This window comes from Diospyros lotus, chromosome 1 (assembly GCF_014633365.1).
Source record: "Diospyros lotus cultivar Yz01 chromosome 1, ASM1463336v1, whole genome shotgun sequence".
Taxonomy (NCBI): Eukaryota; Viridiplantae; Streptophyta; class Magnoliopsida; order Ericales; family Ebenaceae; genus Diospyros; species Diospyros lotus.
In genome coordinates, this window is record NC_068338.1 from 7,454,805 (window position 1) to 7,526,893 (window position 72,089).

The 72,089-nt window shown below is 40.5% G+C and overlaps 1 protein-coding gene across 1 annotated transcript; it reads left to right on the forward strand.

The window, feature by feature from the left end:
* The first annotated feature begins 27,702 nt into the window (after nucleotides 1–27,702).
* LOC127791371 (non-specific lipid transfer protein GPI-anchored 14-like) lies at nucleotides 27,703–28,752 on the forward strand. The gene is made up of 3 exons (XM_052321204.1): nucleotides 27,703–28,115; nucleotides 28,203–28,307; nucleotides 28,446–28,752. The coding sequence occupies exons 1-3, from the start codon at nucleotides 27,782–27,784 to the stop codon at nucleotides 28,625–28,627; spliced, it is 621 nt and encodes a 206-aa protein (XP_052177164.1). The 5' UTR covers nucleotides 27,703–27,781; the 3' UTR covers nucleotides 28,628–28,752.
* Nucleotides 28,753–72,089: the final 43,337 nt, after the last annotated feature.

Consider the following 72,089-nt stretch of genomic DNA (forward strand, 5'->3'; position numbering starts at 1 on the left):
CGCCCTTGGAATGGAAACCATCACAATTCTGGAACATGGAAGAAATAAGGGGTGTAATACCCAAAAATTTTTATGGGCTCAAGTGCAATTATTTGGGGCGTAAGTGAAATTTCCTAAAATTATGGGGTATAAGTGTAATTTTCCAAAGTTGAGGGAATAAGAAAAAATTCTAGAAACTTGAGGACTTCAGGGAAAGGGGGTGAAAGTGCAAGAGGGCAGAAGAAGAAGGGGAAAATAACAAAAATTACAGTGTGAACACAACAAAAATAGTTAGCTGCACTATGGCCACCGGCCATCGGCATCCAATCATCGATCAGAGAGAGGGGCAGACCATCATAGCCTTAGGGATAAGTTAAAGGCCATGAGGTGACTTGATTGGCCGGAGATTCAACCAAAAATTGTTATGAATAGCTGAGGTTGAGTCTGAGGGTTTCATCAAGTTTCAGTTAGAAAATTCAGGTATTTTGGGAAAAATTGAGAGGCTTTGATTTGTTCTTGAGGTGTTAGGGATCATTTTTTGGGAATTTGGGGAGTTTTGTGTTGATTTGAGGTGGTTAGGAAGATTGGCTGGTGTTGTTTCCAAAATACAACAATTGAAACTTGTTTGGAGTGAGAGAAACGGTTGTCTGAAGTCATACGAGGTGTTTGTGATCAAAAGTGTAGCCACCGAAAGAGCTCTCTTGGAGAGGGGGCTTTCCAAGACAAAGGAACCAAAGAAGGGCTGAGAGAGCTACGGATAGGTGTCTCTCAGAAGAGGATATCTCTTGGAGAAAAGAGGCCTCTCAGAGGGAGCTCGTCTCTCAGAAAGAACTGGGTTTTGTTGGAGAGAATCGATTGACTTTGTGCTCGGTTCTGTGAATAGCTCTCGGGGGGTCTATTACACTTCTCGAAGAGGAATAGATTGGCTTTTAGAAAGGAAATATGACTCTTTCGGGAAGGTGTTTCGAGGGCCTCAGAGCGACTGATGACCTATGGCTCAACTTTCGGAAGGACTATAACACGAGAAAACGGTTAGAACGCTTGTGGGAAGAATCTTTTGCTAATACCCTCCGACAATCAAGTTAGTATGTAGGGAGAAGAAAAGCCACAAAAAGAAATGTAAGGACTTCGGATAGGAAGGTTTGAGAAAAATCAGAATAGGTTACTAGATGTTTGGATCTCGCTAATCGTGTTGTGTCTTGCCTTTTATAAAAGTCCAAGTCTCGATGATTGATTGAGACATGTGGGAAACTGTCTCGCTGGCCTCTCGAAAAAATGTCCCTTTGAGAGGAAGAATCCTCTCGAAGAGATCCTGGGAGGAGTCTCTCTGAGAGGCCTATCGACAGTTTCCTTCTCTGGGGCGTTTCATTCCCGAGAGACTCTCTCTGAGAAAACCCTCTCGGATAGACAGGACACCACAATTGAAAATTCGCATCTCATTGGAACTAAGGTTTAAACGGCCAAATCAAGGGTGTTTGGCCAATTGTTTCAAGCTAAAGGTTGTTTCATCGTGTTCGAAATATGGAGTAGGCTAAGAAGGAGGAAGAAAATCGAAGAAGCGAACCACAAACTAGTCACCGACGACGAATGAGAGCTAGGAGAAGATGACCGGCTATCAAATGCATGGAGGCACACGTGAGGCTTGTGGGTATGAGAGCGTGGGCAGCACGAGAATGTAAGGAAAAAATGGGGAAAAAATAGGAAAAAAAGATGAAAATTGGAAAAAAATTCTAAAAAATTTTGAAAAATTAAGAAATTATGTTTTTTTTTAAATTTTGGTCATGAAATTTGCCAAGGCTCAAGTTTTGAGGTCAGGGTATGCATATTGAGAAAGCCTATGGAGCTAAATCAAGGTGAGTGATTCGCTTGAAAATTTTATACGTGGTATTATTTGTTAGTTCCAAATGATGGTAATTATATCCCAAGAAAGGGGTGAATTGGGATTAGGGTAAATTCTTCGATAATTTAAAGATCTATTGCTTGTAGAATACTATGTTTTGAAATATAGAGAAGTGTGTTTCAAATTCAATCTTTTTGTTAAGTATGTTTCGAAATCAACCTTTTTGTTAAGTATGTTTCGAAACCTACTATATATGTTTCGAAACCTTACTCTCTGGTTTTCTTATTTCGAAACTTTTGGCTTTTGGAAAATGATTCTTTTGAAAGCTTAAATAAAAAGAATAGTAAAGCAAGCACACACGAGATTTATAGTGGTTTGGCAACCCGCCTAGTCCACTACCTTCAAGCTTACCCACTTGAAGAATTTTCAAACACAATCACTTTCACTAGTGATCAACCCCAACAATGGTTTTACCACGGTTCACCCTAAAACCTTGTACACGATGAGTTTTTATGGCTCAACTCAAACCTTACACCACAATGAGTTTTAAGGCTAAACTCAAACCTTATAACGAATAACAAGATAACAAAAACTTATCTTTTACAGCCCAACAAATTTAATGCAATAGAATGTCTTACCAAATGGCTGTACATACCTCTTGGTTTTGAGGTGAGGAGAGCTAGAAATATGAGACCTTGGATTTCAGCTTGCTTTTCCTTTTCACACCATAATGCATATCAGGGATTGTATGTATGGATCTTCTTTGAAAGCTTGTTAAAAAGATTTCGTTCACAAGTGCTTGAGTATGTATCTTGTGTCTCTTATATGTGTGTTCTCGTGTATGTGCTTGTAAGAACTTGTCCTTGTCTTCAAAGAACTGTTATATATAATAAGAGATAGGGATTTGTCTAATTATAACCTTTAGAGACAATATATTAAAGTAGGTTTCGAAACACACCTTATTGGTTTCGAAACAACACACTTTTACACTAAGGTTTTGAAACATACATCACATATTTCGAAACATCTAACCTTTACAACTAGTTATGCACTTAGAGACAAAATGAGTAGGAGATAATTCTTTATGCCTACTTATGATTTTGTTTTGTTCTCCACTTACAAGTTTAGAAATTGAAATTATGGAGATAAAATAAAAAGTAAGCTTTTTGAAAAACTTTTGAATATAAAGAGAATGAAAAGCAAAATCATCTCAAGTTTTTAAATATTTTGCTGACAGAGTCAGATGTTTTGAAACATGCTATGAAGGTTTCGAAACATACTTCAAAAACTTATTTCAAAACATATGCAACTCAGATTTTAAATGCTTTGTTGAGAAAATTGTCAGAGGTTTCGAAACATACCATATAGGTTTCGAAACATATGCTTAAATTTCAAATAGGTTTAGAAATATAGCATGTAGACTTATCAAACATAGAAACCTTTTCAAAAATAATTTCGAAACAAGTATAGAAACGTGGCAGAATGATATTTCGAAACATAGAGACTAAGTTTCGAAACATGATGCATGAACTTTGGATTTTTCAAACATTTGAACATTCTCACCAAACACTATTAATGCATGTTTCAAAATATGAAAAACTTATTTCAAAATATGAGATTCACATAAAAGATTTTCAGTCTAAGATAGGTTTTTCATCAAACACGTTTTCTCATATATCAAAAAATATGATACAATATTATTTTCTTAAGTGAGCATGAAATTGCGAGGGTTTCGCCAAATTTATGTTGACATATGTGCATCTTGTCATAGATATGCATATTCATTTTATATTGCCTAGTAGTTTGATCTACATTTCCCCAAGGGTGATTGTCGAAATGACCATAGGGGTATCCCGTGTCGTGTGTGTTTGTGGGGATGACTACCTTAGTTTTCGTGTCAGGGCTAAAATGCTATCAAAGCTACTCTAGGGTTTTGGTTGATTTTTATGCCCATGCATCATACATTCATGAAAACTGTTATAAACCCTCATTTAGAAGTTTCACCTTCTAATTTGGATTTTGTCCTTGGGATGTTCAACGTACAGGCGAGAAGACTAGGAGAAAAGGAAAAGAGATTGCTAAGATATAATTACGTTGGTAGTCGTGTAATAAGTCCAACACCCATGCTACGAAAAATTGTGAGAAAAATGATAGGTGGCATGTTTTAGCTATTTTATGTTAAATTTTTTTGTTGGATATTGTAATATTGTGGTTATTGAACGATTTTGTATGGATTTACTTCCTTTGCAATTACAATATTTCGTTAAGTTTCGATTCTGCTTTCATAAGTGTTTAGTTTACTATTCCTTAGCTTATCATTTGGAATGTTAAATATATATATGTTAGGGATTTTTAAATATGGTACTCATGGGATTGAGAAACAGTATTGTGAGAAGAGAAATATATTATAAAATAAATCCCATAATAGTGACACGCCTTGGAAGGGCAAGTCGTTACAGTTGGTATCAAAGCCAAAAACATACTTGGAGACTTAGGGATTATTGATTTTGAGATTTAGAATATTCTTGGTTGAGGATGAGGTCGCAAGGAGAGACCTAGGTGATAGAAATTATGACCACTGTATATAGTGTGCTGAGTCGGCTTGGGGATTTGGAAGTTTGTGCGAAGGGGGTGATGAAATTATGGTTATGTACGTGGGTTAGGGTAAGTCATAACTACAAGTGGTATGTTCCCCAATATAGGCATATGTTGTGTGCTTGCCTAGGAAATGTGTTCTCGACAAGGGCAAGTAATGGGATATGTGTTTCCTAGATTTGGCCTTTAGGAGAGAAATTGATTCTAGTTACTAACTTGACCTTCAGTTTAGTATGCAAATTGTGATACACCCCAGCAATTATGAGCAAATGGCTCTAATATGATTGTCTAGAATCTTTCCCTTGTTAATATTGATGTTGGTACAGTAGTGGGTATACTCTAGTACACTTGGGAGTATGAGTTAGCTTTTAAAATGAGAATAAGGTAATGTAAGGATGGAAATGTTGTGTAAACTAAGTGTTTGATTAAGCATAGTTAATGTTGTGTGCAGTCTTCACGAAAGATAGGTTTGAATGAGTCGTTATGATGAAAGACATGAGTCTTCGATTCCATTATGGAAATTTTTAATAGGATTGTGGAAAATAAGCTAAGCTGTGAGAGCGGTGCTGGATGTTGTTGATGATCCAATGAGGATTGGAGTTTTTCTTGTAAGGCTTCCATTTAGGATGGTTGTGTGGGGACTAGATCACCCAATAGGGAACGAGTCAGATCTATCTTAGTGTTGAGAACAATGGAGACCTCATTTGTTTAAACGATGAGATCATTTTCCAATGAGGGGAAAAGAGAAAAGTATCATTTAGCTAAAAAAGCATTTGTACTAGCCTAAAAAGGTTAAATGGTACTAGATTAAGGTATCATAGGTGATGTAAGTACCTACATGCTCTAGTTAGTGGTATGGTTATGGATTGTTGTCTTTATGGTTATGTGAATATTAAGATATGTATAATGAATTGAAATGGAATGGGGATTTTGTGTGAAACAATCTGAACACGATTGAAAGATATATGTAATACCCCGAGAGCCCAAAGAAGTTAGTATATATCGAGGATAGTGTAAGGAATGAAACAACACCAACTGGATACCTTTTGGGCTGAATGTTGGCAAAGAACTCCCAAGTTAAGCGTGCTTAACCTGGGGTAATCCAAGGATGAGTGACCCCCCTGGGAAGTTCGCGTAGGCCCATTAGGGTAAGTTGTTTCGGTCCTTCCTATTTCTCAATCGGGTCGTTACAGATAGTATCAGAGCCGACCCCCGAGCCTCTGAGCGTGGTGGTGGGGCAAACCTCAGCGAGGATGCTGAGTCCCTGAAGGGGGGTGCGTGTAGGCACCTTAGGCAAATCCCACATCGGCCATGCATCGGGAGGAGATCTGGGACTGGTTGTAAGGTCGCATGACGAGTACATCATGTGCTCAATGGGGGGAGAATGTAATACCCCGAGAGCCTAGAGAAGTTAGTATATATCAAGGATAGTGTAAGGAAGGAAACAACACCAACTGGATACCTTTTGGGCTGAATGTTGGCAAAGAACTCCCAAGTTAAGCGTGCTTAACCTAGGGTAATCCAAGGATGGGTGACCCCCCTAGGAAGTTCGCGTAGGCCCATCAGGGTAAGTTGTTTCGGTCCTTCCTATCGCTCGAACGGGATGTTATAATATATGAATCTTTTATATGCTTGAGAGGAATAAGTGATGGTAGATGTGTTAAGAAGTCAGGTCACAGTACGAGAAACTGAATTCTTAATAAACCTGAATCCATTGGAGGTCTAGGATTTTAACTTTGAGAATAGAATTCATAAATATGGTTAAATTTTGGGAAAAAGACGGCTAGTCTAGTTAGCCCTGGTGGCCGAGTTGTGAGGTTTAAAGGTATATAGTTGGGCAATCATTAAAGATCATGTTAGCGAGTTGTGAATATAAGAGCCTATGAATATGTGGTGTATGGCTTGTAACAACGAACTTGAGCCTAGGCACCAAGGCATAAGACTAGTGATGGGCTTGTGACGATTAATGTTCAAAGCAGCATGGTTAGCACAGTTAGAGGATTGTGGGCTGGCTCGCAGTAGGGTTGTGAGACTCGTGGGTCAAAGCAACACAATGGATTGCGGAGACAGTCAGATGCCAAAGTTTGGGCATGGTTGTTATGTGTAAACTAGAGTCCAAGTTCCAAAGGACCAGAGTATTATGATAGGATCCTGACCGTCTAAAAATGGTTGAACGCATTGGAAATGACCTAATCTAGATATTTCCTATGTTGACTATGACTGTCAAAAGAGAAACGGGAACATGTAATCTCGATCGAAGAAATAATGGTGGATTCAGCAAAGAGGCAGCTAACTAGTGTGACCAAGGTGAGAAGCTTTCTGAAATTAGCAAGCTATTATCAGAGACTTGTGAATGGATTCTCTAGGATAGATGCATCCATGATAGGACTCATCAGGAGAGTCAAGTGAGAATGGTCTACCAGATATGAGGAGAGCTTTCGAGAGCTCTAAGGCAGGTTGACCTTAGCACCTGTCTTAGCTATGCCAAGTGGGCCCAGATGACATGTTATATATATTGATGTCTAGAAAATAGGACTGGGGTGCGTGTTATTGGAAGAGTGATTGCATATGAGTTACGCCAATTGAAGAGGCACAAAGTGAACTACCCGATGCATGACATGGAGCTGGCAGCTGTTGTAACACTCCATTTTTCCCATGCGTGGCATTAACCCGAGATTTCAAGAATATTTTTTTCCAACATACACTTAACATAAATTGTTCCCCAACAATCCCATTTTACCTTCTCAGCATATCAAACTTAATAATCAATAAGCTAAGATAGGTAATATCATCACATATGCGGAAGCAAGGTCGAAACCTGAAATGGTACATAACCGCAAATGCTTCATTCATAACATAAAAACTGTACCATTATTTAACATCACATCCTCAAAACAAAACACATGAAGACTCATCTCTCAGTAGTAACAACTGAATATCTCAAACATAGTCAAAAGATATGCCAAAGATCGCCTATGTAAACAATGTCTACATCTTGATATTCTTTTTTCCCTTGGCGCCGCTGCTTTCACCTGGAACGTTTGAATATTCCAGGAACATAGTCCAAATTAGATACTGAATCATCTAAGTGAAGGTTCAAAAACATTTTCATGAATATATGCAAGACCATGAACCAACATGTCTCAGCCCCAGAAAACCCCATGCAACACTTAACCCGAGCTGGGAAAATGCAATCTCTCTAAGAGCAACATAACCACATGAACTCATTGGCATAACACAATCCTACCTTAAGAGGGGCAACATCAACGCAGGAACTCGGGTATCACACCACAATCACGTCAGGAATTACTTTCCCACTCAAAAGCAATCTGGAAACACTACCCATTTTCAATACACATGCCAATGCTATAACCACAACATGCAATGATGCATCACATAAAATGACATTTCAATGCACATGTAAATAAACATTTTGGATGAACTATTCAGATAAAATCAACCTATGACAGGGCAAACCATTTGTATAAAACTAGATAAGTTTTGGATCGAACCACTCACCTTAAACGTATTCAGAATACCTCGATTCTCATGCCCAAACCTCAATTCTAGTGCTAGGCTTCAACAATTGTACTCAATTCTAAACCTCAACGTACCCTGTTATCATATTTATTCAAGGAAATCAATATTTTATTTTTCCTAATTTTCTTATAATTTTTCTCTTATTTTCTTCCTATTTTTTCCTAAACCATTCCAAAATAAATACCTCATCAAGGATTTTCCCAAATTTTTCACCACCATTAATCATAAAATAATTTCAAGAAAATTATAAATTAATTTCAGACAAAAATGGTACCTCACGCGCCCTGTGCATAATGGCCAGCGCATCCACCTCACGCACCAGTCGTTTTATCCAATTCTGACGACCTAAACCTTACTCCAATGGTCGATTTGATCCCACCCCCTTGAAGTACTCTTAAAGTCGATCCTAAGGGTGCCCTTGGTTGCCCGAAAACACGGCCAGTAATGCCCCAAACGGCCATTTTACAGGCTAGGCTCAACTTCGACGACTCCCAATTTTTTGAGAATTTCTCTAAAACCCACTCAAATCTATACCAAACCTCTCCAAATTCTCTAAAAATACTCCCCAAGACATGAAGAACAAAAGTTCCTTATTGATAACACTTGAATCACTCTAAAACACCTCGAATTTGAGCTCAAACTTGAATAATAACCCTCGGCCTTAAATGCGTTATTTATAGCCAAATTTCGATTGAAATCTGTCAAATCTCAAGCTTACTTAATCCCTAAGGTTTAAATCTAGCCACTAAGTTCCTCGAATAGCCTTGAATCATGCTAAAAATTTCTCGATTCTCTGGCTAAATTTTTTGCTCACATCCACCATAAATTCTCGTTAAACACAACTGATCTCAGCCAATGGCCACCACCAATTGACTCATCATGGCCTGGAGGCTATTCTTGAACCCTTGGGTGACCTTCCCGATAGTGGCAGGCGGCTGGTTGATGGTGACAGTGTGGCGAACGACGTTTTGCAAGTTTCCCACCTGACTTCTAAAAATTACACTTTAGCCCTTATTCTAATTTCAAAATTTCATTTGGTCCTTCCCATGCAACCCTTTGAATTTCCTCTTTCACATTTTATCCCCCAAGTCTCGTTTTACCACTTTTGGTCAAGATTCATAAATTACACTTAGGCCTATCCTCTAAAAATTCCCATCCAAATCAACTTCCGAGTTGTTCTACTTATAAAATTAGAGCCTTCTTTGGGTTCTTTTGATTTCTTGGGAGTCTTTCTCGACTTTTTGAATTTTTGAATTGTATTTTAGCTGTATCAAAAACTGTCTCTATTCTGATTTTTTTTAATGCCATAAATCTCATCTCGAGATGCTCATCAATCTCATATCATTTTCCTTAGATATCTAAGCCTGCAGTTGATTTAGTCACTTATTAATTCAAATTCAGAGTATTACCTTCTGATATGAACTTCCATGAAATTTCATATTTCCACCAAAACACTTTATTCACCAAAATATCACAAGATTTTTGGGTATTACAGTTGTGGTATGTGCTCTTAAACTATAGAGGCACTACCTGTATAGTGAGACATTCGATGTGTTTACGAACCACAAAGAGCTTGAGGTATATGTTCTTGTAGAGGGAGCTAAACATGAGGAAGCAACGATGGATGGAGTTCCTCAAGGACTACGACTGCACTATTTTGAACCACCCGAGGGTGTGGCAATAAGGTGCTTGACGCTTTAAATAGGAGTGTGCCTACTATTGTGACTGGGTGGATGGCCTGTGAGTGGTAGTTATTAGAGGCTTTTAGCCTATTGACTATAGTGCCAAGGGGATCATCCACTTTTACCGCTGGCTTGATAATTTAACTGGATCTGATGAACGAAATATGGAAGGCATATGTGGGTGACAAGTGTATACATCTTTGAGTAGATGAGCATAGCTAACCCAAGAATTCTATTTTTTGAGATGCGAGATGGCATTCTCAAGTTTCAGATGATGTATACTATGATTAATCTATAAAGATGTGAGATGATGTATCACAGTTTCTAGACATCATTAAGTGTCCCAAGTCATAGCAATGTCAATGATGGACATTGACAATTGTAGTATAACTTGTATGTACTATGTTTTTGCTATCGGATAGCATTGGGGGTCTCACACCCATAGGCATGGGGATGCCTAAACAAGTACATAGATGATCAATGTTGGAGAACATGTCACTGGACATGACTCACCATGAGAATCTATTTTGGTTATTGTTGATGGAATTCTCATACGAGATGAGTGTAACTAATCCTTGGACCTGAGGTTGTCACGATCATCTCATAATAAAAATCGATATGCTTTGACATCATTTCAATAGGCCTAAACAAATGCTACACGTGGGCGATCGTTAGGCATATCGTGAGGCTTATGGAGATGGGTGCATAACCAAGATGGGACTCGTCTATCCCTTGATAGAGGATCATGTATCTAAGGTGCCTTCGGTGGATATTCCCTTTAAATCCATTGCCATGGTGAAAGAGATCAATAAGGAGTTATTGATTCACTTTCCAATTAGTGAGGATATCCAGAGAACAAAAATAATTGGGTAGGCATGACACCTTGCTAGAGGCCAATCTTGTCTTATGTGTTAGTTCCGACACATTGCTAACATATTTGGAAGCCTAATAATAACACCCAAGATTTTTAGACTCAAATATGATGTAATACCCGAGATTTTTAGATTCAAATATTTGAGGAAGTGGGACATTTCAAAGGGCTATGTAGGTTTTGAGGGAGAACTGTTGTTAAAACCTTGGGATATTAGCGTAATAAATCTTTTCTCTAGGGGCATAAGTGCAATTAATAAATGGTCAGTGACCAAGTTGCAAAGGGTTTAAAGTGCAATTACCCAAAAAGTTTGGGCCAATGTGTAATTCTTGAAACCTTATAACTAGACCATTAGAGCAGCGAACTGAACCAACTAACCATTAAAAGTCATGATGAGGCTAAGGATAAGGATAAGGCTAAGTAAGGATAAGGCTAAAGATAAGGATAAGTCATGATGAGGTTGTGGATGTGAGTTTACATTCCATTTTAACTTTGGATCACTTTGGATTCCAAATCTTATCTTTAGGGACACGTGGCAAGCAATTATTGGCCATTTGAAGATAAGGATAAGGATAAGGCTTCATAATGACCCCTAAGGTGGCGGATAAGGCTTCATGATGACCTCCTGAGGTGGTGGATAAGGCTTTATAATGACCCTCTGAGGTAGCGACACGTGATTTGATAGAAATGCTTATAAATAGGCCATCGGTGGATTTAAACTCAAGTATTTCATTATAGCTTTGGATCAAATTGAGATACACTTGAGAAGATTTGAAATGATTGTGAAAAAATCTTAGAAGATTTGGAATGATTGGAGAAGATTTTAGAAGATTTGGAATGATTGAAGAAGATTTTAGAAGATTTAAAATGATTGGAGAAGATTTTAGAAGATTTGAAATGATTGGAATATCTTAGAAAATTTGAAATGATTGAGAAATATTATAATATAATATAACATACTTGGTGGCCAAGTTTTAAGGTCTATAAATAGGAGGCACCATTTGGAGAAGTAGGAGAAAGAATGGAGAAAGGAGAAAGATTGAATTCCTTGAGTATGTATGATGTTCAGGGTACGTTGAGACTCGGATTTGAGAACTGTTAGAAGCCTAGCATGAGAATCAAGGTTGGGCACGAGATTTGAGGTGTTCTGAGTTTCATTCAAGGTGAGTGTTCCTACCTAAAACTTAGTTTATTGTGGCTGGTTCGACCCTATACATGATTTGTTTTATCCAAATGGTTTAACCTGTGAATGGTTGGTTTTACATGGGAGGTTCATCCCAAAATGTTTTATTCATGTGCTTTGAATTTTGTGCGTTAAAATACATGCATTGAAATGTTGATTTTATATGATGTATTGTGGCATTGGCATGTTTTTGTGTTGTCCATGTGGGATGTGGGATGTCAACCTAGGGTATAGCCTTGAGTTATAACACTTGGGATGCATGCCAAGCATTAATGCTATGTGACCCACTTGTGACGAGACTGAGAGTGGACACCACCCTATGGTACTCAAGTGGCAAGGCTGAGAATGGAAACCACCCTAGATATGCCTTTAAGAAATATCATTATTACCGAGGTAAACGTTGACTCCGGGGATAGTACTGATGTGATCCTCTTGTGACCAGGGTTGTGTTGGGATCCGAAACGTTTTTTAGTGGGAACGTAATACCTGACATGATAGTGGGGTGATAGTTAGGTTCATGCATTGATGTTGCCCTTCTTAAGCAGGATTGTGTTATACCATTGTGTTAATATGGTTGAGTTGCCTTTAGAGATATTTTTCTTTTCCCGGGGTATGGGTTAAGTGCTATATGGGATTCTCTTTGGCTAGGACATGTCGGGATATGTCAGTTTGTTCATAGTCTTGCATATATTCATGAAAATGTTTTGAACTCTCACTTCGATGATTCAACATCTAATTTGGACAATATCCCTGGAATATTCAAACGTCTAGGTGAAAGCATCAGCGTCAAGGAAAAAAAGGTCATCGAGATGTAGCCATTGTTTGTATATTAGATCTTTAGTAGGCCTTTTGACTATGTTTGAGTTATTCAAATGCTATGTATTATCTTGATAATGTCATGTTGAACATTGATACAGTTACTTGGTTATAAAAGAAATTTATGGTTATGTATCATTTTGAGGTTTCGATCTTGCTTCTGTATATGTGATGATATTACATGTCTTATTTTATTGATTATTAGGTTTGATATGCTGAGAAGGTAGAATGGGATTGTTGGGGAATGATTTGTGTTAAGTGTATGTTGAAAAAAAAAATGTATTCCCGAAATCCCGGGTTAACGTCACACTTGGGAAAAGCGGGGTCTTACACTAATGAGTCATATGCAAAAGGTATAGTCCCTGGCTTAAACCAAGAGAGTAGACATATAGTTAAGTGAGACACTTCAGCAAGAAGTTGTGTCATCGTAGGTTCACATGGAAAAAGAACAAATGGACGTAATAAAGTCAATATGATGAGGGGTCGTCATAAAGGAAAGAGTTTCTTAAAATACCAATTGATTAAATTAGGAAGAAGTTTCTAATTTAATAATTTTCTATATTTATTGGAATGGCAAATAATAAATAATATAAAATATATATTATTTGGACTTAAGTTAATATTTGGGCTAAATAAAGTTTTAGGCAAAAAATTAAATTAAATAATATATTTGGGCTAAATTGGATTTAGACCAAATATTTTATTTAAACTTATTGTTGGATTTGGGTCACCTAATTAAGTTCTTAGTTGGACTATAATAAACCCATTTAATCATGTTCTTAGTTGGACTAGAATAAATGGGCTGGCCCATATCCATTAGGGTTTTGGAAACCCTAGGGGGCCTTCCTCCTCTATAAATACCCTTTAGGGGTTGCCCAAATTAACAAATAGTTTTTGTGGTTTTTTCAATAGTTGAAAAATTGCCATTCACTCTCTCCTATTTTTGTCTGCATTAATTTGAAATGGGAGGTTCTTTCCATCCATACACAAGCCATGAAAAGGAGAGGGAGCTAGCACTCATATTCCGCTCTCTTCGCCAAATGACGCGTGTTACGTATCACGAGTTAGAGGCTAAACACTTGGACGGCTCGAATCTGCAAACAACTTGAAAATCTAAAGGTTATATTTATCTTATTATGCATGTGATTGTTTTGATTTTGACGATGATCCAATCATCGGGATTGGGGAAAGATTCAAAATTTTTAAACTACACTACTTGCCCCATAGCAATCTTACTTTACTTTCACTATTAAGCTCACACCATTACAGTTCTAATAGTTCAACCATTAAGACAAATCTTACAAAGACCAAACTATTCAGGACGATTAACAAAGTGGGCAATAGAACTCATCGAGTATGATATTAACTTTGAGCCCAGGAGGACTATAAAGGGGCAACCCATCGCCGACTTCATCATTGAGTGCACGCATGCACTAGATTCCCAGGACGCTTCTCCTATGGAGTAGATTCGTTTTGTGGATGGAGTCACAAATGCAAAAGGAACCGAGGCTAGAGTTGTACTAATTTCCCCTGAAGAGGAAGTCTTGGAATATTCTTTACAGTTTACTTTCCCAGGCTCTAACAATACCACTGAGTATGAAACTCTCGTAGATGGAATGAACTTGGCTAAGAAACTAGAGGTATAGAAACTTATGGCTCACAATGATTCTCAATTGGTGGTGCAATAATTTCAGGAGCCTTCAAGACAAGAGAGCCTATTATGATGAAATACTTGCAGCAAATGCTAGAGCTCACCAATGCCTTTGTTAATTTTGAGCTAGTCCAGATAAACCAATCCTTTAATAACATGAAAACACATTATCTAAGTTGGTTGCAGCAAGAGACACCCCTGGGCGATTGATTTATATGGAAATCTTGCAAATGCCGAGTGTGGAGGGGGATGTTGGGCCAAACACTTTCCATTGCATCATCTCGTCAGAAGATTGGAGAGCTCCTATAATGAACTACCTGCTCATGAGAGAGCTCCTAGACTCCCTTTCTGAGGCTAGACAACTGAAGAACAATGTTATCTACTTCTCTTTTGTTGATCAAACTTTGTACTAACGAGGCTATTCTATTCCTCTACTAAAATGTTTGGGACCTAAAGAAGCTTGACTGGTGCTAGAAGAAGTTCATGAATGAGGCTGTGGGGAGCACTTGGGCGAAAGAGCTCTTGGAACAAAGATTCTACGGACAGGGTTTTCTGGCCTACCCTTTGCAAAGACATTATACAAAAGATGCGATCATGTGACAAGTGTCGGTGACATGGCCTATTAATCGTGAGACTTTCATCAGCCTTCCAACCAATTTTTCAACCACTCTCGTTCGCCCAATGGGACCTAGACATATTGGGACCCCTCCCAATAACCTCATCTTAGAGAAAGTTTCTATTAGTAACAACTGACTACTTCATGAAATGGGTAGAATTCGAACCCTTGGAAACTATTATTGAAAGAAAGGTGGATAATATGGTCATGAAAGACATAATATGCCACTTTAGCATCCCTACATTCTCAATACTAATCACGACATGCAGTTTGATTCGGAGGCATTTTGTACATTTTTCCAATTGTGGGGGATCAGATTAAGGATGGCATCTGTGGCATACCTGCAAGTAAATGGGCAAGCCAAGGCTAGCAACAAGACCATTTTGTACAGTTTGAAAACCTAATTGGAAAAGGCTAAAGGCGCTTGGGTTGATGAGTTACTGAGCATTTTATGGGCCTACAGAGCAACCAACTGGGTGTCTATAAGGGAAACCTCATTCAATTTGGCATATGAACCCAAAGCCCTTATTCCTGTGGAGGTGGATCTTTAATTGCCAAGGGTAATTACCTTTCATGGAGAAGATAACTCTAACTAGCTGCATGAGAATCTAGACATGATTAAAGAACTGAGAGATAGAGCATTTATGTAGTTAGCAATGTATCAAAGAATGGTCTCCAGCTACAACACAAGGGTTCTCCATAGGCCACTACAAGAGGGGGACCTCATGCTTAGGAAGTTTGCAATAACCAATGCATTTGAAACACAATGCATTTGAAGAAATATTTTCGTGTTCTCCCTTGAATTGTAATTTTTACTTTTGATGTACTATCCCCTGTGAAATAAAATATATCCACCCCCTTGTATTCCCGCGGACATAGGCAAAAGATAAGTCGAACCACTTAAAATGAATTGAGCAAACTGACTAATGGTGTGTATGAGTTAGCACGCATGTCTTTTGTGTAGGTAATATGCCTCACGCAGACTAAAGAAGGAGGTCCTCCAACCAACCTTGTTAAAAAGGAATAATAATAAATAAATAAATGCAACTTATCATGTACAATGCCATTTATAAGTTCAGGAATTTGTAAAATCGGTGACCCATAAAGACCGATAACCAATAAAACCAACAAACCTGGAAACCATTGACTTAGCCTTGTGGGGAAGTCACCCTATAGCAATCTGGCACCGAGCCTTTGGACAAACCTAGATTCCTTATTGTGATCCAATGCCATGTCACGAGACTAACATGGATCCCTCATCATAGTTTGACACCAAGCTCTTAGGCTAACCTAGACTCCTTGCTAATATTTGGTGCTAAGTTTCCTTACAAACTTGGAGACTAGGTCGTAATCTAGTGTAAAGCCCTTAAGAAAACCTAAATTCTCTAAAGTGACCAAGCTCGAGGATAAGAGGCAAAAGCCTGTTTATGTGCCACCCTGTAGCAAGCTAGCACCAAGCCTTTGGATTAACCTAGATTCCCTTTTATGATCCAATGCCATGTCACAATACTAACTTAGATCCCTTGTCGTAGTCCGGCCCCAAGCCCTTAAGCTAACCTGGACTCCTTGTGAAGATCCAGTGCTCAGTTTCCTGACAAACCTAAACAGCCAGTTGTAATCTAGCTCAAAGCCCTTAGGCAAACCTAGATTCTCTAAGGTAACCAAATTTGAAAGCCAAAACTTGTTTCTATGCCACCTAGTAGTAATCCAGTACCAAGCCTTTAGGCCAACCCAGACCCCTGTGATGATTCAATGCCATGACTCAAGGCAAATCTAGATGATCCCATGTAGTAATCCAACGCTAAGCCCTTGAACTAACCTAGATTCCTTGTGATGATCAACTGCTAAGCCTCTTAGCAAACCTAGATCCCTAGCCACAGTCCAAGAGTAGACCTTTAGACAACCCTGGATTCTCTATGTTGGGTAGACTTAAGGTGAAACTAAAATCTATCATGGAAAATCAGGCTGAAGTTCTGAATGCACCCATTAACAAGTAACCCAGGCTTATCTAGAGGACACTACATAGCGGGCTCAAACTATGACAAGGTATTAATACTTGATCGTCTACTTTATTATAACCCTCTCATGACAGGACTAAATGAAATGAGAACAAAGGCAATATGCCCATTGCTTATCTTTAATCGATGTGTGGATCATCCATAGAAGGTGACAGGTATCATTTAACTCATTCATTATGTCACACACATATGCAACATTAACATCAACTACAAGCATCAAAAAGAATGTTGTTGCCAAAATACAACAATCTATTTTTAATTGTAGATAAACGCAAGAGTCTTAGGAGTCGTGTCTTCGCTGATGAGAATCTTGATAAGCAATTGGATCTGGTAAGGTCCAGATCTGATAATCTGATAGAGCTGATGGGCTGAATAGGCTGATAATCTGGTAGGCTGATGATCTAGTGGGCTGATGATCTAGTGGCTTAAAATGATCTGGTGGCCCAAAATGATCTAGTGGCCTAAAATGACCAAGTGGCCTAAAATGACCGAGTGACCTTGGTGACCGAGTGGCCTAAAGATGATGAGTGGCCTGAAGATGACAAGTGGCCTATAAAACGAGAGCACCGTTAGGACACGAGTGGGGGTCCCCGCGCAAACCCTCTTATGCTTAAGTTACATCTCGAGAGAAAATGAGAAAATTGTACTTCAATCACTCAAAATTGCGTACCTCGTGATGAAGAGGGGTCCTTGTATTTATAACGGAGGGTGAGGGGCATCTCGCGATTTTCTCGGCGGAAATCTCGCAGCCCATTCTGGAGATTTCATAGCCCGTTTCGAAGGTTTCGGAGGCCATTCGGCTGGCGAGAGGGGGGGCACTCGGTTGGATCGCCAATCCCAAAGGGTCACTCGGCATGGCCAACTGACCCCCCACTCGGTTGCTCCCCGAGTGGGATCTCTCGGCCTAGCCGAGTGGACCCCACTCGGCTAGGCCAAGTTAGGGAGGAAGGGCCACTCGGCATGACCGAGTGGCCCGAGTGACCCCCACTTGGTTGTGCCGAGTGGGGGTTTAGCCACTCTACTATGCCGAGTGGACCCCCACTCGGCATAACCGAGTGGTCCTCCACTCAGCTATGCCATGTGGGGCTATCCACTCGGTCTAACCGAGTGGGCTCCCACTCGGCCCAGCCAAGTGGTTCTTCCTCGATCCCCCGCCTTTGCTTTATCCCATCAAAATTGGGGCCCACACTTGATCATATATCTGATTCGCCTTCCTGGGTATATCAATGATAATCCATAAAAAAAAGAAACACATTTATCACAAGCATCCATCCCAAAACACATATACAACTAGTCTAAAACAAGACATACCAAAGGAGGTGTTCAAAATATTGTATCAACTTGCAAAACAAATGAACATTTAGAAAATGAAAAAGAAAGAGAAAAAGTGATCCTAATCAGCTAGTTGCGAAGGAAGGGCCACAGGAGCATCGAGGACTTGGCTCATGTTGACGGGAGTAGTATCCTCGAGAGCTTCACCATGTAGCTCGACTAGGGCATCCTCGATCTCATGAAGAGCATTGAAGACCCTAGAAGGTTCATCGTGATCAAACACATAGGGACTCCATGGCCTAGAAAGGTTAGCCAAGTCATCTGCTAGTGTCGCGGTTAAATACTCTTCCAGGTCTCAAGGGTTTGGGTCATATATCTTCCAGTCAGGAGGAATGAATGAGGTAGCCTCCAAGAAGATCATCTTGGGAAATGACTCCCCGGGGCACTTGGACTCCAAGTAGCTACAACTAAGATAAAATTTGAACTTGATAAAGCCATTGTGGTATGTGTCTTTGCACCTACAGAAATTATCAGAAGACGATAGTCCTAGATGGCTTTCTAGCGCTCTTCCTCAATCCTCCTCTTTTTGTTCTCTCATTCTTAGGCCAGCTCCTGGAGGACTCACACTTCTTGCTTCTGGGCACCAGCTCCTTGCCCAACCGTTGATTCTCCTCACGAAGAGTGGTAAAAGAGGACTTTATTTCCTCATAGGCCTTCTTATGCTCTTTGAAAGCCTCCTTCCACCTCTAGGCATTCACCTCTAATGTGTTGCTTTTCATAGAAATAAGTTGTAGTTGGGACTAAAGACTCGCCACCTCAACCCTTAAGTCATAGATCCAGCTATTGTACACCTGCTCGTCCACACGCCACCTCCACACATGGTCCCTCCAGTGGGTAGCATCTGCCTCAGCCCGAGATGAGTGGGCACGGTTCATGGCGTTGGCCACGATGGTGCCCTAAGTACCCTGTCACGTGCATAAAGTGAGAGAATAGTTGAAATCTAGGAATGCACAGGAAAACCTAGCTAAAAAATTAAAAATAAAAGAAAGACTTACGATAAAGAGGTGTTGTTCAAATTCGTCCATGTCGTCGATGGGATTCTAGAAATACCATGCCTTATCCCAAGGAAGTATAACTGAGTACATGAGCAGGGCCTTAACACCTAGAATGTCCACCATATCAGTGTCAAGCAGACTCGAGTAATGTCAAAAATTTTTACCCCAATGGCGACGACCATTTCCCAAATCAATGATACCCTAGTGAGGTGCTAAGAACTCAGGTAATTGAGGTGCAAGACAAAGACCACATTTTGTCTCCAACACATGTATGTCTATTGGCTGAGGATTGACGATGGGTTGGAAAAATTGGTCGTGACCACTGGCATGAATTGTGTTAATCGCCTCTTGGTTGAGTCTAGAGGTAACTTTGATCTCCGGAATTACTGAAGGCTCCCTGGTAGGCAAGATTGCACTGCGACCAGCCCCTATCAATCCTTGAGAATGAGCTTGCCACAGTGGTTAGATAGGCTTAGGCACTTCAAGAATGATCGAGGAAGAAAGTGGTAATGGACTCTCGCCTTATGCTTGGTCCTCTTCCTCTTTTTAGCCCCCCATCTGTATCTCCCTCTCCTTCCTCGGGCTCCGAAAGCTCAGGTGGAGGCGACAGGACTACTTGTGGCTTTGGTTGTAGAGGAGGTGGAACTGTCATAACATCCTGCACGACCCTCATCTGCATTGATTGTATGAATCGCCTCATTCTTGTGAAAAAGAGGTATGAAAGTGATGAGTAAAATACATAAGAACTTGTGGATAGAGAATAATATTTAAGGTACAAGGAATCGCATAAATTTGAGAAAAATGAAAAGAATAAAGGAGCTAGACCCTCGGGAGATACTTGCTCCTATAAGTGGATAACCTTTCCCTCTGTAGGAACCCATGTTTCAGGAAAAGTTAAGGGCAACAGTGGAAGTACAAACAGTTCCCCGTACCTCGAAGGCTCTCCTACATGGATAACCTAGCCAGTCCTCCTCAACCAATCCTCGATGAGGAGATCCAGTAGGCTTACTAGACCTTCACGTAGGAGTTAAGCCATTGAGACAAGTTGTTTCTTATGAAGTTTCTTGGGTTTAGAGATATTGGGCTTCGCCACGTTCTCATTATCTAAGCACCAATCACGATGGGAAGCCCATGTCTCGCATGGTGGCTTCACAACAAAGAGGTAGTTCTTAGGCCGCTTCTTCTAAAGTGTATAGAAGTGATGGAACAACTCAAATGTGGGAACCACCTCTTTCTCCTGGCATATGATAAAGAGGCCCACCAGCTGAGAGCAACCATTGGGGTGGAGTTAGGCCAGGGCTAATTGGTTTCTCCAAAGGAACTCTGTGCCGAAGTGTGAAGTGGGAAGCATAGCCCATTCCTTAGACTCATTTCATTGACTGCGAACCATCCTCCATCAACTACTACTATGCATGCCTCACCTAGACAGGCCACCCTAGCTCGATAAGTGGAAGGGATGTCATAATTCTTTGCGAGGTGGTTAAATTATTCCTCTTTGAGTTTGGAATTATTTCCCATATATACTAAAAGGAAACACCAACACTTGGTGGTTCATGCAAGGGTTTTACTAGTTTTCAAAAATTTTATGAAAACTCATGATATATGTAGCGAAAATAAAACGAGATCACCTGGTAAGACCTTGTATTGACAACCACATACAATATAAAACCAAAACCATCTATAGGGTGATATAAGGTATACCTAACTAGAGAGTTTCAAATCTAATGAAGCTGCTGAAGTTTCCACTTGGGGGAGTTTCTGTGCTCACCAAACAGCTCCTAAACAACGCCTCTGAATAGTCTCATTGTTCTGAATGGATTTTCAGAAAGCCAATCTTTCCCCTGAAAGTATGAGGGGTCTAGTTAGACCATGCTCCGACTAGGGGGATGAAATTTGCAAGATGGCCTATGTGCTAGCCAAGCCATTTGCAAATGATGAAGCTGAAAATGGGTTCAAAGCAAGGGGATTCCAAATCTAAATAGTCCATTATTGGATTGGGAATACTACAATAGCAACATAGAATCAAGGAGCAATGGGAGTAAGGGTGAAGAGGGGTTTTAGGGCTCTGGAATGAGCAAAAAACGCTCACAATCGAGAGAGAATGAGGGCGTCAAATGCAACAAGCTTTTTTTAGGTGTTCTTCTTTCTTATAACCTTTTATATGAAACCCTAAAACCCTTCCAAAAATGGATAAACAACTTAAAGAGATAGAGAGAAAGGGGACAAGGATGAGGAAAAGAAATGCGTGCTGGATGCATGTCATCCTTACCGTCCTCTTCCTCCTCCATGAGTCCATTTAATCCATTGTAGAAAATGACAAGAAATTGTGTCAAATGCGACCCTCATTGTAAGAAAATGGTCGATCGGCTTCGATGATACGATCAACAAGATTGCACCAGTTTACAAGGACTTGTCGACCGATTTAGCACCAGTTGACCAATATGGGCAAGGTCTAGTCGACCGCCTCCAAGGCCTATCGATTGATTTTGTTCCCTCATTCTAATTTTCTTTAAATTATATATAGGCTTGCCATTAAGTCTTAATGGCCCTTTCATTATCTCATAATGAAACTGAGGCCCCCAATAACTCTTAATAGCATGCCTATTAACTCTTAACAATTGTTTCAATTAATTAAACCCATTTCGTTAACTCTTAATGATGTCATCATTAACTCTTAATGACGATCATTGATTAATTATAACATTTTATCACTAATCAACCACTACACTTGGATATGCGTGTGACCTTCTAGGTTCACTATAAGTAGCAATCAGAATACGTCAAACACTTTGACACTGATCAAACACTTTTCTCTATAAGCGAGCATCTCCATTTCCTCGATGTACCCTGAAAGATCCTGAGTGACAACAAACATTGTGTCAAGACGATCCTTCCAGTAATAAAGTGATACTTCAAGAGAACCTATTAGGGTTTTCGATTCCCATGTACTATATTCCCTCCATTGACTAACATCCCGATCGAGTGAGAGCTATGAACTGATCAAACTTACTAGCTTGATAACTATGTCAAGATCTAACACAGTGTGATTGAGATGAAACTTTGGAACTTCTTCCAACATTCAAAACTCTTTTCCAATCATGTGTACCCTAGCTAGGGGTTTATACAATCACAAACCATCACTGATCACGTAGGATATTCAACTCTTGCTATAGGTTAATGGATCCCATTAGCAATCACCTGCCTCCATATGTTACTACACAAAGACTACACAATGCATCTCCCATCGGGATAAATAGGTGGCTCTTAGCAATGACAATTCTCTAACACCAACATATAAGATAACTGTGTTGCCTCTAGTTTAAGGACCAATAACACAATCAAAGCAAGTGACAGATCATTAATCCTCTCAGTCATGTGATCTATCACTTGCGTCACATTTAACAAATGTTTAACTAACATCCACCCACATGTTTACTATATCATTCTCATGGATTATGGCTTGTGACTTACCATTCTTTAATCATTAGAATCTCATACTAATCACATATAGCAGCTCATGTGCTAGTTTTTAATGGATTACTCATATTCCCCTTCTCAGAAATCTAAGGACTGAGAATCACTTTAAGAAATCCTAAATCCAAAGGTATTTGTCACATATTCTTAACACTTAAGAATAAAACCTTTATTAGGAAATCTAGGGACTCATTCATATATATATATATATATAAATTAAAGAGATATGAATGAAGATATGACCATTAAAATATGAAAACTTATTTTATTATATTTGCAATATTTACATCATTAGTCCCATAATACATTTGCTAGATGCCATCTAAATCCAACATTAAGGGCACTAACACTAACATATACAATATATGCCTTACCATCGAGGGTTTTGGTAGTAAGATAAACTTTGCTTCTTGCTATAGTCTAAGAAGGAAATAGGGAAAAGAAGGAAAATAGCTTAAAAAGACTCACTCGTGAGCGTTCTCCGAGGAGCAAAAAGCCTTCCAGGTGGAGCGCGATTTCTTTTGGGTGGAATTATTTTCCTCTGGGTAGAATACTTTCCCTCAGATGGAAATATTTTCCTCTAGGTAATTACCCTAAGCCTTCAAAAAAGTAGAGTAAAAATGCAAGAAATACCAAGATCTATGGAAAACAACCTATTATGAGTGGCAAAAGATGTATTTCGGGAGTAATGTAATTTGTTTTGGGTGGAAAATGGTGTATTTTGGGAGCATTATGGTTTGTTCTGGGTGGAAATGGGTGTGTTCTAGGAGCAACCACAATTAACGTAGGGTGAAAGCATGAAAATAATAGCCATAAAAACTGCTATATATAGGCAATATCAAGTCGTCGAATGCATTTTTTCCACCCAGAGCAGGGTATAAAGAGAAGATGGTGCATAGGCGAGGTAGAAAAGTTCTAGAAATTTTCTCTTCCATTTTACCCAAGGGTAAAACAGAAGAATGGGGAGCAATTATTGTGCTAGTTCTTTCGAGTGGAAAAAATTTCACGTAGGGTGCCTAGGTGGAATTAATTTCCACCTGGAGCAAAGTATGAAAAGAATTCCTCCTAGTGGAATAAATTTCCACTCGAAGCGAGAATAAGAGAATTCCTCCGAGTGGAATGATTTTCCTTCCGGAGCAAGAGAAATAAGTCATTTCCTTTGGGTGGAATGGATTTCTAGCAAGAGTGAGTCCCACATTCACCCGGAGCATTTCTTTCAAGGCATTCCATCCAGTCTCATCCAATAGTTGTAGACCTCCTTGCATGACATATGGCCCATGCGAATTCCTTGGGAATCGTGCCTATAAATACCCAATCTCTTATTAGAAGAAAGGACCTTTCACTTTTGGTAAATCTAACTTCACTCATATTATTCATCATACTCACCTGTTTACATCACTTACCTCACACACGTTCCACCGGGAGGGATCATGAGGTGCACTCGAAGCATTTGTCTTCATCCATTACTAACTTAAGCATCGGAATGTCTACAGGGGTGAGAAATCCCTATGTGCCTTCTGACCCTTGCATGCGATTACAGTTCACTCAGAAAGAGCAAACTTCCATCCAGAGCAATCTTCTTTCTCTTGGTGGACCATTTCACTCAGAGCTAAGCCTTTCTTCTTGGTAAACCCTTCCACCCCAGCACCACGTTTTTTCTCCCGATGGACCATTCCACTTGAAGCTAAGTGTAATACCCAAAGAGTCCAGAGAAAGGTAGTATATATCGAGGATAAGTAAGGAAGGAAACAACACCAGCTGGATACCTTTTGGGCTGAATGTAGGTAAAAGAACTCTTGGGTTAAGCGTGCTTGAGCTGGGGAAGTTCAAGGATGGGTGACCCTTGGGAAGTTCGCGTAGGCCCATTAGGGTAAGTTGTTTCGGTCCTTCCTATCGCTCAATACGAGATGTTACACCAAGTCTTTCCTCTCGATGAACCCTCTCAAAGCAATCTTCTTCCTCTCGGTGGACCATTCCACCCGGAGCTAAGCCTTTCTCCTGATCAGCCCTTCCACCTAGAGCCAAGTCTTTCCTCTTGGTGGACCATTCCATAAAAAGTTGAGCCTTTTCTCCAGGTGCGCCCTTCCACCCAAAGCAGACTCTTTCCTCTTGGTAGCCCATTCCACCTGGAGCCACTTCTTGCTTCCTAAAGCCAAACAAATGCAGTACAACTAGTCTCACATTACAAATTTCAATTATTGTATTTTGACAATAAAAGATGTCAAAGGTGTGCGACTGCTATATAACCTATAAATACCAAAGAATGAACATATTAGTTATGGGATAATGTAACATATAGTACAAGCGAAACTAGAAGTACAATGGACATACACATGTAGTTGATTATTCAATTGTTGATCCAAATTGTATAGTATATATAGGTCAGGGTTCTATTTCTATGACTGGCTGATCCTCTAGCAGTGGCTCAAAAGATTAGCGTCAAAGTTAATGCCTAATAGCTCCATGCGTGTCGGTAGCCCTTGAATTTTTCCTCTATTCACCTTAGCATGCTAAGAATTGATGTTGGCATACTTGGATGTGAAAGTAAAGCATGATCGCTATGGGGCAAACAGCGTAGTTCAAAATTTTTGAACTTACCCCGATCCTGGCGATTGGATCAACGTCGAAATCAAATCATTCACATACAAATAAATAAATCTAACCTTTAGATTATCGAGTCGTTCGCAGATTCGAGCCGTCCAAGCGTCCGGCCTCTAACTCGTGATACGCGGCACTCGTCCGTTGGCAAGGAGAGCGGAATAGGAGTGCTAGCTCCTTCTCCTTTGCACGGCTTGTGTATGAATGGTAAAAGAACGTCCACGTTTCAAATCGATGCCAAAAAGAAACGGGAAGAGTAAACGGTAATACGTTTTTCAACTCTTGATAAACGTCACCAAAAACCACTTCACATTTTGGGCAACTCATAAAGGGATATTTATAGTGAAATATCCTAGGGTTTCTAAAACCCTAATGGATTGGGCTAGCCCATTAATTCTAATTTAATTAGAATCTTAAGTGGGCTTATTCTAGTCCAACTAGAAATATAATTAAATTGCCCAATCCTTTTATAGGTTAAATAAAATATTATGGCCCAAATCTAATTGAAGCCCAAATATATTTTATTTAATATTTGGCCCAAATCTAATTTAGTCCAAATATAATATTTAATATTTGGCCAAAATCTAATTTAGTCCAAATATAATATTTATTTTAATATTTTTCCAAATCCAATTTAGTCCAAATATAATATTTAATTTAATATTTGGCCCAAATCTAATTTAGTCCAAATATTAACTTAAGCCCAAATATATTTTATTTCCTATTTGCCACTCCAACAAATAAAAAATTATTAAATTAGAAACTCCTTCCTAATTTAATTAATTGCCATTTTAGAAAATTCTTTCCATTATGACGACTCCTCGTCATATCGACGTCATTACGTCTATTTGTTCTTTTTCCGTGAGAACCTACGATGGTACAACTTCTTGCCGAAGTGTCCCACTTAACCATACGTCCACTCTCCTGGTTTAAGCCAGGGACCGTGCCTATTGCGTATGACTCATTAGGCTTCCGAATATGTTGGCAATGTGTCGGTACAAACACATAAGACAAGATTGGCCTCTAGCAAGGCATCATGCCTACCCAATTATTCAGAAGGATTCATAATCCGCAAATAACCTTTCACGAGCATGGTTACCGTGTAATTCGATCCTCTCGTCAATGTATCTTATGTGATCTCAAGTATGGCGATGTATTGCTTGATAACGATCACATGAGTTTTCTTCGGTCTTCTAGATATCTTCACTTAATAGAAAGTAAATCAATAACTCCTTATTGATCTCTTTTACCATGGCCATGGATTTAAAGTGAATATCCACCGAAGGCGCCTTAGATACATCATCCTCTATCAAGAGATAGACGAGTCCCATCTTGGTTATACACCCATCTCCATAAGCCTCACGATATACCCAACGATCGCCCATATGCAGCCTTTGTCTAGGCCCATCGAAACGATGTCAAAGCATACCGATCTTCTTATGAGATGACCGTGACAACCTCAGGTCCAAGGATTAGTTACACCCATCTCGTATGAGAATTCCATCAACATATAACCAAAATGGATTCTCATGGCGAGTCATGTCCAGTGACACGTTCTCCAACATTGGTCACCTATGTACTTATTTAGGCATCCTCATGCCCATGGGTGTGAGACCCCCATTGCTATCACATAGCAAAAACATAGCACATACAAGTCTTACCGCAATTGTCAATGTCCAGTCTTGACATTGCTACGACTTGGGACGTTTAATGATATCTAGAAACTGTGATGCATAATCTCACATCTTTATAGGTTATTCACAGTATACATCATATGGACTTCTATCTAGTTTCATTCGGTTATTACAATAATAACAAGAAACTAATAGAATGACTTCTTGTGAATTTGAATAACTCCTTATTCAAATAATAACATGATTACAATTGTCAGTGTACAACATGCTCAATATGATTGGGTCTAGAGCACCTACACTAACAGGATGAGGTTTAAACAAAATATCTATTTAGAACCAGTAGCAAAATTGGGATGAGAGAAGAACCCTCGGGCATAGCTTCTCATTGTCATCCCTAGAGAGAAAGGAGAAAGGGTTTGGTCGAAAGAGAAAATGAGGGAGAAGAGAGAGAAAATTTAATGGTATTTTGGTTATTCTAAAATTTATAAGGAGAAAAGTAACGAGAATAAAGACAGTGGAATGAATTTAATGAATCAATGAAAGCCTATGTAAAATATTTTAGAAACAGTGTAGCGTTTGTCTTTTGGCCAAATAGTAGGGACCCTAGGTATCTAGGTAAATAATTGAGCTAATAAAAAGAAAGAAAAGAAAAGCACATAGAGGGAGGACGTCATGACAGCGAGGATGGTCCTGAATGTAGTAATGAATATGAATTGGCATCCATCGATCTCAAGAGGACGCTAGAAATTAATGTGATGAACTAACGGTCCGTACCAAAATCAAAGCTTTTTTTTTGTTTTTTATGTCATGTTCAAGAAATTAATAATGTGTGAAACTTTTTGTTCTCTCTATCTACATATATATATATAAAGAAGGGTAGGGAAGCGATGGATGGAGCAGCAAAAGCTAGCCAGCTAGCTACTATAGTGTTAGTGTTTGTGTTTGAGGTCGAGGTTGATGTTGAGGTGGATGGCTGTAATGATAATATTAATAGCAATAATACTGGCCATGGCGGCAAAGGCAGAGGCAGACATAGCCAATGACAGGGAAGAGTGCGCGAACCAGCTGGTGGGGCTGGCGACGTGCCTTCCGTTCGTGGGCGGGGAGGCGAGGGCGCCAACGTCCGACTGCTGCAGTGGCCTCCGCCAGGTGCTGCAGAAGAGCAAGAAGTGCCTGTGCGTACTGGTGAAGGACCGGAACGATCCCAGCATCGGCTTAAAGATCAACGCCACGCTTGCCCTCTCCCTTCCTGCTATTTGCCAATCCCCTGCCAATGTCTCCCAGTGCCCCGGTGCCTACTCCTCCTCCTCCTCCATCAATCAATCAGTAGCTAAATATTCCTCAGCTTTTTATTCCATTCAATTCTTTTTGCATGCAGAGCTCTTGCACTTACCCCCAAACTCTCCGGATGCCAAGACTTTCCAGGATTTTGCCAACGGTGCCAAAGGAATTATTAGCAATACTACGTCCCCACCTGCCAGCGGTAACATTAACAACAAATATCATCATATGCTTATGCTTTCTCCAGTCCATGTTTAATTAGTTCTTCATATATATATATATATATATATATATTAGCTAATTAATATATATTTGTTTGTGGGTGTGCTCAAAACTAAAGGGAGTTCGGATGGTTCAAGAGCTGCTTCGATAAAGAGTGAAGCTGCTGCACAAACATACAATACAAGCAGCACCAGGAGCTTCCTTTTTCATCTTCTCTCCGCACTCCTCACTTCTTCTTTGCTGCTTGCTTTTGGTTGCTTTCCTCCCCAGTCTGCTCTCGTGCCTTTTCCTTTCAACTAATAATTAAGACTCTTTAATTTTATGTAAAATGACCACTATTTTGCATCTTCTTCTTCTTCTTTCTTCGATCAATGTATTGTTGTTATTACTATACTATTAATAAAACACATATGTAGTGCATAAGACTTGTTGGAGTACGGTATTGACTGGCCTCCACTCAATCTCACTCTCAATCACTTGTGGCTGATAGTTTTATAGGAGAAAATAGGCAGAGAGAAACTTCGACTCTGTATTACTTCTTTATATTGGTATGAAACAAAGACTGAGATTATACCTAATTTATAGGCAGATGATGAACAGAAAATTAACTTTGATCTGATCTGTTACTTTGAGAACATTGAAACTCCACATTGAAATTGAGAAGACCAAATTGAAACTCCAGGGGGCTTCTCGACTTTGTTTTCCAATGTGCTGATTCCTTATATCTTTTCCTTCATTATAAATTCTTCCATCTTGGCTTTTGGGAATTCGTGCAACAATTTTAGTTCTTAACATTTTCCCCTTAAACTTGTACCTCCCATTACTGAAAATATCACAAAGATGCAAACAAATCTTAGTCTCTTTGTGAATATATCCATAATTTGTTCAATTGTCTTCACATGCTCCAACTCAATCTCTTTTTCTTTGATGTGTAATCAAATAAGATGAAATAGAGTATCAATGTGTTTTAACCTCTCATGATGAACTATATCCTTTGCTAAAGTAATAGCTAACGAGTTATCAACAAAAATCTTGTTGAATTGTCTTACTCCAATTGTAAGTCCTTACAAGTTATCTATGTAGGCAAATATTATGGCATCCACATACCGCAACTACAATGTACTCAGTCTCACACGTGGATAAAGCAACAATGGATTGCTTTTTTATGGACAATTTAAAGGTTGTTCCATCATAGTAGATGTCATAGGTTCAATTTTGAGGCTTAGATCTTAGCCTTGCGATGACACTAAATTTGCCCACTTAGTTAGCCAAAGAAACATGCAAGAAGCACAAAACAAATTAAGGGAAAAATAACATGACAAGTAAAATAAAACTTGACCTTTTATTCAACCAAAGGACATAAGGAGAATGGCTTGAACAGCTTAGTCTAAATGTCTACAAAAATGCCCCAAAAGACAAGTATTTATAGGAACAAATATGGCAGTTGATAATCCCAACTGCTAAAGGTAAAATGGTAAAACAATCAATAATGGAAATAATCGCCATTAGAATTCTACATTAAGCCATAACCACTTTGCACGCCAAGCTTGTGCTTGTCTTAGGCTTGTTGTGCACAAAAATGATTAGGTTTATCATGCGCGAGCCCTATTCGTGCCATCTTGATCACATGCTTGTGTGTCCCCTAGCTTGCCTTCCTACCCATATGTAATGTCCACCAGCTATGCCTTCGTGTTGCCCATCTACACAGACCTGCATCACAGCTTCCCACATCGCCATGTTCTAGTTGGGATCTACATTGCACCTTGTCCTTGGTCATGCCTATTAGTGTTGTATGTTGTAATGTTAGATTTAGATGACATCTAGTATGTAATAGGGATACTTATTTGATAATCTTGCAATCAATAAAATTGTCATATCTTCATTCATACCTCTCCAATTGTTGTTGCCAAAAATACAACAATTAAAATTTATGGTGTGGGATCCACGCGAGCTAGGTGTCGGGTGAAGTGAGATTGTTGTAAGAAAAGTTGTCTCAAGGGAGTTTGCCACAAGGATGCTCGCCACAAGGGTGTTTGCTGGCTGCACTCCTCACCCTACAATTTAGATAGCCTTAATCAGTTTGGATGTTCAATGTTGAAATGGTGAAGAGGTTTAAACTCACCAGTGTGTGAGTGTAGTTATAGCACAAATATAAATTCTGGACAAGTCCGGGTCGATTCACTGGGAAGTTTATTTAACAAAAGAATTGTTCATTCGGGTTAATTTATCCAAAGAGAGCTAAGTTTTCTTGATTGTGAAAAGGTTTTTTGGAATATTAAAAAGGTCTTGGGTTGAGGCGAGTTCAGAACCAATGCCTAATAAATCTCTTATAGCAATTTAAACAGCAACATTAATCTGAAATAAACAGATGATCGTTTGGTAGTTATAATTCAAGATACGAATGATTCTTAGCTAAGCAACCCTCATACATGATATAAGGGTTCTAGGTTAAGATGTCACTGTAAATTGTATTATACTACAGACTATGATTTAATCGTCTGAGCTTGGGTATATCTCATCTCCAATTCTAGCAACTCTCATACATGGCATGAGAGTTCTAAGTTAGGATGATGACCCAATCCAAACTCACAAAACCATTTACACACTCAACTCGAGTTTAACTCAGATAAATCTTGCATTCATCGAGGTTTGGCTTATCTTGAGATTCAAGAACATTGGACACTGTCCTCGCCTTAACCCAAGATTAGATTTAGCTACTCATTCCCATTTAAAATTAATTGACAGGAATTTGAATGACGTAATTTAAATGACAGAATTTAATTGACAGGAATTAAAATAGCAGAAACTAACCGGCCATTTAGGCAGTGGATAATTTAAATGACAGGAATTAAAATTACAGAAATTTAAAGACAGAAATTAACCGGCCATTTAGGCGATGGATAATAAAGTAACAATAAATGGCATATGAATTTAAAAGAACAAAGAAAATGAAGTAAGATTACAAGAGAAAACAAGAGAGAGAATAAGAGCAATTCTCTAAGAGAAACTCTAAGAACAAAACTAAATTTTGATTCAAGTAATAACCCCCCTTCACAAATGCACCAAAAGTGAGCTATTTATAGCTCACAAGATGCAATACAAGCCACACAATTATTCAACAAAACATTCACCTAACTAGTGGAAGAAAATTAGGTAAAAGACAAAAAATACAAAAGACTTTGTGTGGTGAACTTCTCATAAGAATACAAAAGACTTTAAGCGATAAAACACTTATAAAAATTCAAAACAAAGAAAAGTCTTCTACAAATTGGGCTTTGTTGGGCCTTTGATTAGTCTTGGGCCTTTGATTGGTCTTGGGCCTTTCTTATGTTGGATTCTATTTGATAGTTGGGCCAAGTGCACTTGAAACATCCTCTAGACTCCATAGTTGGCCCATGATTTTGAGCAACAATAATGGGTAATCCAACGTCTTCGATTTATGCCCCTAATTAATTGTAGAAGTCAGCTTCCTTGCTTCATCCTGTAATAATATGTAATGCAAATAATTATTTATTTTAAGCATAATTATAAAGTCAGAATGGGGATATAATTCATTAAGATTTAGGAAATATTAACCCCTCATCACACCCCCCAACTTGAATATTGCTAGTCCCTTAGCAATCGGATTATACACCAGCCATGATCTAATCGCAATACTTGCATGAATATAAAAATTTCAAATTCAAAACCAAAATACGTAGAGTAGAACATTCAAAATAAGTCGAACGTTCAGAATTAGATTTATGGTTAAAGGTCATACAATCTTAGGAATGACAATCAGGAAGATCAATACACAGATTTACTCCTTCGAAGTTTTGACTTTAAACCTTACTGTGGATTTTCCCTCCAATAAAAACGATTCCTTAAGTATACACACAAGGGGGTGCACCGTTATAAGAGTAAATGCAAAACAAGTTCAAACTCGGTGTCATCCCAAATACAAAGAACGTATTTTCATGAAAGAACAAGGAAATTAACATAGCTTCATGACTGGAATAATGCCATAGATAAATAACTTTTGAATTTAAACAGAATTCCTTGCTCCGAACTCGAATCTTGAGATCACATGATTTATAGCATCAAGAGGGACCAAACTGGGTTGTAATAGGGCTATGAGGTTAATACGGGTTGTCAAAGAAAAGGGTAAAGTGTGCAAATGGTGTGTCGGGATTTTTTTTTTTTTTACACTAATCTCAAACTGGATATAATGTTTTCTTCAGCATTTATTTTGAAACACTTATGCTGAATAACTAAGAGAACTTCTCTTTTTTTTTCTTTTTTTATATGAAAATACCGAGATAGACTGATTCCTAGAAACACACCAGGTTAGACAAACTTCATATGGTTACTGGTTAGACGAAGGTAAGGAAAGGAATTGTGCTAAGAACATCTCAAATGGGCTAGCAAATGAGGCTAATGTAAAGAAAGAAAAAGGTTAATAGGCCCAAATTGAAAGTAATTGATCCCCCTATCATACTTCTACAAAACAATGTTACTCAGTCAACTAATTCAGAGTTTGAAACCAGCCAAATTCATTCGCTATCATACTAGGCATTCAAAGCAAATTGATGTTTTGAAGCTATTGAAAAGATGAGATAAACAATAAAGCGCATTTAAAGTAAGTGTTATTTCACTCAGAATTAATGATTATTAGGTTCAAACACTCACTCGGGTAATAGTCTCCACTTCTGTTAAGGGATCATGCAGTGTGCTAATCAGCTAATTACCATTGCTTTTGACTTTATGACCGATAAACCAATTTCTAATTATTGAACACCCGATGCATGCAAATCATCTATTCTAATTCCATACATATACGTTTTCAAATAAGAAATTAATGTATTCATGATTCATATTGCAAATTCAACTGGCTATCAGTGTATAATTCCAAAGCTTTAGGGATAGCACTATCTAAAGCACACACAATTTTTTTTTTTATATATTTTTAATTCACACAAACTACAGGCATGCAATTGCAAATTCACAGTTAAACATAGACCAGATAATTCATAAATATACCTTACTCCCCCCCAACTTGAATTGCAATAATAAAATAGGGTTGTTAGGAATACCTGTAACTCCATAAGTGTAACAACCCGCTCCCACTTACGGGCGCCACTGATAAATAATCGACCGGATTACTCACCCAAAAAACCACAACTGAAGGGTTGGACTATGTTTCAACAGGAAACGCCCTAGGTGGGAACTAGGCTTTGTCCTTCCCTTCGCTCCACTCAGGAATCGGTCCCAACTCAAACAAGAAAAATCCAGCGGACCAAGACCCGAAACCCGAGTGAGCTTCACTTCTCTTCAGCTCACCCCATAGCAAGCCAGAGGTGACCCAGGCACAAGGCTAGCATATAAACATTTCGCTGAGTATTGGGGATTTATGAGAACATACCTCGCTGATCTTTACTCGATCCGAAACTTGGCTTTACCAAATACGCCGTGTACAACAAGCAATCTCACATCATTTATCACACTATGATGATTTCAACAATTAAATACATCTAGTGCTCAATATCATTTACATTCAATTACATGAATACATATAAAAAATTACAGGAGATTACACAACAACACATCTCAGGCAACAAGCTAATTGCCACAACAACCTCCCGGCACCATCCCTGCTTGCATCTAGACTTGCATCATCTACACATGAGGTAAAACCTCATGAGTCATAAAGACTCAGTAAGGGTGCAATGCATGTAAATATGAGTATAATCATGTTTTATGTATGCCAAATGCATGCAAATGAGGCTAGGCTCACACATCCTCACAACCCACTAAGGTTTGAGGCATCAACCTATCAGCCCCCACCACTAATCCTCCATATGGCCACAGGTCCACTAGTTCTTGCATCACACAAGATATAACCACTACATGCCAGTGCAACATAAAAACATTATCAAGCATATTTACCAACTTGCAAGGCCACCTCCACATGGGGCCGTCCCTTACCTGGCTGGAAGCCTTATCTCTACCTCAGCACGAACTCCAGCCCGAACTCCGAGCTCTTCTAGGATCACCGCCTCCCCAGTCGAACCTAGATACAAATACAAACAAACCCAACTCTATCAACATCCGGCATTAAACCAATGCCCTCAACTTCGCCACACACACACACCGACAAAACCATCCATCAACAATGTCTCCAACAACACTAACCACAGCATACACCAGCCGTCAATAATTTCCAAACAACCCCGACCCAGGGTTTAATCCAACAATTTATTACTCTACACAATTTAATATCTCACATAAAGGAAATATTTTGAAAAGAAGTAATTAACTCACCTCAGTTAATTTGGAAGAGAAAATCGGTCAATCGCTCATACCGGCATTGCATCATTTACTGTCATCTCAAGCCCAAAATCTCCATTTTCAAGCTTTCGACACGCTCCTTGTGCCCCAAAATAATTTCCAGACTCTTCCCCCATTTTTCTGGAATTTTCTGGCATTTTTCTCCCTTTTTCCCTTAATTTCCAGAATTTCCTTTATTTTTATTTATTTTTTTTCCTCATTTCTTCTTCCCTGTTCTTCTTCTCCCGCGCGCGCGTCTCCTTCCTTAGCTCATCTTCTTCTTCTTTCTTCTCACAGCCCACGCACAGCAGCTCGGCTGTGCACTCCGACCGCCGCTGCCACCAGCTCGCCCCTGCCATCAGTCTCTCGCCGCCGAGGCCCCGCTGGCCGCACCGCACCGCCCTTGACTGCCGCGAACCCGCCGTGCGTCGGCCTCCCCTGCGTGTTGCTGCCATGGCCGCTTGGTGAAGCTTCTGGCCGCCTTGCTGCGGTCGCTCGCTTGCTCGCCGGACCACGTGCAACCGACGGCCAGCCGCCACGAGCAGCAACCCAGCAGCCTCCCGCGCACACTTGTGCAACCGCCATGGCTGACCTACTCGCTCCTCCAACGGTTGCTTCAAGCCGTTGCTGGCCATCAACTCGACCAGCCATTGGCCAGCCGCCTCGCCCGAGCTATCGCGCGCCACCGCTGCTCATCTCGATTGCCGGCCACGAAGCTTCAGTTCGGCTTCCATGGCGGCCTCTCCTCGGCCATTTCAACAACAGCTCAAAGCTGCTTCTCCCATGGCCGAGCTCGGCCATGGCTCTCTCGCGAGCTCTCCCTCTCGGTCTCGGCCTCCCACGAGCTCTCTCTTGGCCCTGCTCTCTCAATCTCCCTCTCTATTTTGATTTTGAATTTTGAAATCTTCCCCAGCACTTATGCAAGCGCATACATATATATACACATGTATATATATACATATAAATTACTATTTAATCCCTTTAATTTTCCATAATTACAATTAAGGAAATTTAATTACACTTGGGATTTTAATAATAGCACTTAGACCCTCCAAGGCTTAAATTAATTATCATCAAGCCACTCCCAACTCGATTTCTTCGAAAATTAATGACCGACCGCTTCTCGGGAATACCGACCTCGTCCCTACGCCTGCACGGGACCTTTATTTGACCCGAAAACACTTAAGGGTTGCCTTACTCAGAAAACCGAACCACCCCTAGGGTCCCCTCAGCTTCCAGAAGGTCCCCTCTAACTATTCGGTATTGGCACCCACTCAGGCTTATACAGAATCTATTCCGAAAATTCTTCCCGATCGGACCGCTGTCAGCCTCCTTAATCTCATCTCGAGACGCTTACCAACCTCTTGCTCTCTTCCCTGGACATCCAAGTCCCGAGGCACTCCCAACCGTCAATTCAAAAATTCTTAATAATTAATTACTCGAAACCGACTCTTGAGTTTCCCGAACCACCCGAGATCCTTTCAAAATAATCAAAAATTATTTATTTTCAACACCATGTAATATCGGGTATTACAATAAGTCCATAGATTTACTGTGAACTGCTAAAACAAACAAACGAGCATACCATATATATATTTTTATATTTTCACACTAAAATAAAAATTTCATGCAAGTCATAAGATAAACAAAATGCGTCTCAAGAGTACAAAAAGTACTCCTTACTCAGTCATCTTATCATAGACTCGCCTAGCAACATTCCATCGTTTTTTTAAAAAAAAAAAAACACAAGAAAAGAAATTTCGTTCAAGTCATAGGAGATGCGTCTCAAGAGTATAAAAAGTACTCCTTACTCAGCCATCTTATCATAGACTTGCCTTACAGGGATAAATCTAAATTAATCGAACATTTTTGTCGCTTATTTCTGATTACCTTAGACCAATCTATCCGAGGCTCATAAGGATCATGCTGTGGAACATAAGCATGTAATTTCTCTAGCAGTTCCTCAATGGTGGATGTAGAAATAAGAATCTTTCTTGCTGAAGGAGAAATAAATTTTTGGTCCACAGCCTGATCAATAAAAGAAAGCAACCCAACGAAAAAATGGTTAACATTTAAAAGTCCAATGGATTTGGTATGCAGATTGCTCTTGGCCTAAGAGATTATACAGAAGATTTCTTCAAGTGTACCAAAACCTCTTGGTAAAGCGATGAAAGCGTCTGACTGATAAATCTTACAAGCTGTGCGCTCAGACATAGAAGTCGTTTCTATAAGTTAACTGCGTGTAATCCCAGAAGTACGTGGTTCAGCCAAAGGGATTGGCATTACACCTACCACATATGATTTTCCAAAATGTGCAGCTTGTGAAACATAACCATTCAATCCATGACTTCCCCTTCCATATACTAAATTAATCTTTTTCTCTCCTAATTTTTGGCCTAGTTCGCTTGCTGCAAGTGCGTAACAAATATCACTCCCAAGTTGAGAGCCACGAAGTACACATATGGTTTTGATTCGACGAACTAACTGGCCTTCCATGTTTGTTCCTTTTGTCTGCCCTGGAAAGAGGTTTGGTAATCAAAAGTAGCTATACAACAATTCAACAAGAAATAAATACAAACAGAAATCATGCGTAAGTACAAGTAGTTGTGATTGTGGCTCAAACACTTTCTGTGAAGTGGGGATAGGCTTCCCATCCAATTTTCTTATAGATTGGCAAACAGGGTCGTTTTTAGTCAGATTCCCAAGACTATAGCATTGGTGGTCACTTATGAACTACGTTCATAAAGCAAGAAGTTCTCTTTGCATTATTCCACATGGATGCGTCTCAAGAGTCAATCGGATATCATCCAATGACTCCTTACTCAGTCCATCCTTTATGAAACTAATTTTATCTTCTCGATTTATGGATGTAAACCCCACAGATTTGCATCGAGTGTTACAGGTCCAACAAGCACACTTGTGACAACCATTCACTCTTTTAGCTCTTCATTTCTTCGCAAAACTACTCTTCCCTAAGTCCGGGAAGTGCTTAAAACTAGGTGAAGTTTCGCCAACTAATCGAACTTTTGCTTCGATCAGCCAACGAATATCTTCAGGAATGTTATTACGCATTAAAAGCCTGAGTCTTTCACACCTAGCAGCATAAATTGTTTTTCAAGTCATTCTGCGGGAGAGATGGATAGTACTTGCGAATTTTTGAAAGCTGAAGATTCATTTTTTTTTTTTTTAAAGAAAACTCTAATAAGAAGAAAGTAAAGAACTATAAACTTTACAAAAGGGATGAGAGTACCTGATCGGAGAATAACACAAAGGAGAGAAGATTGAGCTCAAGAAGGGTGGCTTGCCTCATACAAATTTGGAGTCTCTTATAGAGCAATGGGCATCACTATTCGACACTCGGCTCGAGGCATGCCATAATTGCACCGTCAGGCTTGGTGTCGTTTAGCGTCTCATTTTTCAACATTTGGTAGTATGCCTCTTTCTTTATAAGGCAGTGTGATTGCACTGCCCGAGAAGAATGGCTACCACCAGCGTCAATTCTGTCTCTCTCAATAATTTTTTTTTTATTATTTTATTTCTATTTATTATTATTATTATTATTATTATTATTATTATTATTATTATTATTATTATTATTATTATAGGGGCCCAATAAAATCATATATACCACACAAGACAATATTATCAAGTCAGCCAAAATTATTTGCACAATAGATCAATTTCAAACACCAATAAATTAATTCTTAAGTATACCTTACCCCCCAACTTAAATTGCGCATTGTCCTCAATCGGCAATAAAAGAATAGAAGATGGGCATACCTGGCGGTCTTCAATGCATGAATTAGTATGCAAATATTTTATTTAGACTGCACACAGAGAAATACTATTTGAGTCAAAGTTAATTAAGTGATAAAAAAGGAACAATAAATATATTATATATATATATATTTTTTTATCCGAATTCCAAAGACATCCATTTAACCTAAACGGAAAGGTGGTCTTTTAACGTCAGATTCCCAGACGAATGTGTTCCTAAAGGTCACTTAACCATTGACAGTGGTTCACCCAACTCCACCATCTCGTCATTTCCTTCAACAAAATCTTTCTCAGCTATGCCTAGATATGGTTTCAGCCTTTGACCATTCACTTTAAAACATTGTCCAGACTCTTTGATTTCAATTTCTATTGCCCCATATTCTGATATGGTCTTGATTATATAGGGTCCTGTCCATTTTGATCTCAACTTCCCTGGGAACAAATGAAGCCTTGAGTTGTAGAGAAGCACCTGCTGACCAACATGAAAATTTTTTATGTTGATGTGTTGGTCATGCAACTTTTTCATATGCAACTTAGATAATTTGGCATTTTCAAATGCCTCATCCCTAAGTTCTTCAAGTTCATTAAGTTGCAATTTCCTATTGAGGCTCACTTCTGTTGATTCCTCATTAATCTTCCTAATGGCCTAGTAGGCTTTGTGCTCTATTTCAACTGGCAGATGACATGGCTTGCCATATACCAACCTATAGGGAGACATGCCTAGAATGGTCTTGTATGCAGTTCTATAGGCCCAAAGTGCATCAATCAACCTCAAGGACCAATCCTTGCGGTTAGAATTGACTGTTTTCTCTAAAATCCTTTTTATCTCCCTATTAGCCAATTCAGCTTGGCCATTGGTTTGAGGGTGATATGGGGTTGCAACCTTGTGGATTACTTCATATTTTCTCATTAATTCAACCACTGGTTTGTTATAGAAATGAGAACCTCCATCACTTATAATGGCCCTAGGCATTCCAAACCTACTAAAAATATTTTTTTTCAAAAACTTCATTACAACTCGATGATCATTTGTTCTTGTTGGGATTGCTTCTACCCACTTGGACACATAGTTAACAGCTAACAAGATGTACTCGTGTCCACCTGAATTAACAAATGGTCCCATGAAGTCTATTCCCCAACAATCAAAAATTTCTAACACCTGAATGGGTTGCAAGAGCATTATATTCCTCTTGGTTAGGCTTTCTAGCCTTTGGCATCTATCACATGAGCTATAGAACTGATGCACATCTTTAAACATGGTAGGCCAAAAGAATCCACTTTGTAAGATCTTGGCCAATGTTTTTCTTGTGGAGAAATGACCTCCACAAGCAAGAGTATGACAAAAATTCAAAACACTCTGTTGCTCATGCTCGGGGATGCACCTTCTTAAAATTTAGTCAGCACAATACTTATACAAGTAAGGATCATCCCATAAATAAGTCCTAACCTTCCTAAAGAATTTTTGTTTATCTAGCTTGGTCCAATGATTTTGAATTAGACCGATGGCTAGATAGTTGGCCAGATCTGCGTACCATGGTGTAATAGAGGTTGAGGTATCATTGATAAGGAAGAGCTGTTCATCTGGAAAGGTGTCCCTGATTGGTTCTTTGTCTAGATTAAGGTCTTGGCATGGAAGTCTAGACAAATGGTCTGCCACCACATTTTCTACTCCCTTTTTATCTTTGATTTCTATGTTGAATTCTTGGAGTAACAAAATCCACCTAATAAGACGTGGTTTGGCATCTTGTTTGGTGAGCAAGTATTTCAAAGCAGCATGGTCAATGAAAACAATGACCAATGACCCCACCAGATATGATCTGAACTTCTCTAATGCAAAAACTATTGCCAATAGTTCCTTCTCAGTTGTTGTGTAATTTTTTTGGGCTTCATTGAGGGTTTTACTAGCATAGTAGATGACATAAGGTTTTTTATCTTTTCTTTGCCCTAGGACTGCTCCTACAGCATAATCACTTGCATCACACATGAGTTCAAAGGGCAATGACCAATCTGGTGGTTGAATAATGGGGGCTGAGATGAGAGCATTTCTTAACCTCTCAAAAGAGGTTTGACAAGATGATGTCCACTCAAATGGGACATTCTGGGAGAGCAAATTACACAGAGGCCGGGATATGCTGCTAAAATATGCTATGAATCTCCTATAAAACCCAGCATGCCCAAGGAAAGACCTGATGTCCTTAACACTCTTAGGGACTGGTAGTTTTTGGATGGCTTCTACTTTGGCTTTGTCCACCTCCATTCCCTTAGCAGAGACAATATGCCCTAGGATTATACCTTGTTTGACCATGAAATGACATTTTTCCCAGTTAAGCACAGGGTGGGTTTCTTCACAACGAGCTAGAACTCTCTTTAAATTCTCTAAACATGCCTCAAAACTAGCTCCATAGACAGAGAAATCATCCATAACAACCTCTACAATGTGTTATGTCATCTCACTAAAAATACTCATCACACACCTTTGGAAGGTGGCAGGGGCATTGCATAGTCCAAAAGGCATACGTCTATAGGCAAATGTCCCAAATGGACATGTGAAAGTGGTCTTTTCCTGGTCCTCTAGGGCAATGTCAATCTGGTTATATCCTGAATAACCATCAAGGAAACAATAGAATGCTTGCCCAGCTATTCTTTCAAGGACTTGGTCCAAGAATGGCAATGGAAAATGGTCTTTTCTAGTCATTGCATTGAGTTTTCTGTAATCGATGCACACTCTCCATCCAGTTTGGATGCGAGTAGGGATCAACTCATTCTTTTCATTTCTCACCACTATGACTCTAGACCTTTTTGGGACCACTTGAGTGGGGCTGACCCACTTTGAATCAGAGATGGGGTATATAATACCCGCATCTAGCAACTTTAGCACTTCTTTCCTAACCACCTTTTTCATGTTAGGATTGAGTTTTCTCTGCATTTTCCTAACAGGTTTAGCATCCTCCTCTAGAAATATCCTATGAGTGCAAGTCAAAGGACTAATTCCATGCAAGTCTGAGATGGTCCAACCTAAGGCTTTTTTATGAGCTCTCAGAATGTTTATCAGTTGAATTTCCTGTTGGGATGTCAAACTTGAAGAGATGACTATGGGGAGTGTGTTCTCATCACCTAGAAATGCATATTTTAACTCACTTGGCAAAGGTTTCATTTTGGGTGTGGGTGAGGTATTATCAGATTGTGACTCCTCATTGTTTATAGAACCCAATGGTTCTGATTTGGGAATCCATTGAGCAACAGGCATTGCTTCTTGCTCCCTAGTGTTCTCTAATTCTTTTAACTCTCTCTCTTCTTGATCTTCTTCCATAGATTTGTTCAAAAATTCTTTTGCAAAATAGTCCTCATCTAATGTTTGAACCATATCTACTTCCTCCACCTCATTCTCAGCTATGTGTTGTTTGGAAACTCTAAAGATATTCATCTCTACAGTCATGTTTCCAAATGATAACTTAAGTATTCCATTCCTATAATTAATTATGGCATTTGAAGTTGCTAGGAATGGTCTACCAAGAATGACTGGAACAGGGGGTTGAGGGCCTTGATTGGGTTGTATGTCCAAGATTATAAAATCAACAGGGAAGTAAAATTTATCCACCTGCACTAATACATCCTCCATTATCCCCCTAGGGACTTTGATTGACCTATTAGCAAGCTGTAGGGTAACTCTTGTTGGCTTGAGTTCTCCTAAGCCCAGTTGCTGATATACACTATAAGGAAGTAAGTTGACACTTGCTCCTAGATCTAAGAGTGCTTGGTCCACCCTTCGGCTTCCAATTAAGCAAGAAATGGTTGGGCTACCAGGGTCTTTATACTTAGGAGGTGTTTTAAGTTGCAGGATGGAACTCACCTGTTCGGTTAAGAATGCTTTCTCCTGGATGTTGATCTTTCTTTTAATAGTACACAAGTCTTTTAAGAATTTTTCATAAGATGGTGTCTATTTGATTGCATCAAGGAGAGGAATGTTAATCCTCACTTGCTTGAACACTTCATAAATATCAGCATTTTGTTTTTCCCTCTTTATTTGAGTAAGTCTTTGAGGGAATGGTGGTGCAGGGTTGCTCTTGAATTCTTCCACCTTATTTTTTTCTTTACCTTCCTTTTTTTTGTTTTCAAGTTTTTCCTCCAAAGCTGGAGCATTGTCATTTTTTATATTTTCATTTTGTTCTTCTTCTTGTGCATTAGGTTGGCTTGTCCTAGGATCATCTGGTTTGTCAATTATTTTTCCATTCCTAAGGACAGTGACTGCTTGCACCTGCTCATGATTATTGTTCCCACTATTTGATGATTCCACTTGATTTGTTTTCCTCACGGGGTTGGGATTTGGTTGAGAAGGGAATTTCCCAGGTTCTCTCACAGTCAAAGTTTAAGTTAGCTTGGCTAGCTGACTCCTCATATCTTTAATTTCCCTATTTGTTTGCTCTTGGAATTTTGCTACCTGAGCATTGTTCCCCACCTGCCCTTGCATAAATTGTTATAGAGTATCCTCTAAGGATCTCTTATGCGGTGGCTGATATGAGCCAGATGGTCCTTGGTTAGGCTAGTAGGGCTATGACTGATGTTGTGACTGTGGTTGTGAGGGAAATGGTTGGTGTGGCTGAGGTGCTGAGTCATTTCTCCAAGAGAAATTTGGGTGGTTCCTAGAATTTGGATGATAGGTGTTTGAGTTTGGGTTGTACCCTTGATAATTTCCACCCTGCATCTGGTTTTGGTATATCCTACCCTCTGTTTGCCTTGGTTGTGAGTTTGAAGTTTAGCCATACAGCACTTCTTTGAAAGCAGGGAGAGTTGGACACTCCTCTATTCTATGTCTATTGGCTTCACACACTACACAATGCACCTCTACCTCATTAACAGCCTTCATTTTTTTCATCTCCAATTCTTCCATTTTCTTTGTCAACAGAGCTAATCTAGCACTGATGTCATCAGTTTCATTTAATTGGAGTTTTCCCTTTGGTTGTGGATTGTATTGGTCTCTCAAATCTCCCATGGTTAATGGCCCAACTTCCCAATTTCTAGAGTTTTCAGCTACATGGTCAAAGTATGCAACAACCTCTTCAGGAGTTTTTTCATAAAAATCACCATTACACATGGTGGACACCAGCATTTTCAAATTAGGAGTTAAGGCATTAAAGAAGAAACTAACTACCCGCCATTGCTCAAAGGCATGGTGTGGGCAAGAATGCAAGAGGTCCTTGAAACTTTCCCAAGTTTGAGCAAATGTTTCATTTGGTTTACAGACGAAATTCATCATTTGCCTTTGGAGTGATGCTGTTCTATTAGCTAGGAAGTATTTTTTTAGAAATTTTGTTTGCATCTCCCTCCAAGTTCTTATTGATCTAGGCTATAGAGTCCCTAACCACATTTTTGCTTTATCCTTGAGTGAGAATGGGAAGAGCTTTAGTCTAACAGTGTCCTCATGTATATTTTGATCCCCACAGGTACCACATACCTCTTCAAAATCCCTCATGTGTGTATATGGATTTTCAGAATCCATACCATGAAATGTGGAGAGCATTTGTATGGTACCTGGTTTAAGGACAAATCGATGATGGTTTATTGGTAGGATTATGCAAGAGGGAGTGGTTTGCCTTGGAGGGTGCAAATAATCCCTGAGGGGTTTAATCTCATCACCATCCAAGGGATCATGTTCTCCATGATCACTCCCGTGAGCAGATAGGTTTTCATTTTGTTGAGACATTATGGATTGTAAAAGTGATATTTCAATCTCTGATAAAGAATCTATAGAATGGTTTGACTCAGTTTGATGGCTTAAGATTCTACCAGATCTAAGTCTCATACAATTTGAATAATATGCAAACAATTAAGAAAAAACAATATTAAGAACAAAGTTACCCGTGGAGTGAATTTTTTCTTCTGTTGCACCTCCCCGGCAACGGCGCCAAAATTTGGCTGCACTTCTCACCCTACAATTTAGATAGCCTTAATCAGTTTGGATGTTCAGTGTTGAAATGGCGAGGAGGTTTAAACTCACCAGTGTGTGAGTGTAGTTTTAGCACAAATATAAATTCCGGACAAGTCCGGGTCGATTCACTGGGAGGTTTATTTAACAAAAGAATTGTTCATTCGGGTTGATTTATCCAAAGAGAGCTAAGTTTTCTTGATTGTGAAAAGGTTTTTTGGAATATTAAAAAGGTCTTGGGTTGAGGCGAGTTCAGAACCAATGCCTAATAAATCTCTTATAGCAATTTAAACAGCAACATTAATCTGAAATAAACAGAGGATCGTTTGGTAGTTATAATTCAAGATACGAATGATTCTCAGCTAAGCAACCCTCATACATGATATGAGGGTTCTAGGTTAAGATGTCACTGTAAATTGTATTATACTACAGACTATGATTTGATCGTCTGAGCTTGGGTATATCTCATCTCCAATTCTAGCAACTCTCATACATGGCATGAGAGTTCTAAGTTAGGATGATGACCCAATCCAAACTCACAAAACCATTTACACACTCAACTCGAGTTTAACTCAGATAAATCTTGCATTCATCGAGGTTTGGCTTATCTTGAGATTCAAGAACATTGGACACTGTTCTCGCCTTAACCCAAGATTAGATTTAGCTACTCATTCCCATTTAAAAATTAATTAACAGGAATTTAAATGACGTAATTTAAATGACAAAATTTAATTGACAGGAATTAAAATAGCAGAAACTAATCGGCCATTTAGGCGATGGATAATTTAAATGACAGGAATTAAAATTGCAGAAATTTAAAAGCAGAAATTAACCGGCCATTTAGGCGATGGATAATAAAGTAACAATAAATGGCATATGAATTTAAAAGAACAAAGAAAGGAAGTAAGATTACAAAAGAAAACAAGAGAGAGAATAAGAGCAATTCTCTAAGAGAAACTCTAAGAACAAAACTAAACTTTGATTCAAGTAATAACCCCCCTTTCACAAATGCACCAAAGTGAGCTATTTATAGCTCACAAGATGCAATACAAGCCACACAATTATTCAACAAAACATTCACCTAACTAGTGGAAGAAAATTAGGTAAAAGACAAAAATACAAAAGACTTTGTGTGGTGGACTTCTCATAAGAATACAAAAGACTTTAGGTGATAAAACACTTATAAAAATTCAAAACAAAGAAAAGTCTTCTACAAATTGGGCTTTGTTGGGCCTTTGATTGGTCTTGGGCCTTTCTTATGTTGGATTGTATTTGATAGTTAGGCCAAGTGCACTTGAAACATCCTCCAGACTCCATAGTTGGCCCATGATTTTGAGCAACAATAATGGGTAATCCAACGTCTTCGATTTATGCCCCTAATTAATTGTAGAAGTCAGCTTCCTTGCTTCATCCTGTAATAATATGTAATGCAAATAATTATTTATTTTAAGCATAATTATAAAGTCAAAATGGGGATATAATTCATTAAGATTTAGGAAATATTAACCCTTCATCATTTGCCGCAAGGTTTTAACTTCGCCATAAGGTCTGGCCGTATGGCTTTTCCTCCGCCACAAGGTCTCGCCGCAAGGTTTTGCCTCCGCCACAAGGTCTAGCCGTGACGTTTTAACTCCGCCACAAGGTCTTGCCGCAAGGTTTTTCATTCACCACAAGGTCTCGCTGTAAGGATTTGTCTTCGCTGCAAAGTCTCACCCCAAGGATCTGATCCTGTTGATGCACAAGAAGGGGTTAGAAGGCTCAGGGGAAACCTCACCCGTGATAACCCTCTGATGCCTAAGTCAGTGCTGGATCACGATAACTATTCACAAAAATAGTAAAAATGTTGTCAATATCTCGAAAGTTTACCGAAATCAAAAGTCCCTTTCAATGTCCTATAGTTGGGTATTTATAGGGCATGATTCTCAAGGATGGCTGGTGCTTACACATGGAAATTTTTGAATGGAGCTTAGGTTTCATCAAGAGGGGGTGTTTTCCACGAAGCAGCCATGAGGAAGGTCGTGGCAAGGCTACCGTGAGCTGCCTCGCGACAAGGCTACCGTAAGGCTAGTACTCGCGACCAGCCCCTAGCCGTGAGCTGCCTCGCGACAAGGCTGCCAGCCCCTAACCGCGAGCTACCTTACAGCAAGGATGTCGCAAGGCTGGCACTCATGGCCAGCCCCTAGTCGCGAGTTGCCTCGCGGTAAGGCTGACACTCGTGGCTAGCCCCTAACTGCAAGTTACCTCACAGAAAGGGTGTAGCGAGGGCTAGCCTCTAGCCGTGAACTACCACAAGGCTGGCCCTCATAGCCAGCCCATGCCGCGAGGCTGGCTCTAGCGACAAGCCTTCTTTTTTTCTTCAAAAAAATTCTCATTTTTTTCTTCCGATTTTTCATGTCACAACAATTACCTCCCACTCTTTTGTTTTGTCTTTAGAAAAAATTGAAGAGTAGAATATCAGCCAAGGAGTCGATTCTAGCTTGGGAGCATAGCACCAGACTGAATTAAGGGATCCCGATGAACCTATAGGCATAGGTGTCAGAACACCCAAAGATCTTACGTCAATCGAGGTCATAGGCACCGGATTATATATGGATAACCAGGCCCTCAAGGATAGGTTCTACTGCGGGATTCCTGCTGAGCGTCCAAGTTTGTCGGAGGCCTAGGCGTCGAATAAGCCAAGGAGTCGGGTCTAGCTTGAGAGCATAGCACTAAACTCAATTAAGAGATCCCAGCAATCCTGCAAGCATAAGCTTTGGTGCATCCGATGATCTCGGGAGGGATCATAGCACACTGGCTATTGTGTCCTCCACGTCCGTCTTTTGTGGCTAGTCTTCCTTAAGGAATTTGGGTTTGGCCAGTGGTCTGACACGGGATTCCTGCCGGACATCCGAGTTTGTCGGGAGACCTAGGCGCCAGATCAACTAGAGAGTTGAGTCTAGCGAAAAAGGCATAGCACCGAACTCAAACGAAGGATCTGGGTGAGTCTGCAAGCATAGGCATCAGATGTTATGGTGATCCTGGGCCAGCTCATGGTCATCGGCACCAGATTGCAACTGGGTGAGTTAACTCCGGTAAGCAGAATCATGACAGAACCGTCATATGGTTGTTCCATCTCTCTTCACGCCTTCCTTGGGCCAGTCTACCTCAGGGGATCTGGGTTTGGCTAGTGGTCCGGCGCAAGATTCCTACTAGACATCCGAGTTTGCCGGGAGACCTAGGCGCCAGATCAACCAAGGAGTTGGGTCTAGCCAAAAAACCATAACAACGAACTCAAACAAGGGATTTCGATGAGTTTACAAGCATAGGCGTCAGATGTTCTGGTGATCCCGGGCCAACGCATGGTCATTGACTCCAGATTGCCACTAGGTGACTTGACCTTCAAGAGTAGGCTCATGTTAGAGCTGTCATGTGATCCCTTCACCCCTTTCCCGCCTTCCCAGGGCCAGTCTACCTTAGGGTTTCTGGGTTTAGTTACTGGTCTAGCACGAGATTCCTTCTAGAGATTTGAGTTTGCCAGGAGGCCTAGGCGTCAGATCAACCAAGAAGTCAGGTCTAGCCAAAAGGCATACCACCAGACTCAAACGAGGGATCGGGGTGAGCCTGCGGGCATAGGCGTCGGATCTTTTGGTGATATCAGGCTGGTTCATGGTCATCAGTACCAGATTGCCATTAGGTGACTTGACCTTCGAGAGCGGGTTATGCTTGAGCCACTGTACCTGCATCACATTCTATGACACGTACAAATAATCTGGGCTCATAGAGATTTTATGTGGTTCGGCTTATAGTTTTGCCTACTCCACAGGAATACAGGGGGTATATTCTTTTATTTATTGGGGGATATTATTTATTGGGGAATACAGGGGGTATATTCTACGTCTCATGCTTCGTCCCCTTCCTTAGAGTTAAATGACTTATGAAGCTAGGAAGTACCTCTTGAGGTGCACGGTGTTCCAAGTTTTTCCTATTGTCTCACCATGCAGTGTTTGTAATATGCACATGTTGGGGCCCAACATCTTCTGAATTCTGTAAGGTCCTTCGCAATTCAGGTTGGGTTTCCCTTCCTCTTCTATTACCTTCCCTTGCATCCAAAATTTCCATTTGGACTATCAATTGTTCTACTCAGTCAAATAATTCAGTCATGGAATCTGGCTCAGAGATGGCTAGGGATCTTCTGAGCCCGGCGTATATATACAGTTTCATTAAGCAGGGCTGACGCCGCCATTCTAACTAGGAGATCCCTTACTTCTTGAGTTGTGACTCTGAATCACTTGATATATTACTTTAGGGATTCATTAGGCTTCTGCTTCAAGCTCATCAGATATATAACACTCTTCTTCTTTGGGAGATAGACGGAGAATGCACTTAGGAATTCTTTCTTCAACTGTTTGAATGATAGTATATGTCCTGCTAGTAATTCAATGAACCACTATTGAGCCTGTCCTTCCAGGGAGAGTGAGAAAGCCCTGCACCTAGTGACCTCATTCCATCCATGTAACACGCCCACTGCGACAAAGTGTTGTAGGTGCTTCTTTGGGTCCTCCCTTACCAAGTATACCAAAAGCTGTGGCAGTTTGAACCCTGGTTGCACTGGTTGCCTTTGGAGTTCCTCAGACAGAAGAAACCCCCTCAGGGGTGTTTCCTTTGGCATTATCATTACCTGCTTCTACTCTAGCACCTCTTCTATGAGGCATTTAATGTCAGACGCCCTGAGTGTTTCCTGTCCTACTTCATTTTTGCAAAGAGGTGGGACATAAGGAGCTCTTGAGTAAGTGCTTTCTGCTATCTCTTTATATATGGGACCTTTCCCTACCCTCCTGTCATGTTCACTTCTCAGGTCTGTTATTTATGGGACTTAGTTATTCGGCCTTGGAGTTTCGATTCTTATCCCCTGCCATGTGGTCCTTGGAGAGTGGTCTTGGGATCCTCGATGTTCTCCCCTCGTATCGGGTCATCCCTTGTGGGGAATGTGGATGTCCGGCATTAGTTCACGCAGCAAAGCAGTGATTCCCTATAGTCTTCTCATATTTTCCTCATTACTCATCCTGAGTTCATCATTCTAGTGTTTCAACTCCTCAAAATCCTTCTGCAATTGTTCATAATCTCATAGTAGGACTGTCGATGGAGCTATCCCCGTGGGTCCCAGAGGTACTGAAGTCACCATGAGGTTTCTATTTGGAATTAAAGACTGCCCAAAGGAGTGTTGTTCCTTACTAGCGGGTGCTGCATGTGGGACTTATTTCTCTCGCCCTGTCGCAGTTCTAATCAATCCAACTATGTGTACTTCTCTCTGTTCTGAACGCTCCATGTCCCCTAGTCTCGCGGTCTAATCGCCTTCGAGCATAGGAAAGTTCCTTGAATGCACTTCATTGCCAGGGTGATCTTCTGAAAATTCTAGTAGTGTAGGGTGCACCTGACTAGGGCCTCTTGTGGCTCCCGTACTGGTACAAGCGCTCCTTTGGGTGGGGTTAAGCGGGTTTGCCAAACCAGCTGATATTGTCCCTCTCAGCATCTTGTGCTAGGATTGGCTTTTTGTTGCATTTCCCACAGACGACGTCGAATTGTTGTTGCCAAAAATATAACAATTAAAATTTATGGTGTGGGGTCCACGCGAGCTCGATGTCGGGTGAAGTGAGGTTGTGGTAAGAGAAGTTGCCTCAAGGGAGTTTGCCGCAAGGATGCTCGCCATAAGGTTTTACCTCCGCCACAAGGTTTTTCCTCCGCCACAAGGTCTCGCTGCAAGGTTTTGACTTTGCCACAAGATCTCACTGCAAGGTTTTGACTCCATCACAAGGTCTAGCCACAAGGTTTTGCCCCCGCCACAAGGTCTCACCACAAGGTTTTGACTCCGCCATAAGGTCTTGCAGCAAGGTTTTGCCTTCACCACAATGTCTTGCAGCAAGGTTTTGCCTTCGCCACAAGGTCTTACCGCAAGGTTTTGCCTTCGCCACAAGGTCTTGCCGTAAGGTTTTGCCTTCGCCACAAGGTATCACTGCAAGGATTGGTCTTCACTGCAAGGATCCGATCCTGTTGATGCACAATAAGGAATTAGAAGGCTCACGGGAAACCTCGCCCACGATGACCTTTTGATGCCTAAGTCAATGCTGGATCACGATAACTATTCACGAAAATAGTAAAAATGCAGTTAATATGTCAAAAGTTTATCGAAATTGGAAGTCCCTTTCAATGTCCTATAGCTGGGTATTTATAGGGCACAATTCTCAAGGATGGCTGGTGTTGACATGTGACGATTGCTGAATGGAGCTGAGGTTTCATCAAGAGGGGGCATTTCCCATGAAGCTGTGGTGAGGTAGCTCGCAGCAAGGCTGCTGCGGGGCTGGCACTCGGGCCAACCCCTAGTCGCAAGCTGCCTTGCGGCAAGGTTGCAGTGTGCTGCCTCTCGGCAAGGCTGGCACTCGCGGCCAGTCCCACACTGCAAGCTGCCTCGCGGCATGGCTGTCACGAGGTTGGCACTCACAGGTAGCCCCTAACAACAAGTTGTCTCGCGGCAAGGCTCCCGCGAGGGCCAACCGCGAGCTGCCTCGCAGTAAGGTTGCTGCGAGGCCACTCGTGGTTGCGCCTTCATTTTTTCTTAAAAAAATTTCTCATTTTTTTCCTTCAATTTTTCATGGCACAATACCAATTATATATAAATAAGTCCCTAGATATCCTAATGATCTTGTTTTAAAGCTATTAAGAATATATGATAAAGATCTATAACACAAGATTTCTTAAAGTAATTTCCAGTCCTAATATTTCTCAAAAGGGGACTATGATTAATAGATTATGGACTAACATCTACTACCTTTGATTAGCATGAGATACTAATGATAAAGGATGGTGAGTCACATATCATACTGAATGTGATGCAGATAGAAGACATGTGGGTAGGTATTGGTTGAACATTTACTGAATATGACACATGTAACAAATCACATGACTGAGAGGATTAATTATTTGTTACTGGCTTTTGATTGTGTTACTGGTCATTTGACCATAAGCAACATAGTTGTTTTGTATGTTGATGTCGAAGATTTATCATTGAGCGGAACCATCCAATTGAGAGGTGAGAATGTTATTTGTGTGGTCTCTATTCTACTAGTATATGGAGGCAGGTGATTTCTAATGAGATCCATTGACCTCCAGGGTGAGGTGAACATCCTATGTGATCAAAGTTATGTGATGATTATAGAAATCCCTAGCTAAGGTAAGCATGATCAAAAAGGAGTTTTCGATGTCAGAAGGTTTTCTAATGTGTCATCTCTATCATCCTAAACTAGATCCTAGCATAGTTACCGAGTCTTGTGAGTTTAGGCAGTTCATGGCTCTTACTTAGTATGTATGTTAGTCAATAGAATGATTATAACACACAATAACTGAATGCCTTAGTAAGCTCATTTGAAATTTGACTTTAATTGTATTAGGATTGTCATGATGTAATGCTAGTTGCCACTCAAAACCTTTCGGGGTACGTTGAGGAAATGAACAGTTTCTCATCGTAGGTCGAAGTGTTCGATTGGTGTCAAAGAGTTTGGTGTTTATAATACCCCATATTTTTGTGAAGATGCCACGTATTTTAAGTGAGTTTAAAATACCAAAAACATGTTTGAATTGACAACGAGGGACCGAATCAGTCGTAGGGAGTACCCTAGAGCTCAGATACCTAAGGTTAAAGGTATATTTTTTATGAGCGTCTCGAGGCGAGATTTATGACACTGAAAGAAATCAAATCAGAAATGATTTTCGGTCAAGCTAAGTTGTAGCCTAAAAAGACCGAATGATGGTAAGGGGCTTCCGAAAAATCATATATATTGAGTAATTTTGAGTTATTAATTTTGGGATTTTAAGTATCTCGATAAATTTGACTTTTGAGGGTGTAATTGTAATTAGGGAATTATCCAAACGAAATAAGGATAAAATTAAGAGCTTATGTGGTAAAATATTAAAGTTGAGGACTTGAAATAAGGGCCAAAGTGTTATTTGAAAGAAGTTTGGGGTTTTAGCTTGAATTCCAAAAGTTCAATTCATTCTAGTTTTGGATTTCAAAAGCCACTCAATTATGGCTTTGAGTCTTTGGAGTCCATGGCTAAGATTTTGACAAGTGGCATAATGTAATTGGTTGGAGAAATCTATAAAAAGGCACCATGGGTTCTTCTCAAATCATTCCAACCAAGTTTGAGGAGTGAAGCGCTCAAAGAGGAGAAGCTTGCTCTAGAGAGAGAGAAGGGAGTTCGGCAAGAAGGCGGGAAGAAAGCGGCAGAGAACGAGCCTCGTCGGAGTTGCGAGTCTTCGCCGGAGTTTGCTAAAATCAGTTAGCAAAAAAGTGAGGTACATCCAATTTTTTTTGATAATCCTGTAGACAGGAAAGAGAGGGTCGTGTGGGTTCAAACGAGGGTCAAATCGGAGTTAAAACGAGGAAGTTATGGCCGAAATACCAACCCGAGGTGAAGTAGTCCGAGACTACTGTGTAGCGCGTGAGATACACGCGCCGAATAATAGCTGCACGTGAGGGTGCGTGGCTAGACTTCTTGGGGCGCATGAGTGGTGCTTTTTCCATGAAATTTTCCAATTATGCCCCTAATTTAATACCCTTCAACCCCATATAAAAATATTTAAGGTTAGGTTTACCAAAACACATGTTTTCTGCAGAAACCTAGGCCGTTTGCTGTGAAATTATACCGTCAAAGAAATAAACCAACAAGGTGAGACTCCTATACTCCAAATCCTAATTTTTATTTTCTTATGAGAGACTTCTATTGCATGAGACGTGTTTCGTGAAATTCTTACATATAAACTCTTGTTATTCTCTTACGTGAAATCATGCTGCATATATAAATTGTATTTTTCTGAAAAATATATGCTGTTGGCTTTTAACTGTTGCATTTATAAATTTCGTGTGGCCATACTATTGTACCTATTTGTTGTTGGCCGAGGGAAAAAGTCGGATATCCCCCGAGAGGCGCTATGCGTGCGCCATCGAGAAAGCTCTCGTGGGGAAGACCGTGAGCCTAAGGAACAACAAATGCAGTGCTTGCATGAGTGCTATGAGGTCGGGCTGAAGTGACATGGTTAGGGACCTCCCGAGAGGCGCTATGCACGCTCCATTGAGAAAGCTCTCGTTGGAAGAGGCTAACGTGTTCACGAGGCACTTCGGAGTAGTTCTCGTTGTCTTCTCATACATTTTATACCAGATCATGCATAAATATAAACTGTTTTTGGAGTTTCTCACTAGAAGATTCATCTTCTAATTGGACTATGTCCCTGGAATATTCAAACGTTCCAGGTTGGACGAGTAACTCTAAGGGAAAGGAGGTAGCCGAAGGATAAGCTTACTTTACTGCCTGTAGCATGTTTAGCATGTCTATGTTTATGTGCAAACCTATGTAATTTTGGATATGTTTAAGATGTTCGGTTGTCACTTGATGATGTCCATGTAATATATTTTGTAGACGTCTTGAATAATTTTATGAACAAAAAAAGGATTATGGTTGTGAACCATATCAGGTTCGATCTAACTTCCATATTCGAGATTTTAACACCTATCTTAGCTATTCGATTATTGGGTTTGTTAAGCTGAGAAGGTGTAAATTTGGATTTTTGGGATATTGTGTGATGTATGACAGCTATTGTGATATAAAAAAATTTTATATTCCCGAAATCCTAAGATATAACACGCTCAAGAAATTTGGGGTGTTACAGTTGGTATCAGAGCGAACCTAAGGAAAAGTTCGCATGTGGCTAGATGAGTAAAGCCACCGTAAGTTTTGCGAATTAGGTTAGGATTTTTGAAATATTTAGTGGCATACTCTGTTGCTTATTCAAATTGAATTGTGCCATGTCGTGATGAATTAATAGATCGCCCTGTCTTCTTGCTTGATGGTGAATACAAGAAGGAACAGGCGCGAGAGAAGCAATGGCGAAGAAAGCAACACCAACCCGCACCCAGGAGGTGGTGTGGAAGGTCAAAGAGATGCACGAACTGACCTCGGTGAAGGCCAGATTGACAGGATCGAGAGAATCCTAGAAGACATGGTTGGGCGAATTTTGGAGTTGCAACCCGAGCAAAGAAGAGTAGATTCCTTGGAGAGGTATCTACAACAAAACCTGTCAGTGTTTTGAGGAAAACCGGCAGATGACCCCGCAATCAGTGAATATTGGTTGGACCAGACCGAGAAGATCCTACAAAGATTGAGAATCCTGAATGAGGACAAGGTCGAGTGTGTGACCTATATGCTGGAAGAGGAAGCTGCCCAATGGTGGAGGTCTATGCAGCGAGCGATACCTAACCGAACAGGATCTAAGGGGTTAGCAACAGATGTAGAATTAGGGGAGGCACCCCAGATGTCATGGGAACGGTTTAAGGAACTGTTCAACGGGAAATTCTTTCCCACTTGCTGGAAGTTGGCTAGAGCTTGAGAGTTTATGAACTTACGCCAAGGAACAAATATGTCTGTGGCACAATACGAGGCTGAATTTTTGCGGTTAATCAAGTATATGCCGCTGTACGGGATGGACGATATGGAGAATGGACGAAAATTCTTGCAAGGCTTACGAATCGAATTTCAACAGCTGATGAGTCTGGTCCATGTGGAGTCTTATGAAAACATAGTTTTCAAAGCTATGACCGCAGAGGAGAATATGACACGAGTGGCAGAACTAAAGGCCACGACAGTTCAAACTGGAGGACAATCAGAGAAATCCCACTCGACTATGGGACCTCGGGATGGGAAGATCGTGAAAAAGGGCAAGGCATGTTTTAAATGCAAGAAAAGGCACCCGGGCAAGAGGTACGATAGCCAAAACATTGTCTGTTACACCTGTGGACAACCCGGGCATACTTCCAGAAATTGCTCAAAGGGAATGGTCCAAGAAGGTAAGGCCAGAGCAGCAGCACCAGTGAATGTGTTTTGCTACAATTGTAACCAGCACGGGCACATCTCAAGGAATTACCCGAAGAAAAAAGAGCAGCCACTAAAGATTGAAGAAGGAAAAGGGACCAGACAGGGGCGAGTCTATAATTTGACCAAAGAAGACGTAGAAGCAAACCCTGCAGTTATCCAAGGTACTCTCTTCATTTCGGATACTCTTGTGCATGCATTGATAGATCCAGGGTCTACTCATTCTTTTATATCGCATGCTTTCGCTGGGAGTTTGAGAGTAGAAACTGAGTCTATGGGGTGTCTTATGGTGATTTCGACACCTATGGGTAAAAGTATGAAGTCTCAGAAATGGTGAGGGGATGTGAAATTAGCCTGAGTAATGTTTGGTTCCAAGCTGATCTGATTCTGTTACAAGTATATGACTTCGACATAATCTTAGGGATGGACTTCTTGTCCAAGTACGACGCCAATATAGACTGTCGTAGGAAGATAATGACCATAAGAAAACCCGAGGGAGGGTGGGTCAAATTTCGAGGACAAGGTGAACCCAAGGTCGTAAAGATGATTTCGGCAATGAAGGCAGCAAAGCTGTTGAGCCGAGGAGCTCATGGATTCATAGCTTATGCTCAGTTAGAAGAAAGAGAGGTACCGAAACTCAATGAGGTGAAAGTGGTACGAGAATATGACGATGTGTTTCCAGAAGAATTACTGGGACTACCTCCACCTCGAGAAATCGAGTTCTCAATTGAGTTAGTTCCAGGAACCCAACTGATATCAATTCTGCCATATCGAATGGCTCCGGCGGAGATGAAAGAATTGAAGAGTCAATTACAGGAGTTGACTGATAAGGGGTTCATTAGGCCAAGCACATTGCCATGGGGCACACCAGTGTTATTTGTAAAGAAGAAAGACGGGAGTCTAAGGATGTGCATTGACTACCTTCAGCTAAATAAGGCCACGGTAAAGAACAAGTATCCACTTCCAAGGATAGACGAGTTGTTTGATCAACTACAGGGAGCGAAGGTGTTCTCGAAGATTGATTTGAGATCCGGATATTATCAACTAAGAATTAAACCAGATGATGTTCCGAAGACGGTATTTCGGTCGAGGTATGGCCATTTTGAGTACTTTGTAATACCATTCGGATTAACTAACGCTCCAGCAGCATTTATGGATCTTATGAATAGGGTATTCAAGCCTTACCTGGATCGATTTGTGATCGTCTTCATAGATGATATATTGGTGTATTCTTCGAATGAAAGTGACCACAAAGAGCACTTGAGAATAGTGCTAGGAACCCTCAGGAAACACCAATTGTATGTCAAGTTCTCGAAGTGCGAGTTCTGGCTATCCCAAGTGGCGTTTCTTAGGCATGTGATCTTAGCAGAAGGAATCTCAGTGGATCCAGCTAAGATTGAGGCTGTTCGAGGATGGAAGCAACCAATGTTGTAACGACCCGTTAGAGGGCCCGGTATTTATTCAAGAATGATTTAATTAATTGTTGAAGTATTTGATTAAGCGATTTTGCCAATTAATTATTTAATGTGGCAATTTAGAGATTTTGAAGGAAAAGAACAGCATTTATTTCTTTTTAATGTTGGAGTTAAAGGAATTTTCCAATGTGGCAATTTAGATTTTTAATTGAGAGAATAGTATTTAAATAGCATTTAAATGGAATTTATTTTGTGAAAATTAAATGCAAGGGCATGAAGGTAATTTTGGAGTTTTATTATTTGAGAGTGTTAATAATAAATTTTTGTATTATTATTAATCAAGTGAGATTATGTATTTAAAGAAGAATGAGAATCCATGTATGAGATGGATTTGGATTAAGAGTCTCCTAGTCCCAATAGGAGAAGGTTTTGAGAGTCTCCAAGTTCAGTTGGGAGATGGATTCCAAGTTATAAAAGCAAAGAGATCTAGGACTTTATGTCTATATATAGAGTCCATTAGCTTAGCTTTTCTTCACGCCGTGTGAAGAACAGAAAGACCAAGAGATAACAGAGGCTTGCTAGAGTCTTCAGGATCGCTCCAGGGTTCGATCAGAGAGTTCTATCAGGCAAGTATTCTTCCTATAATCCCTTCCATTACAGGTTCATATCAGTTTTGATTTCAGATTATTCCAGTTCTTCGTTATAGTTTTCAGATTTATATCAGTAAGCAGAGGCGTATATATATATATATATATATGCATATAATAGTGAAGTTATGAGTAAGTTTTATTACTCCTTATCCATTTTGGATTGCCAGTTCTATTAATCTTTATCCATTTTGGATTGCAAGTTTTATTAATCCTTATCAATTTTGGATTGCAAGTTCCATTAATCCTTATCCATTTTGGATTGCAAGTTCTATTAATCCTCATCCATTTTGGATTGGAAGTTCTATTAATCCTCATCCATTTTGGATTGCAAGTTCTATTAATCCTTATCCATTTTGAATTGTAAGTTTTATTAATCCTCATCCATTTTGGATTGCAAGTTCCATTAATCCTTATTCATTTTGGATTTCAAGTTCTATTAATCTTTATCCATTTTGGATTGCAAGTTCTATTAATCCTTATCCATTTTGGTTTGCAAGTTCCATTAATCCTTATCCATTTTGGATTACAAGTTCTATTAATCCTTATCCATTTTGGATTGCAAGTTCCATTAATCTTTATCCATTTTGGATTGCAAGTTCCATGAATCCTTATCCATTTTGGATTGCAAGTTTTATTAATCCTTATCCATTTTGGATTGCAAGTTCTATTACTCTTAGGTCTAATATCTGGATACCTTGTATCGTATCCGGATGTATCTAAAGTTTTTCGAGTATGATATCCGGATGGTTTGTTTATACATCCGGAAAGGTCAAGATAATATCCGGATGTCTTGCCTGATATCCAAATGCCTCCCTCAAAAGTTGAATTTTTCATTCGAATAGTCCCAGTTATATCCGAATGCATCAGTGAGATAGCCGGATGACCAGAATCATATCTGGGTGTCCTAGTTCATATCTGAATACTTCCCAGCATATCCGAATAGCTTCTGCCTTGAATGTCAGTGTATCCAGATGAGCCTTCTTCATATCCGGATGTCTTTCATCATATCCGGATATCTTTCTTGATATCCGAATGACTTTTCCAGAAATCCAATTTAGCTTCCAGTGAGTCCTAATTCAAGTTTAATTCAATTAATGTATTCAATACCTTCCAACATTGAATTCATAAGCCAGAACATGACAAGTTAATCATACCCATACCCTAAATCATAGTTCATTGAATCTTTGTATTCTAACATATAGATGAAGATCATATCATGTTCAGCATTATTATAACATGATCAGCATTATTTTGTGAGATTATGTGCATACATTTTGGTATGAGCATTGAGCATGACTTTATATGGAGCACTACATATCGTGTGCTAGCATTTATGTGAGCATTGCATTGCATTATGCGCGCCAGGCGGCTTGTCCGCGGGGATCCCATCAGTTTCAGTTTCAGCTCAGTTTATGAGTTGCTCGCCTGGTGGCAACCAGGGGGCTAGGGGCTTTGCCCACAGTATGTGCTTACAGTTTTTATGTATGCAGGTTTCAGTTCAGACAGGTATGTATTATCAGATTATGTGATCCTATGAGCCAAAGTTGCATACCTGCATTTAGTTTACAGTTTATGTGCATTACATTTTTATGAATGCAATCAGACAGTGATTATCCAGTACAAGTTCAGTCAGTTATTTATCAGTATCGATATTCTTCGATTCAGTTTCAGTATTCTTTCCAGCTTATTACTTGCTGAGCTTTTGTAGCTCACCTTGTACTCTTCACCCCTCCAGGTTCTAGTAGGGGAGTATCAAATGTGGGGCCTAGTAGCAATATTCAGTAGTGTGTGTACGTGGAGCCGCTCAAGATAAAAGATGTCTGGGAGTTTGTTGAGTTCTATAGAGTTTTCTCAGATTAGATCTATTTTATATTTTAGTTGAGGGATTATCCCTTAGACAGAGTTTATGGTTTCTAGTCTGTATTGACTTAGAGTTTTTATTCCAGTTGATTGAGATGTTCAGTCATGGTATCAGATTTCAGTTTATCAGCCAGTTTATTTTATTATCCCCAGTAGCACCTCTTCTGGGTCAATTCTAGGAGAGGGGGTGTTACAAATGTGCGTGACCGAAGTACGAAGCTTTTTGGGATTGGCAGGCTACTATCGAAGATTCGTGGAAGGGTTTTCGAAAATAGATGCACCTATGACGAAGCTCATACGAAAGGAAGTAAAGTTCGAATGGACTGCAAAGTGCGAGGAAAGCTTTCAAGAGCTTAAGGACAGATTGACCTCGGCACCTGTGCTAGCGATGCCTAGTGGGCCCGGTGGATATGTTGTATACACCGATGCCTCGAAGGTTGGTTTGGGCTGTGTATTAATGCAACATGGTCGGGTGATCGCATATGGATCGCGCCAGTTGAAAAGACACGAAGTGAACTACCCAACGCATGACTTGGAGCTGGCAGCGGTGGTATATGCTCTGAAGCTATGGAGGCACTACCTATATGGAGAGACGTTTGATGTATTCACGGACCACAAAAGTCTAAGGTATGTGTTCTCGCAGAAAGAGTTGAACATGAGGCAGCGACGATGGATGGAGTTCTTGAAGGACTACGACTACACCATCTTGTATAACCCGGGGCGTGCTGATGTGGTAGCCGATGCTTTGAGTAGGACTGTGCCTACTGTTATGGCCGGGTTGATAGCCCAAGAGTGGCTACTGATTGAGGCTTTTAACCTGATGACGATGAGTGTAGTGCTGAAGGGATCTTCTATCCTAGTAGCTGGCCTGGCAGTTCGGCTGGATCTGGAGACCGAGATACGTGAGGCTAATGGAAGTGACCGACGTATACGTCTATGGGTAGATGAGCAAGGCCAGCCCAAGAGTTCAGATTTTGATATGCGAAATGGCATTCTCAAGTTTCAGGGTAGAGTGTACGTGCCAAACCTTCGGGAGTTGAGACAGCAAATTTTGGATGAGGCCCACAGAGCTAAGTATACTGTGCACCCAGGAGCCACAAAGATGTATCGAGATCTTTGGGAACTCTATTGGTGGCCAGGGATGAAGGCTAGTGTGGCTAGAAGGGTCGCACAATGTGATATATGCCAAAGGGTAAAGATTGAGCACCAGAAACCCGCAGGGTTGATGAGACCTTTGGAAGTTCCTGAGTGGAAATGGGAACATATCACGATGGATTTCATGACAGGATTTCTGAAGAGTCGAAGGGGTTATGATGCCATTTGGGTGGTGGTAAATAGGTTGACAAAGTCAGCGCATTTCCTGAAAGGAAAGCAAGATCCCTACAGGGCAAACAGCGTAGTTCAAAATTTTTGAACTTACCCCGATCTAATTCAAGCCCAAATATAAGGATATTTATAAGGAAATATCCTAGAGTTTCTAAAACCCTAATGGATTGGGCTAGCCCATTAATTCTAATTTAATTAGAATCTTAAGTGGGCTTATTCTAGTCCAACTAGAAATAAAATTAAATGGCCTAATCCTTTTATAGGTTAAATAAAATATTATGGCTCAAATCTAATTCAAGCCCAAATATATTTTATTTAATATTTGGCCCAAATCTAATTTGGTCCAAATATAATATTTAATATTTGGCCCAAATCTAATTTAGTCCAAATATAATATTTATTTTAATATTTGGCCCAAATCCAATTTAGTCCAAATATAATATTTAATTTAATATTTGGCCCAAATCCAATTTAGTCCAAATATAATATTTAATTTAATATTTGACCCAAATCTAATTTAGTCCAAATATTAACTTAAGACCAAATATATTTTATTTCCTATTTGCCACTCCAACAAATAGGAAATTATTAAATTAGAAACTCCTTCCTAATTTAATCAATTTCCATTTTAGGAAACTCTTTCCATTATGACAACCCCTCGCCATATCGACGTTATTACGTCTATTTGTTCTTTTTTCGTGAGAACCTACGACGGCACAACTTCTTGCGGAAGTGTCTCACTTAACCATACGTCCACTCTCCTGGTTTAAGCCAGGGACCGTGCCTATTGCGTATGACTCATTAGGCTTCCGAATATGTTGGCAATGTGTCGGTACAAACACATAAGACAAGATTGGCCTCTAGCAAGGCATCATGCCTACCCAATTATTCAGAAGGATTCATAATCCGCAAATAACCTTTCACGAGCATGGTTACCGTGTAATTCGATCCTCTCGTCAATGTATCTTATGTGATCTCAAGTATGGCGATGTGTTGCTTGATAACGATCACATGAGTTTTCTTCGGTCTTCTGGATATCTTCACTTAATAGAAAGTAAATCAATAACTCCTTATTGATTTCTTTTACCATGGCCATGGATTTAAAGTGAATATCCACCGAAGGCGCCTTAGATACATCATCCTCTATCAAGGGATAGACGAGTCCCATCTTGGTTATGCACCCATCTCCATAAGCCTCACGATATGCCCAACGATCGCCCACGTGCAGCCTTTATCTAGGCCCATCGAAACGATGTCAAAGCATATCGATCTTCTTATGAGATGACCGTGACAACCTCAAGTCCAAGGATTAGTTACACCCATCTCGTATAAGAATTCCATCAACATATAACCAAAATGGATTCTCATGGCGAGTCATGTCCAGTGACACATTCTCCAACATTGGTCACCTATGTACTTGTCTAGGCATCCCCATGCCTATGGGTGTGAGACCCTCATTGCTATCACATAGCAAAAACATAGCACATACAAGTCTTACCGCAATTGTCAATGTCCATTCTTGACATTGCTACGACTTGGGACGTTTAATGATGTCTAGAAACTGTGATGCATCATCTCACATCTTTATAGATTATTCACAGTATACATCATATGGACTTCTATCTAGTTTCATTTAGTTATTACAATAATAACAAGAAACTAATAGAATGACTTCTTGTGAATTTGAATAACTCTTTATTCAAATAATAACATGATTACAATTGTCAGTGTACAACATGCCCAATTTGATTGGGTCTAGAGCACCTACACTAACATTTCCTACCTACGAGGATGGATCAACCGGTACGCAAATTTGCAGAGCAGTACGTGAAGGAAATGGTACGACTCCACAGTGCGCCGGTAAGTATAGTTTCATAATGTGTTCCACATCTCCCAACTTCGAAGGCATGTGCCAGATCCAACCCTCGGAGTTCGGGTGGAGACAATTGAGCTAAGGAATGACTTGACCTACCCGGAGTCACCTGGAGCAATTTTAGATCGCCGAACACAAGTGTTGCGAAATAAAGACATACCGTTAGTGAAGGTTAAGTGGGGAAAGCATTCGGATGACGAGGCAACGTGGGAACTTGAGGAAACAATTAGGAAGAAATATCCTCATCTGTTCGAGGAAATGGAAATAGAGTAGGGAATTTTTATATTTTCTTCCAGAAATTGTATTCCAGAATGCAATAATTATTTAACCTTCAATAATTTCGAGTATGTTCTTCCAAAAAGATCGAATGATGGTAAGGGGCTTCCGAAAAATCATATATATTGAGTAATTTTGAGTTATTAATTTTGGGATTTTAAGTATCTCGATAAATTTGATGTTTGAGGGTGTAATTGTAATTAGAGAATTATCCAAACGAAATAAGGATAAAATTAAGAGCTTATGTGGTAAAATATTAAAGTTGAGGACTTGAAATAAGGGCCAAAGTGTTATTTGAAAGAAGTTTAGGGTTTTAGCTTGGATTCCAAAAGTTCAATTCATTCTAGTTTTGGATTTCAAAAGCCACTCAATTATGGCTTTGAGTCTTTGGAGTCCATGGCTAAGATTTTGACAAGTGGCATAATGTAATTGGTTGGAGAAATCTATAAAAAGGCACCATGGGTTCTTCTCAAATCAATCCAACCAAGTTTGAGGAGTGAAGCACTCTAAGAGGAGGAGCTTGCTCTAGAGAGAGAGAAGGGAGTTCGGCAAGAAGGCGGGAAGAAAGTGGCGAAGAAGCGGCGGAGAACGAGCCTCGTCGGAGTTGCGGGTCTTCACCGGAGTTTGCCAAAATAAGTTAGCAAAAAAGTGAGGTACGTTTCATTTTTTTGATAATCCTGTAGAGGGGGAAGAGAGGGTCGCGTAGGTTCAAACGGGGGTCGAATCGGAGTTAAAACGAGGAAGTTATGGCCGAAATACCAACCCGAGGCGAAGCAATCCGAGACTACTATGCAGCGCGTGAGATACACGTGCTGAATAATAGCTGCGCATGAGGGCGCGTGGCTAGACTTCTTGGGGCGCGTGAGTGGTGCTTTTTCCATGAAATTTTCCAATTATGCCCCTAATTTAATACCCTTCAACCCCATATAAAAATATTTAAGGTTAGGTTTAACAAAACACATGTTTTCTGTAGAAACTTAGGCCGTTTGCTCTGAAATTATACCGTCGAAGAAATAAACCAACAAGGTGAGACTCCTATACTCCAAATCCTAATTTTTATTCTCTTATGAGAGACTTCTATTGCATGAGACGTGTTTCGTGAAATTCTTACATATAAACTCTTGTTATTCTCTTACGTGAAATCATGCTGCATATATGAACTGTATTTTTCTGAAAATATATATGTTGTTGGCTTTTTAACTGTTGCATTTATAAATTTCGTGTGGCCATACTATTGTACCTATTTGTTGTTGGCCGAGGGCAAAAGTCGGATATCCCCCGAGAGGCGCTATGCGTGCGCCATCGAGAAAGCTCTCGTGGGGAAGACCGTGAGCCTAAGGAACAACAAATGCAGTGCTTGCATGAGTGCTATGAGGTCGGGCCGAAGTGACATGGTTAGGGACCTCCCGAGAGGCGCTATGCCTGCGCCATTGAGAAAGCTCTCGTTGGAGGAGGCTAACATGTTCACGAGGCACTTTGGAGTAGTTCTCGTTGTCTTCTCATACATTTTATACCTGATCATGCATTAATATAAACTGTTTTTGGAGTTTCTCACTAGAAGATTCATCTTCTAATTGGACTATGTCCCTGGAATATTCAAACGTTCCAGGTTTGACGAGCAGCTCTATGGGAAAGGAGGTAGCTGAAGGATAAGCTTACTTTACTGCCTGTAGCATGTTTAGCATATCTATGTTTATGTGCAAACCTATGTAATTTTGGATATGTTTAAGATGTTCGGTTATCACTTGATGATGTCCATGTAATATATTTTGTAGACGTCTTGAACAATTTTATGATAAATAAAGTATTATGGTTGTGAACCATATCAGGTTCGATCTAGCTTCCGCATTCGAGATTTTAACTCTTGTCTTAGCTATTCGATTATTAGGTTTGTTAAGCTGAGAAGATGTAAATTTGGATTTTTGGGATATTGTGTGATGTATGACAACTATTGTAATATAAAAAAATTTTATATTCCCGAAATCCTAAGATATAACACGCTCAAGAAATTTGGGGTGTTACAGTGTTTCCCAATTGCTACATGGTTGTGAACTTAGAAAGTCACACACAAGCTAGGCATAACATTGGATTAGTGATTTTAACATGACACATTATTCTTCTCCACTATTACAAATTAATAGGGATTAAATTATCATTAAGAGTTAATGTGTTGTTGCTGAGATATAACAATCAAAAACAAAATTTCCTTAGGGAAGCTTAGGAGAGATCCGACATAACCCAATGGGAAGATAGGGTGAGGCCAGTGCTTGTGAACAATACTAGAAAGAATCCCAAGCTACTCAGCGAATAGCTCGATCTGCTCTCTAGGAGAACAAAGATGCATGTGAGGCAAAGCTCGATTTGTTGTCTGGGAGAGCAAAAGTTAAGGCCCAAAAATGTACCCCAAGGATGTCATCCGAAGGGTCTTTGGGATGAGGGGGACCCGAAAGGTCTCTAGCACACTATGGGACTCGGTTATTATTAGTGCCTTAATGCTAGATTTAAATGAATTTTAGCGTATGTAATCGAGACTAATGATGTAAATCTTGCATATTCAATAAAATATATTTATATATTTTATGGTCATATCTTCATTCATACCTCTCCATTTAAATTTATGAATGAGTCCTTAGATATCTAGATAAGAATCTTTTTCTTATGTTGTTAAGAATATGCAATAAAGATCTTTAGTTTAGGATTTCTTAAAATTATTCCTGATCTTTAGATTTCTAAAAAGGGGAATATGATCAATTGATTACAGACTAACACATGGGCTACTACCACTAATTAGTATGAGATATGAATGATAATGAATAGTGAGTCACATGATGTTCCTTCCTAACCAAAAGCAACGATCGGAAGCGGGATCACTACGGCAAGGTGTGGGCTCCGGCGACTAGTCCATCCGAGGGGCGGCTGGCACCTGCAAGCACTCCGACACTCGAGTGAGTAAAAGTAAGAAAAGGGGTAGTATATCAGTAGGTCAGAGGGCAGAACATACCTTGGCTCTGAAAAGAGCTAGTTGATATAGAAGAAGGAGATGTCCTCCTGTACGCATGCGTCATGCATCTGCAGGTGATGGGACTGAGTATCTGGCACCGATAGAGGTTCCCAGGTAGTAGTATGGTGGCGACGGGACCCTCATTAATATGGATGGGATCCACCATTAATGAGGATGGAATTTGACGCGGCCACACAGATACCCAGTGGGGGTTGCAATGATGTTGGGCAGGTTGGCGCAGGGCCAATATTGGGCCGAGAGAGAGGGCCAAGATTGGGCCCGAGCAGTCCATAGCCCCTAGGTTGGATGCTCGAGAAGCGAGCATTCGAGCTAGAGAATGGAGGCTTGGGAAATTTTGTTGCATATGCTAGTTTTGGAGAGTTGGATTGTCATTAAAATCTGACCAAGGTGGACGATCGAGCTGACTTTGGCTTTGTTTGAATAGATGTTGGTTCTGGAGTCATTTGAGGTCGACCTAACCCCCAAGGCAAAGTAGTTTTTTCCGTGTGCAAACCTGTAATACGCGTGGCTTCAGGATTCAAGGCATTTTACCTGGGAGATGGGGGTGTTATCTAGGTGGTAACTGATGACTCATTAGATGTGTGATAGGTGGCGGTTTTGTGATGGTAGATCCATGGGATGTGTCGTAGGCTCTCTTCAACGATCTTTATAAGGATCCCATTTGGGCCAGGGTTTCCTTGCTTTCTCAGTAACATAAAGGAGATAGGTGCAGGGGTTTTCGACAAACCTTGTGAGCAACAGCTTATTCGATTGCTCTTACGCCTACGTGCTTTGTAGGGTGAATGGCTTCCGCATATCATAAGAAAGATATTAGGGAAAAAATGGAGATGTTTCGCAAGAAGGGAGGTAAAGCTTCGTCAGGTTCCGCTTTGGCAGATAAGGCAGCCGGGAAGGCCTTAGCTGTGCCGATCTTGGTTGTTCCTACCACGTAAGCCGCTGCTATGGTTGCTGCTATCATAGCTTTGGGCCCTGGCTCTGGGGAGCCTACCATTTTTGAGGAGTTGACCCAGCATAAGAAGCATCAGAAGGGTTTTGATGGGGAGGTTCAATCACCCAGTGCTTAAATCTTGTCGAGAGTGGCGGCCACTTGGTTTCGTTTCAGGACCCAGACTTTCGAAGTGACCTCTTCATCGACACCTATCTTAATCCTCTATCGAATTGGCAGGGGCTACCAAGTGTTGGTTCGCATGCCGTATTTTATCAAGTTAAGCACCAAAAGCTCCAACTTGTAGCAGATTGTCGCTTGCTCGAGGTGGGCATGGCATGGCATCTCTCATTTCCAAGATGAAGACGAACTACGAAGAGGAATTGCGCTGGGCTCGGAGTCAATAAGAGGAGAGGTTAAGAAGGCTGTGGAGGTGATCACCATCGAGGCAGAGAAACAGGTTGATGAGGCTGATCGTACAACCGACGCTCTCCAAGTTCAGTTGGATGCTACCAGTGTAATACCCCATATTACATGGTATTGAAAATAAATATTTTTTTATTATTTTGAAAGGATCTCGGGTGTTCTGGGAGGCCCGAAAGTAGATTTCGAGAAATTAATTAATAAAATTGCCGAATTGACGGTAGGGAGGGCCCCGGGACTTGGATGTCTAGGGAAGAGGGCAAGAGATTGATGAGCATCTCGAGGCGAGGTTTATGACGTTGGAAGCAGTCCGATTGGAAATAATTTTCGGAATAAATTCTGTATAAGCCCGAATGGGTGCCAATACCAAATGGTTGTGGGGGACCTCCGGGAAGCTGAGGGGACCCTAGGGGTGGTCCAATTTTGCTTATAAGGAAACCCTTAGGTGTTTTCGGGTCGGATAGAGGTCCCGTGTAGGCGTAGGGACAAAATCGGCCTTTATCGAGTAAATACCGGTAATTAATTTTGGGAAAATCAAGAATCTAAGTGGCTTGAGGGTAATTAACTTAGGTCTTGGAAGGCCCAAATGATATTATCAAAATTCCTAACTAGAATTAAGGGTTCTCAAGTGCAATTAATGAGAATTAGTGCGGTTTATATGTAATTAGTTTATATGTATATATATATGGTGTATGCGCGAAAGTGGGGAGGAAGCTTCCTCCCATCTGATATTTGAAAGCAGAGAGAGACAGAGAGAGACAAGAGGACTCAGGAAAGCTCACGATCGAGAGAGGCTGAGAGATCGAGGTCTGAGAGTAGAGAGCAGCCGAGGGAAACAGAGAGATCGCGAGAGAGAGGCGGTGATGGCCGATCGAGGGTGGTCATGGCTGACGCGATTGAAGCAACCGCAACCAACAATAATGGAGCAGCAGTGGCGCACGACGGAGCTCGCGGAGGCGTTGGCGAGGTCGGAGCGAGCTGGGGAGGCTTCGTCGACGGCCGGAGGCGCTGCAGTAGCCGGTGGCAGTGGCCATGGTAGTCACGACAGTTGCAGCGTGCACGGTGGAGGAAACCAGCCGCGGTGGTAGCGTCCAGCCGGTGGTTGCGAAGCAACAGGGGCGGCCGACGGCGACGAAGCTGGCCGCAGCGGCAGCTGGCAGGCTAGAGGCGGTGGTGGCTGATGGCCAGGCAGGCCCGGTGCGCAGTGCGCGGGAGAAGGCAATGAAGAAGAAGAATAGTGAGGAGAAGAAAATAAATAAATAAATAAATAAAAATAAAATAAAATATAAAAGAAATCTGTAAATAAAGGAGAAAATACGGAAAAATCTCAAAAAATTCCAGAAAAATTGGGGAAAAGTTTAGAAATTATTTCGGGACTCGAAGAGCATGTCAGAGGCTTAAAATCAGAGAATTGGGTGCATGATGGCAGTCAAGAAGGCAAACCCGGTGTGGGCGTCTGACTAGTTTTCTCCCCTAGATTAGTTGAGGTAAATTAATTTAATTATTTTCTAGTTATTTTCATTATGGGAGATAATGAAGTGTGAATAGTTGGTTGGTTTATGCCATGGTTGGGGTTATTTTTGTTGAGTTGTTGATGGATGGTTCTGGTGGTGTGTGGGGAAGTTGAGGGCATTGGTTTAATGTCGGATGTTAATGGAGTTGGGTTTGTGTGTGTTTGCATCTAGGTTCGACCAGGGAGGCAGTGATCCTAGAAGAGTTCGAGGTTCAGGTTAGAGTTCATGCCGAGGCAAAAGAGGCTTCTAGCCAGGAAAGGGATGGCCCCATATGGAGGTGGCCTTGCAAGTTGGTAAATATGTTTGATAATATTTTTATGTAACATTTGCATGTAGTGGTTATCACTTGTGTGATGTGAGATCTAGTGGACCTATGGCCATATGGAGGACTAGTGTTATAGGGGCTGATAGATTTATGCCTCAAACCTTAGTGGGTTGTGACGATGAATGGGCCTAGCCTCATTTGCGTGCATTTGGCATACATAAACATGGTTATATTCATATTTACATACATTGCACCCTTACTGATTCTTTATGACTCGTGAGGTTTTACCTCATGTTGTAGATGATGCAAGACCAATCGCAAGTAGGGATGGTGCCGGGAGACTGTTGTGGCAACTAGCATCGTTGCCCGAGATGTATATTCTCCTGTATTTTCTTATATGTATTCATGTGTTTGAATGTAAGGGTTATTGAGCACTAGAGGTATTTAGTTGTTGTAATCATAATAGTGTGTTGGATGATTGTGAGTCTACGTGATGTATATGTGGCTTTAGTTGTTGAAGCCAAGTTCGGACCGAGTAAAGATCAGCGAGGTATGTTCTCATAAATTTTCAATACTCAGCGAAGTGTTTGTTATGCTAGCTTTGTGCCTGGGTCACCTTTGGCTTGCTATGAGGCGAGCTGAAGAGAGATGAAGCTCACTCGAGTTCGGGTCTCGGTCCGTTGTGTTTTCTTGTTTGAGTTGGGACCGATTCCTAAGTAGAGCGAAGGGAAGGATGAAGCCTAGTTCCCACTTAAGGCATTTCATGTTGAAACATAGTCCAACCCTTCAGTTGTGGTTCGTCGGGTGAATAATCTGATCGATTATTTACCGGTGGCGCCCGTAAGTGGGAGCGGGTCGTTACAGTCGACGCGAAGTTGGAGGCAGAGTTGGCGTTAGCCAAATCTGAGGTGACGGGGATGGAGATCAAAGCGAGGGTTGAGGTGGCTGTTGCTCAGTCCGAGATGACAAAAGCAAAGACGAAAGCAAATGAGTCAAGAAATGAGAGGTATAAAATGGCCCTGTCCCATGTCCGAGCTATTTTCCCGGAGCTAGATCTTTCAGCTTTTACCTTTTTCAAGGAGGTTAAGGATTGCTACCTTATAAACCCATTAGAGGATAGTCGAGCCCTGCCATGATTTTGTGTGGTAACATAGGTTTTTGGCATGCGTCTTGTAATCTTGTTGGTACTTCTTGCTTAATAACAAATTACATCCCTTTCCCTATTGTGATGCTCTGTTTTCATCTTTCTCTTCGTGTGTATCTTGCTTGATCCCTGTGGTTATGGTGTCCTAACAGGTTTGTCGTGCCCAGGATTTTGGTCTATGGGGTGGGGTCGAGCTGTCATTCCTTTGAGGGATTCGATGGTTCAACTTCGGGTTTTTGTTTTAGCGCCCTTATTTGATTGTGCGGGGCTCCATGAGTTTTGGGAATCAAGGCATCTATCCGAAGGCATGAGGTGTCGCTTGTAAGCATGGTGTGGCCCGCCGCCCTAGGTGGGGCAAGTCCGTCAGGGTGCTCATTATGGGACACGTGGCGGAATCTCCTCGGCCATCGGTCATCTATTAGGTGCCTCATGTAATGCCTATTTATATACGTCGCCCCTATGTGTGCACATCCCTTCTTTTCGTTCTTAAACCATTCCTCTATCTTAAGATCCTTATTTTGATGTTCGATTGCTCCAGTTAATCGGCCTTTGGATCAGTCGAGGGTGGTGTGCTAGTTTTGTTCGCGCGTACCACTAGGTAAACAAAGAGGTTACTCGAATTACGTCGAAGTTTTCTACAAATTCATCTTTGGGGGCGATGAAGGAGAAGATCGCCTTCTAGAGTGGAAATGGGAATGAGAAGGATGGGGAATAGAAGACTCAGGAGGGAAAGTTCGTCTAGCATCCCTATGGCAGGAAAGAGCATGTTTGTCATTCCGCCCCGGACTCTGGGTTTCTTTATATGTATGAGGCGCTATTTATGAGGCTACAATTGCGGCTTCCTCTGACTGAGTTTTAGGGTTTGGTTTTGGAGGCGATGAATGTTGTCCCGACGCAACTCCACCCAAATAGTTGGGGCTTCATCAGCGGCTTTGAAGTGCTGGTCGAGTTTCTTGGCCGCAAACCTAACAAGGCGGTCTTCTTCCACTCCTATCACTTGAAAGGGGTCTAGCAGGGTGGTTGGATTTTTCTAACCAGTCGTATGAGGAAATCAGTGCCGAAGTCCTTTACTACGTCCCTTAAACATTTTAAGGATGGCTTCTTCAAGATGGGCTCAAACGAGGTAGAGCTTTTTTTTTTTCCTGGATGAGGGAGGCAAGGAGAAATACCCCTTGTTCTAGTAGTTGGAACCAAATCCTCCTGTGGAGGTAGAGTATGGAAGCCTTGACCCGGAGGACCAGGCCCTAGCGGATGCCTTTACGTTCTCCCCCTAGTTCTAATCTGCAAAGCTCGTGGAATTGGGGGGGAGTCCTAGGGCTTTGGCCGAGTATATGGGTACGTTACCACTGTGTGTCTATATTTTGCTTTAATTTAAAGATAGCTCTTATCAGGACCTTATGTTTCAGGGCAAAGGGCATCGGGTTTGACGGCGGAAGAAGTGGCGAGGCGCACTGTAATGACCTGCTCCCACTTACAGGTGCCACTGGTGAATAATTAACTGGATTACTCACACGAAAAACCAACAACTAAAGGGTTGGACTATGTTTCATCACGAAATGCCCTAGGTGGGCACTAGGTTTTATCCTTCCCTTCGCTCCACTCGAGGAATCGGTCCCCAAAACAAACAAGAAAACATAGCGGAATAGGACCCGAAACCTGAGTGAGCTTCACCTTTTTTTAGCTCGCCTCACAGCAAGCCAAAGGTGACCCAGGCACCAAGCTAGCACATCAACATCCATTGAGTACTGGGGATTTATGGGATCATACCTTTTCGGTCCTTATCTGATTCGAGACTTGGCTCCACCACTAAATCCATATGTATCAAGCAATCTCACAATCATCTATCACACTATGATGATTACAACAACTAGATTTCTAGCGCTCAATAACACATACATTCACACACACAAGAATATATATATATACATCATAAATGCATAACATCCAACCCGGGCAACACCTCTAGTCGCCACAACAGCCTCCCGGCACCATCTCTGCTTGCATCTGGACTTGCATCATCTACGACATGAGGTAAAACCTCATAAGTTATAAAGACTCAGTAAAGGTGTAATGCATAAGTAAATGAAGCATGAGAGAGCATGTAATACAAAATCCAATGCAAATGGGTAGTACACTAAAACAAATATAATACAAATGTTTACCACTAC

Excerpts from the sequence above, each read along its gene's own strand:
- LOC127791371 (XM_052321204.1), top strand. The coding sequence starts at position 27,782 with ATGTTGAGGTGGATGGCTGTAATGATAATATTAATAGCAATAATACTG. Across the intron at positions 28,116-28,202 it reads CAATGTCTCCCAGTGCCCCG|AGCTCTTGCACTTACCCCCA; the intron begins GTGCCTACTCCT and ends TTTTGCATGCAG. Across the intron at positions 28,308-28,445 it reads TACGTCCCCACCTGCCAGCG|GGAGTTCGGATGGTTCAAGA; the intron begins GTAACATTAACA and ends TCAAAACTAAAG.